Raw genomic sequence first — 72,089 nt, forward strand, 5'->3', positions numbered from 1 at the left:
AAACCCAATTTGGAAAAACCCACCAGTAAAATGCTGCTCTTTTTCACTCTTCTGAAGTGATGCCCTGTGAAAGGCCAACCCGGTTAAAGGTTACAATACACACTATTAAATGTGACCCTATTAAAGGATTTCAATCACCCTATTAGGAGTAAGCCTTGTTAGAGGACTTTAGACCATTCACTTGGAATGTCACCCAGTTAAAAGATTAACAAATGACTGTTAGGTCAACTTTAATCCAAAGGATTTACACTATACTGATACAATTATTAGAGAGTAATAGTAAGGCTTGATCTGATAACAACTTACAACTCCATTTGTAGATTACAAATCACTATTTTAGTCCTCCATTATGCTTGACCTTCACTCATTGTAGCTCTGGTAGCTTGTTCACCCTTCAAGCATTCATATCCTTAAGCCTTCTTGCTTAACATGCCATTGTAGACTCCTCTCTTAGGTTAGTTGATGAAGCAAAACCCTTGACTCCTTGTCTTCCTTAGGTTCTTGTACATAACAACCTTTGCTTCTGACCAGTCATTCCTACAAATAGGAAATTAAGATCTTTTTTTCGCTCATTCTCCATCATCCAATTTATGGTTAGGATAGATTAGGTAGGATATAATGAATCTACCCCATATTCCATATCTCTTCTAAAAAATTCTCCTTGAATCCTTTTTGAATTCGCCTAAAAATAGTTTACCTTGAATTCTGTGCCTCCAACACATCAATCTTATCTTCCACTTGGTTCACATAATCTGAGAAAACAAACTTCTCAGCTCAGATCCATCAAATTCATGATCTTTTAGATAATGCAACCACTTAGCATTATCTTGCTTCTAATGCTTAGTATATACTACATTTCTCAACATCCTCTGTAAAATCACTCAGCATGAACTAAAGTTTACTGGTGCTCAGCATCAACTAAACTTTACTCAACATCCACTGTTCTACTCGACATATACTAGAATACACTTTTACTCGGCTCCAACAAACTTTTCTCAGCACCTACTATCCACTTGGTCAAGCTTGGCAGACAAACTTTGTGTAACTTGTTCTTCTAAACTTTTTTAGTATAACTAGCCTTTGTAACCCTAAGTAGATTATCAATACATCATGTTATCATTGTCTTAACTGATTCTTGTACTCTTTTGCATAATCATAACTTAACCTTTCCTCTAGGTGCTATTGTTACATCTTTTGATCAAATCCTCTTCATTAATCAAATAAGTGATAGTACTTAAATCATATAAGTAGTTGTCTTACCAGCAAATAGTAGGTTTGACATTAGTGAGAAAATAATGATTGAAACATATTGGTCATACTTGTATGTTCTCAACAATCTCCCTCAAACGATCTCCCTTTTTTATTGTTCTCAATCTATTCTCAACAATATCCCTTTTTGGCATTGATGGCAAACCAAACTAATTAGGTTAAAATAGTAAGACAGTACCAAAAAGAAAATGATTCCTTGTATTGAAATCTCTCCCTTTATCAGCAACTTCCATCTTCTGAATAGGTTACAAAATTATTCCTTATAGCTCCCTTTGAATTACTTCTTGTATCTCCCTCTTACCAGGTAGATGTTAGAATTTCTCCCTCTTTGTTCTCCTGATCAACAACTATCTCCCTCTAAGATTAGTAAATTTCCTTTCATCAACAATTATCTCCCTCTATTATATTCTCCCTTCTTGACAACAATGCTAAAGACTTGTCATCTTAACATGCAGGTGTAGGGTTCTTCAGTTTCTCCCTTTGTCACCTTACTTGTGACTAATTTGTAGTTTCAACTCTTTGATTACTTTAGGCAGCTCCTAAAGTAAGATCCTCTACATCAATGTGTAACATTTGATGCAGGGCACTCCTCTTGTTACTTAGATAGCCTTTGATAGGGGTATCATCCCTAGTTTTCCTCTTCGATACTCATGAGCATCCTTAGGTAATTCTTTTGTGAAGATATCAGTAATTTTCTCTTTAGTGTTAACATATTCCATCTTCACCTCTTTATCTTGAACTAATTTTCTCAAGTAATGATACTTGATTGCAATGTGCTTAGTCTTTGTGTGCATCACATGATTCTTTAATATGTTGATAACACTTGTATTATCACAATAAAGTGTCACTGGTTTTGTGATATCTTCCTTCATACCTTTGAGTAACCGTTTGATCCACACAATGTACAATTCACAACAACATCAACATATTCAACTTTAGTAGTAGATTGCGAAGTGCAATTTTGTTTCTTGCTAGTCCATGTAACCAACCTCTTGCCTAACAAAAATGCTTCTCTACTGGTGCTCCTATTTTCATCAATGTTTCCAGCCCAATCAACATCAATGTAGGTTCTTAATTCAAATTTCTCATTCTTCTTATAGTATAGACCATATTCCTCTATTCCTTTTAGATATCTCATTATTCTCTTTACATCCATCAAGTGATTCTCCCTGAGATTAGCAGAGAATCTTACAACTATCCCTATAGATAATGCAATGTCAAGTTTGCTATGTACTACATATTGTAATTTTCTAATCATAGACCTGTACAATGTTTGATTTACCTTAGTTGAATCATCATTCTTTGAGAACTTGTGTCCTATCACCATAGGTGTACTTACTAGTTTGGAATCCTCCAATCCAAAAGTTTTTAGTATGTCCTTGACATACTTTGACTAAGTGATGTATATATCATATTTCAACTAATACACTTGCAAACCCACAAAGAATTTGATCTCTCCAAACATAGACATTTTAAATTCTTGCTTCATCTGATTTATGAAATCCTTACATAAAACATCTTGACCTCCAAATATGATATCATCAACAAAATTTTTAGATAACAAAATACCTTTACCTATCTCTATCTTCATGTGTAGATTGTTGTTATCATCAGTCCTTTCAAATCCAATCTTCAACAAGATAATTATGAAGTCTCTCATACCATGCTCTTGGTGCTTGTTTCAAACCATATAGAGATTTGTATAATCTACATACCATGTTCTTATTGTTAACATCAAAAAATCCATCTAGTTGTTCTATGTAAACTTCTTCCTCTAATATGCCATTCAGAAATGTAGATTTAACATACATTTGATAAACTTTGAAACCTTTGTATGCAGAATAAGCAAGTAATGTTCTTACTCCTTCCAACCTAGCTACAGGAGAAAATGTCTCTCCATAGTTAATTCTTTCCTCTTGTGCATATCCTTGGCAAACTAATCTTGCCTTGTTCCTTGTGACTTCACCATTTTCATCTAGCTTGTTTCTGAATACCCATTTGGTGCTAATCACATTTTTGTCTTCTGGTCTAGGAACTAGAGTGCATGTTTTGTTTTTCTCAATTTGTTCAATATCTTCTTCTATGGCTCTACTCTAGTCCACATCTTCTAAGGTATCTCTCACTAATTTGGGTTCCTTCATGCTCAAAAAACATGTATCATTTCTCAATCTGTTTCTTTTCATTGGTCTAGCATCTTTGTTTCCAATAATTTGTGTAGCAAGATGATGTCTTTTGACATATTTGGACAATCTTGGTTCAGCTCTAGTTTCTTCATTTTTTTCTTTAAGCTTCAGAGTCACTGTGTACATCTCTATTAGGTAGTTCAACATCTCTTTCATGTACACTAATCTTAGAATTAGAATGTGCTTCAACTTTATTCTGTAACTTGGCATCTGAATGTAGCCCAGTTCTTAAATGCAACTTGGCATTCATAGTCAATGACTCGATAGTCACTAAAACTTTTTGTTGGTTTGTAGCTTGATTTGCAACATCTTCTTCAGTAGACATACCTTCATAAAAGTATACAAATGATTTATATTCTTCTAGTTCTTTCATAGGTTTAGCCTCATGTACTTTTGTATGTTCATCAAAATTTATATTTTCACTTTCCACAACTTTTTTAGTGTTAGTATTCAAACCCTTATCAACTTTACTTCTTGCGGAGTATCCTAGGAATATACCTTCTTCACTTTTTGCATCTAGTTTACCATTCCTAAATTATTTAAGAATGTAACACTTGCTTCCAAATACTTTAAAATATTTCACATTAGTTGAGTATCCATACCATAGTCAAAAGGTGTTGAATGAGTGCCTTTCTTGACTTGCACACGGTTCAAGGTACAAACAATTGTACTCACAACTTCTCTCCAACATTTCAAAGTAACATTTTTATCCATCATTAGTGTTCTAGCATAGTCCATTATAGATCTGTTCCTCCTTTCAATAATTCCATTTTGTGGAGGGGTTCTAGGTGTAGATGCTTGTCTTTTGATTCCTCTATCATTATAGAACATCTCAAACTCATTTGATGTAAATTCTCCTCCTCTATTAGATCTCAAACACTTTTGACTTTTTCCTATTTCATTCCAACTCTTGCTAAGTACCACTTAAACATTTGGAAAATAACAGATTTCTGTTTCATAAACATAACTATCATCATTTTAGAGTAGTCATCAACAAGCAACATAATGTACTTATCTCCTTTATAGATTTGTACATCAATTAGATCACACAAGTTAGTATGAACAATCTCTAGTATTCCTTTAGAGGTATAGGCTTTACTCTTAAAACTTGACTTTGTAATTTTTCCTAACTGACATTGTTTGAACATTACTATCAAGCTTCTTCAACTTAAGCAAACCTCTATCTTTTCTCATGTTACTAATACTGAATAGGTTATCAAAATTGACATGACATAACCTTTTGTGCCACAACCACACATCATCAAATTTTACAACTAGAGAAGTAACATCCTCTATGTCAATATAGAATAGATTACTCCTAGTTTGATCACCCTTTCCAATCAATTTTCCATTTGTGTCATATATCTTAGCAACCTTGTTTTCAAACTCAACCTTACATCCTGAATTATATAGTTGCGAGATACTCAACAAATTATAGTTAAGTCCTTCAACACAGTAAGCATTGTCACATAAAATCTTATTTGTGAGCTTGATAGAACCTTATCCTTTTATCAAACTTGGTGCATCATTACCAAATCTTACACTATTTCCATCATAACAATTCAAGGTAATGAACTTAATTTTGTCTCCAGTCATGTGATGTGAACACCCACTGTCAATGATCCACCTATCTTTCTTGTTCACACAAGTCACAAGTGCAACTGCCTCATCTTCATTAGATTTGTCCTTCATTGCAACATACACCACTTCATCATCATGTTCATCAAATTCATCTCTTGTTTCCTTTTTAGCAATATAACATGAATTTTTCCCTTTGTCTTTGTAGTCCTTGTTGTCTTCATCTCTTCTACTCTTGTATTTGTCACCACCTCTATAGTTCTTCTTCTCTGGACATCTAGCAGCAACATGACCAACTTCATTGCAATTGAAACAAATGATAGGTAATTTACCTTTGAACTTACCTTTACCTTTGTAGAACCTTCTTTCTAGTAGTACTTCAAGCTATTCTACATCCTCCTCATCTGTATCACTATCATTGGATACATATTTCTTCTTTTTCTTCCAATTAGTTTCCTTCAATGATACCTTAGCTTTGAAAGTAGATTCAATATTTTTAGGTTTGTAATTATCAAAGTTAGATAGCTCAAAAGTAGTGAGTCTACCTACCAGACCTTCAAGTGATAGTTTATTCCCTGGTATACATCTCAGTTCTTGAATTGTAGAAAATATGATAGCATATATAGGCAACAGTGTCCTTAAAAATTTTCTTAATACAATATCATCATCTATATTACCAGTAGCTCCTCTTATTGCATTAAGAACTTGTTTTATCCTAGCAACATATTGAACAATATTTTTACCTTCTTCCATTCTCATATCATCAAAATTATCTCCAAAACTTACATCTTTGGCTCTTAGAACATTTGTATCTCCTCCATAGACAGTGGTTAGGGCATCCCACATTTTCTTTGTGCTGTCAAGACCTTTGATATCATCAAATTTGGCATAGCTTAGGGCAGAGGCAATCTCCAACATTGTCTAGTTATGTTATTTCTTCTTTTTCATATCCTCAGCAATCGAGGCTCCAACAGGATCAACATGCTCAGTGGAAATAGTAGATTGTTCATGATGTCCAAGTCTTCCAAGGTGTAGCTTCATCAAACTTTTCCATTCAGGAAAGTTATCTTTATTGAGCTTGGGTACTTCTCTTTTTGACATCTTGATCTTTATGCTTCTAGTACCTTCAAATTAGTTCTCTTAAGCAAATGGAGCTGATACTAATTTTTGGAATACTTTAGAATAACTGAGGAGGGGGAGGGGGGGGGTGTGAATCAGTTATCCAAGCTCCAGATGTATAAATAAAACTTTTTCTAGCTTAGTGAACCTATAAAACATTTATCTTCATAATGCATGCATGCATAAGATTATGCAATCACTTAAAACTTGTAGGTTACTATTAAATCAACATGAAAAAATGTAAATATGAGACATAATAGATTCATCAACACAATTGACACAATGATTTACATAGAAACACAATTTGGGAAAAACCACCAATAACATGCTACTCTTTTTCACTCTTCTGAAGTGATGCCCCATGAAAGGACAACCCTATTAAAGGTTACAATATACACTATTAAATGTGACCCTATTAAAGAATTTTCAATCACCTTGTTAGGAGTGAACCTTGTTAGAGGACTTTAGACCATTCACTTGGAATGTCACCTGGTTAAAGGATTTACAAATGACTGTTGGGTCAACCTTAATCCAAAGGATTTACACTAGAATGATACAATTATTAGAGAGTAACAATAAGGCTTGATCTAATAACAACTTAGAACTCCATTTGTAGATTACATATCACTATTTCAGTCCTCCATTCTAATTGATCTTCACTCATTGTAGCTCTAATAGCTTATTCACCCTTCAAGCATTCATATACTTAATCCTTCTTGCTTAACGTTCCATTGCAGACTCATCTCTTAGGTCACTTGATGAATCAAAACACTTGACTCCTTGTCTTCCTTAGTTTCTCGCACATAACAACCTTTTCTTTTGACCAGTCATTCCTACAAATAAGAAATTAAAATATTTTTGCTACTCATTCTCCATCGTCTTATTTAGGGTTAGGATACACTAAATCCATCCCATATTCTATATCTCTTCTAGAAACTTCTCCTTGAATCCTTTTTGAATTCACCTAAAAATGGTTTACCTTGAATTCTATGCCTCTAGATCTTCAATCTTATCTTCCACCTAGTTCACATAATCCAAGAAAAAAAGTTGTCAACTCAGATCCATCGAATTCATGATCTTTTAGATAATGCAGCCACTTGGCATTATCTTGCTTCTGATGCTCAACACATACTACATTGCTTGACATCCTCTGTAAAATCACTCAGCACAAACTAAAGTTTACTAGTGCTCGGCATCAACTAAACTTTACTCGGCATCCACTGTTCTTCTTAGCATATACTAGAATACAATTTTACTCAACTCCAACTAAGTTTCTGCTTGGCTTGCACTGACTTTTCTCGACACTTACTATCCACTCGGTCAAGCTTGGCAAAATTTTTTTGTGTAACTTGTTCTTCCAAACTTCCTTAGTGTAACCAACCTTTGTAACCTTAAGTAGATTATCAATACATCATGCTATCACTGTCTTAACTTATTCTTGTACTCCTTTACATAATCACAGCTCAACCTTTCCTCTAGGTGCTATTGTTACATCTTTTGATCAAATCCTCTTCATCAATCATATAAGTGATAGTACTTAAATTATATAAGCAGTTATCTTACCAGCAAATAGTAGGTTTGACATCAGTGACAAGAAAATGAATGAAACATATTCATTATACTTGTATGTTCTCAACAATCTCCCTCTTTTATTGTTTTCAATCTATTCTCAACAATTTCATGATTTTTAAATAGTTTAAAAAAATGCTCTTCAAAATTCACAAGATTAATTACAGAAAAGTTTACATTAGTTACACAACATAGTAGATGGTATGATAGCTTGTAGCTCACAATAATCTATTGTGTAGCTTTTAGGTTACTTGGTGTGACTTGTACAAAAGATTGTTGTTTAAAATGAAGTTATTAAAAATTGTTATCATTTTTTTTCATAATTCATGAATTAATAAAGATAATGTGATGTAAAATGTTGATATGAAAAAGTAATATAAAATTAAATTAAAAATTTATCTTTGATAGCTATTTTCTAACAAGAGAAGAAACACTATAGATGACAAATATTGAAGGTGGACATGTATGAAGAAGTGCTTGAGCTCTCATATGAAACCTATAAAATAGAACATTAGAAGACTTGATGCCAATGTGAGCCTCAACTAAGCTTCCCACAAAACTTTTAAACAAATTAACCTTATTCTCTACAAACATAGCTAGATATTTTATCCACTCTTCAAATTCATCCTCAGACATGCTTGGCACCCCTTCATGCACTTCCAATCTTCCAATCTCAAAATTCCCACTTTTCTCTAATACATCCCTCAACTCATTTGCATGTGGGAAATATCATAGAATATTGAAGGAGTCTCTCAAATCCATGTTGATAATGCCCTACGCACCAATTAAGGCACGAATGACCTAATATCATACACTAAGACTTACTTTTTTCAAGCTTAACTTTTTACTTAGTGTGTAATGTAAAGTCATATCAATCACCACTACTATCACAACTTATCATAGCATTATAATATAAAGACAAGGATTTTAAATGGGGCTTGAGACTATTCAATTAGTGAGAGCAAGGTCCACTCCTCCTTATGTTTACGTGATTTTATAGACCGATGTTTCATGACAACACCTCTAATTAAATTAAAATTTTGTGTTACACTACATCTTATGGGAGACACTTTCTAATTTGTAAAGTCTAAAAAAATAATTTAAGAGAAGGAGATGTAAAATATATGTCTCTTTGACAAGATCACCCCATACATCTTTAAAGTCTTGACCCAAAATCTCAACAGCCATTGAAACTTTTTGTGTAGGGTGGGAAATTTCTAGTCTTCCCATCAAGCATAAAAATAAGATACCTCCTACAGCCATTTCCTTTCCTCTGTGTTTCATGAAAGCTAAGAGATCTCTCTGATATTTCTTAGAATAGATATTTGCAACCTCCTCTTTACTTCTATTGATCTACACTCTTCCTCTACTGTAACATGGAGAATATTTATGCAAAATAGCCTCAAGAACCTACAACAACAACCACAATCAACTCTTGTCTTCAAAAAAATTGGTCATGCCACAAGAAGCACAAGATCCATACATCATTTTGAAAACTACCACCAACTTCCCATTAGTTTTTAAGCATATAGATCTCAATGAATTGCACCCACATAAATAAATGAGTCATGCCACAAGAATCCAATGATATGAGGACCCATAAATTCCCATTATGTTTTAGTGTATAGACCTAAAGTGAATTCCACCCTCATGAATAGAAAAACATACTACACTAGCTACTTGTCAAATCCAATGGAAGGCCATTATAGAGAAACATAAATAAATGCTTGAATTGGGCCATTTTCAATAGTACCACCAAATTCCCATTATGTTTCACCAAGGTTGCATGGGTATGTGTACCAACGCCCCTAGGATGTGTACCCACATACTCAGGTATCATATACATGTACACCAGTACCGTGTACTTAGTGGAGAACATCATAACTAAGGACCTTGATTAAAATTTCTAATTTTTGTTACAATTTTTTGTTTGTGTATGTGCTTCTTGTTTATCTATTAGCCTGAATTAATCATGTTGAAGATAAGGGAGATTATATAATAGAACCATAATGTATGTGGAATGTGTACCCATGTACTCAGGTATCATATACACATACACAAGTACCAAGTATTTAGTGGAGAGCATCATAACTAAGGACCTTGATTAAAATTTCTAATTTTTGTTACAGTTTTTTGTTTCCATATGTGCTTCTTTTTTATCTGTTAGCCCCAACTAATCATGTTGAAGATAAGGGAGATTGTATAATGGAACCATAATGTATGTGGAATGTGTACCACTGTACTTAGGTATCATATACACATACACAAGTACCATGTACTCAGTGGAGAGCATCATAACTAAGGACCTTGATTAAAATTTCTTTTTTTTGTTACAATTTTTTGTTTGCATATGTGCTTCTTGTTTATCTATTAGCCCCAACTGATCATGTTGAAGATAAGGGAGATTGTATCATAGAAGCATAATATATGTGGAATATTTAGATTAATTGTTATGTTGTCATTTATGTCAAGCCTGAAGGTAAGATATTATGCTAATTTACGAAGGTTCCAAATCATCTAAAGGATGTAGTGTTGACTAATGAAGAGGTTACTAGAGATAATGATGACTGAACGATGATGAAAAAAATTGATTGGAAGAAACTGTTGATAAAAATGTGAATTTCAATGAGCATTTGATGAGTTAGAATTTGGCATGATAATATTGATTTGATTTTTTTACATGATTTGAATAAGTGTTGAGATGATACACAAACAAGTTACTTTGGTTGGTAAGGAAGAAAAGAAGGTATGAAGTGAAAATATAAATAAACAATGAGTTACATTGAGCTAGACAATGAGGTCGATAAATGAAGGACTAATAGTCACCAAGCACATGTTAAGTAAGTGAAGAATGAACAATATTACCCAAGCAAGTATAGTGTTAATTGAGACTAGTATTGACCGAGCAAGTGTAGTATTAGCCGAGCAAGAGAAAGACAAGTAATTTTTGGAAGAATCAATTGAAAGCTAAATTTTGGAGAAAATATGGATTGATCAAGAAGCTTTGAAGATAAGGATGAATAAAAAAAGTGAATTTAATAAATGGATCTAATTACTTATGATTAGATGTTGTAGATTGAATGGTTATAAGGGAAGTTTAAATTTTGAGGAAAAATCATGTTGACTGGGTGTCTAGATTAAATGTATCCAAGCTAGAAAATGATTAAACATTTATGATTAAGTGGAAAACATTGGGGAATATGATTAAGTAGAAACAATTTATCTATATAAGGGATGTACAAGATGTGTAAAGATGTTGATCAAAGTCATTTTGAAGGTGATGATAGAAGAGGATACCAAGGATAACTATATTGCAAGATCAAGCAAGTGAAGTGTGAATTTGATGTGTGTGAGTAGATCAGCCAAAGAGGAATAAAATAGTAAAAATGATGAGTGGATTTGAAAAAAAAAATATAGTTGCATTATTTATTAGATCATTTCACTCTTACTCTCTAGCAATTATAGTAGGAAATCTCTTAACTGAGTGGACTTAATAGTCTTATTTGTAAATCCTTTTTAAGGTGACATTCCATTGAATGTTTGTAAATATTTTGGATCATGCCACTCAATTAAAGAGTGATAAATTATAGATGATATTTTGTGTAATTCCCCTAATAGGGTCACATTTAACAATGTTCATGTAACCTTAATAGGGTTGGCTCCTAATTGAGCTCACTTCAAAAGAGTGAAAATTTGGGGTTACCAGTCCAAGGTGTTTTTTCTCTTAATAGAGTTTCTATGTTAAAAATCATTGTGTTAAAATGTGTGGATGATTATGTTACATGTGATTTCATGCTTATTTAATGTTTACTATTTATTTTCGCAACTTGGTACATTAAGCTTATAATTAACAATTTATAGGTAAAGATTGAATTGGGTATTATTGTGAAGTTTGTACCTAGTTACGAGTTTGTATATTGGAATTTTAAGGCATTAAGATATTGAAAATTTGTAATAAGGTCCAAAGGATAACCGATTCAGTCCCCCCTTAGTTATCCAACAATTGGAATCAGAGCCAAGTGCTTAAAGAAGAAAGTTTAAAGGGACTTATGCTAAAGATCCAAAGATGTATAAGAGAGAGGCACTTGAGTTGAACAGAGAGAACTTTGCATCATGGAAAAGAAGGATGAGATTGTACTTGTTAGGAATTGGAGATTATGCATTGTACTATGTAGATAACCTATAGACTTCAACACCACTTGGACTAATGTTAGTTGAGTAGATGAAGGGAAAAAAAGAACACAATACTCTGATGATAGAGATTGCTTCTTCTCTTAATGATGTTGAATTCGATGATGTCAAGGAATGTGTTATTGCCAAAGAGATGTGGGATAATATTTTACTTAATTATAGAGGAGATCATAATGTGTAGACAGAAAATATGAGAGTCTAAGAGGAAAACTTATGATATGCAAATGAAAGGAGGAACATTGCACAATATAGTAACTAAATCAAGGAAGTAGTGAGTTCCATTAAAGTTGTTGAAGAAGTCATAAGTGATGAAAAAATTGTAAGTAAAGTAATAATATTTTATATCTATTTATGCTATAAGAGTTTCATCCATTCAAGAACTAAGATTTATCCTCGAAAATGCCCTTACTCTTGATGCTTTGGTCAATAGATTGACTTATTTTGAATTGAGTAACTTTGATCTAAGAGTTTACTTAAGGTAGAAAATTCTTTCAAGTCATCTCTAACTATTGGAGGTTCAAGGGAGGATAAGAGAACTTACTATAGAAAAGATGATAGTGACTATGACTTAGATGAGAAAGAACAAGATGGGCTAGAAACATTGCTGGCTCGGGGGCTATCAAGAGACAAAAGGAAAGTTTAAAGAAAAATTACCCTTGATATGCTTCAAATGTAATGAGGTTGGTCATATTGCATCTAGATTTTGTAACAAGAGCAGGAGTGACAAGAGTGATAAGAGGAAGAAAAAAATATTGAAGGAACAAGGATTACAAACATAAGGGAAATAATTCTTGGTACCTAGCTAAGGAAGAACACATTGAGACAAAATCTGATGATCAAAATGAATGTGAGGAAGTTGTGTATGTTGTTGTGAAAGACACTTTATAAGAGGAAAGGTATGGAGAAGAAAAAGCTTGTATATCTCATGTTAGTAAGAATCATACTTGGATTATTGATAGTGGTTGTTCATATCATATGAATGGTAATATTGATAAGTTTGATAACCTAGAAGAGTATGATGGTGGGTTTGTTAAACTTGGAAATGATGTTCTATGTCCTATGAAAGGAAAAGGTTCACTACTATTGAATACATAGATTAGGTGTGATGATGCTTATTGCGTTCAAGGTATAAAATACAATTTTTTGAATGTTACACAATTGTATAATACATGTGACTTACTTGAGTTTCAAAAATAGAAAAGTGAAAATCTTTAATTTTGATGGAGACCTAATTGTGATTGGTGAATAAACAAGAGGTAACCTAATCTGCCTGGATTCCACTGTAAATATATGCTTGTTTGCTAAAGTTTAATGTGTTTGGGTATGGCATAAGAGAGTCTATAATGTGAAATTTGATAACATGGTTAAAGTTAGTAGGAAGAAGAAAGTGAGACATTTACCGAGCTTACATAAGCCTAATAATCCTATGTGTAAAAAATGTCAACTTGGTAAGATGACTAAATCATTTACCAAGAAAATCATATTCATCTAATGATGTATTGGATTTGGTTCACACTGACCTTTGTGGTCTTATAAAAGTTGAAATCTATTATGGTGATTGATACTTTGTTCTATTTCTTGATGATTATTCAAGAATGATGAGTATGATGTTTCTAAAAGTAAAATATTATGCATTTGATATGCTCAAATGGTATAAGGAAAGAGTTGAAAGGAAACTGGTAGACAATTGAAATGCTTGAGATGATAGAGGAGATGCATTCATGTATGATGAACTTATTGACTTTTGCAATGAGAATGGAATTGAAATGCAATGTGCACATAGGAAACCACAACAGAATGAAATTGTTGAAAGGAGAAATAGATTCATTTCTAGTTGTGCTAGAATAATACCAATTAAGAAAAGAGTTGTACAAATGTTCTGGAGAGGGGCAATTAGTACTATTTTCTACACCCTTAAATTGAGTGTAGCTAAAAAAAGGTACAAAAAAAATACCTTATGAAATCTAGTATGGACACACACCGAATGTAAGCTCAAAATATTTGGAATTAGATGTTATATTAATAAGGATGCTAGAATGTAAAGTTTGATTTAAAAGGATGCAAATGAATATTCCTAGGATACTATACTAGGAGAAAAGCATACAAGTATTTGAGTAAAGTTACTGACACTATGGTTGAAAGTGAAAATGTGAGAATTGATGAATTTGTAGATAAAAATTATGAAGAAAGAAAGAAAAAAATTGAAGACTATCAAATACTTGTCTATGTATAGGAAGGAGTACCTGACACTGTACCCAAGCAATAGATTGAGTCACAATAGATGATTCCCAAACAATGACAAAGAACCACCAAGCAACAACTTGTAATACTTGAGACATAGAAAGAGCACACTAAGAAAAATATTGAGTCCCCATTGAATGTTGAAAATGATAGAGAACCTAGAATTGAGCTTGTCTTAGCAAAGTATTTTAGAAGGCACCATTCATAGAGTCAAATAATTGGAGATAAGAATGTCAGAGTCATGAAAAGAAGTAAGTTAAGGGACAACACATGCTTGATTTTTGGGTTTGATCCTAGAATAGTTAAATATATACTTGAAGATGAAGATTTGATAAATGCAATGAATGAAGATAAAGATCAGATTGAGAAAAATAACACATGGACATTGGTACCAAGATCCAAGGACAAGAATGTGATTGGGAAAAAATTGGATTTTTAGGAACAAGTTGAATGAAAATGGAGAAATGGTAAGGAATAAAGAAAAAGTAGTATGCAAAAGATATGCTTAGGAAGAAGGAATTGACTATGGTGAAATATTTTCCCATGTTACAGTAGTGGAAGGAGTGAGAATACTACTTGCATATGCAACATACACAAGATTTGAGGTTTATCAAATGGATGTCAAGTCTACATTTATGAATGGAATTATAGAGGAAGAGACCTACATTGAATAACTTGAAGGATTTATGGAAAAATATTAGAGTAACATGTTATGTAAACTGCACAAATATTCGTATGGATTGAAGCAGGAATCTTGAGAATGGTATGAAAGATTACATTCTTATTTTATTAGAATAAGTTTTATTAGAATTAGTGATAACAATAATTTATATTTGAAGAGTGAAGTTGAAGATAAGGTCTTTATAGAAGATATATTTTTTGATGACATTATATTTGGAGGAAATGAATTAATGTGCAAGTCATTTTCCAATGAAATGATGAAAGAGTTCAAAATGTCAATGTTTGGTGAGTTAAAATTCTTTATTAGGGTGCAAGCTCAACAAGTTAAAGGTGGAATATATATTACTCAATCCAAGTACATCAAAGAGATAATAAAAATATTTGGTATGGAAGAGTTAAGATCCATAGGTACACCAATGGTCATTGGATATAAATAATCTAAGAAAGATAAATTGATAGAAGTGAATGAGACAGTATACCAATCTATGTTTGGGAAGTTGAAGTATATAGTTCACAAAAAACTTGATATTGCACATGTAGTTAGAATAGTAGTAAGATTTTTTAGCTACTCCTAAGAATACACATATAACTGTAGTAAAAAGAGTCTTTAGATATCTAAAGGGAACAAAACATTATGGATTATGGTACAAGAAAGATGGATATTTTGAGTTGAGAGACTACCCTGATGCAGATTAGGAAGGTAATATTGATGATATAAAGAGCACTAGTGGAGGAGATTTCTTTTAGGAGAAACATTGCTGACATGAATAAGTAAGAAGCAGATTTGTATCTCACAATCCATTATTGAAGTTGAATATGTAGTGGCTATAATTAATTTCTCAAATAATATATGGATCAAACAATAGTTGGAAGGTATGCAAGAGGAAGTCACAAAACCTATAATAATCTACTATGACAACACTAGTGCTATTAACATATCAAATAATCATGTGATGCATGCAAAGACAAAGCGTTTGTCAATTGAATATCATTATCTTAGAGAGAAATTTAAAAAGAAATAAGTAAAGTTGGAGTTTGTGAAGTCAAAAGAGAAGATAACAAATATATTCACCAAGCCATTACCTAAGGATACCTTTGAATATCTAAGAGGTAAACTAGGGGTCATTCCCCTTCCCAATATTCACTATAGGAAGATACATTCCTAACATCAAATTATGATTTATTAGAATATCTATTTGAGAGTTGATGGAGGAGTTCACTCTTTAGGAACTGTCCTAGAGTTGTGAAAATGGTCATAATGTAGCATATGCAATATGTACATGCAAGGTATAAGGTATAACTATAGAAAATACAAAAGAAAAAGAAAAGGTAAAGTAAAGTTACAAGGTTGGAAGACCTAATACTGATGGGCATTGTTTGTGTTGTCCCTAAAGACAATCTTAGTATTGTCAATTAGTACAAAAGACTTAGTCATTCACAAGGAAGAGATGGTCAGTCAAAACTGTGACTGAGCCACAATGAAGGCCAAGCTACATAGAGCAGAAGTGTACAAGTTTATTATGTGCCAAGGAAAAAATAGTTGTCAAGCACATCAACAATTGCCAAACATTTTAGTTGCTGCCACACTATCCAAAAGGAAACAAATTATATAAGCTGAGTGCTATAGAGCTTGAGTAGTTTAGAGGATTAAACTAGGTTTAGCCAAGTGTAGTTCTATTAACATTAATGTTGATGGTATTACTTTGGGGGAGTATCCTAAGCATTGACAACGCATGTTGAGATTGGTAACATGATTGACATGTTGCATTCATGACTATGTTTGTAATTGAGGACAACATAGTATGGTTTTTGTGAAGATTGATAGAGTAGAAAATAAATATTGAGGTTGTACGAGAAGAGAAGTGATGATCAAGTGTAGCATGATTAAGGTCATGGTCTATATGGTATCCTGATGACATGGTTAAGTGCACATCAAGTAAGTTGAAGACATGTAGAAGATATGCATGACTTATAGAGAGCAATATACATACAAAGTATTTGAGAAATGATTTTTGATGAATGGATTGTATCTCCTAATAAAGATAGAATCAAGATAAGTGAAGTTATATAGTGATAAAGGATAGTCTGATGATGACATCAGTGAGTGCGCAAGTCATAGAGTCACACATATGAGAAGTTGCAAAGACTGTGAGTTGACACTATTGTAGCTGTGAAATAATTAATTATCTTAATGTGGTCCTGTGATAATTAATTGAGAAAGCCTCAATGTTGACTCAAGGAATTGTTTTGAGGACATGGTATAAAGGAAGTATATTTTCCTTTTGGTAAAGTGTGTGATGCATTGTGATTGAGATCAATCTAGAAAGAGAAGTGTGCTTGGTAAATATGAGTAAGTGATCCAAGGGATTATTGGATGCAAAGTTGGTGATCTGGTAATGAGATCGAAAGAAGAAGAGCAATCTGATTGAGATGACAAAGGAATGGAAGTACAAGTGCAATTCATTTCTATTATTTTGCAAGGAATAATATAGAGATCATTTGGACAATGGGTTCCTTGGTCTTGCCCCTAAAATGTTTTGAATAGTGCATCTATCTGCCTTCTACAACTCCTAAGAAAGTCAAAATCTGCTAACAGGGATTCAAAATCTCCTAATAGGGACTGATATGTACTGAATATTTTGATTGACTTCTATTAGGGTCCATCCTCTAACAAGGAATGTTTATATTAGTACATCATTTTGTGGGTAACATTTCCATTGGGGTTTCCCCTCTAATCAAGGGCTTAGTAATATCTGGTGTTATTGTGTATGAGTATCTTGTTATGGTTGCTGACTATATTACTTATATGGTTAAGGATTACTAAGGTTGATAATTGTTGTAATAGTTGGATAATTGATTCACATGCCTACCCTCTTAGTTATATTGGTGGACTTTACATTCTAACAATTGGTATTAGAGCATCAAGTCCTTGAAGAGAAGGCTTAACAACTTTGGGATATCAATGATGAGTCACTTCAAAAAAGAAAATCCCAAGTTAGATGGAGGAAATTTTAACACTCTAAAGATGGAGCTTTTGTTAGAGTAAATAATTATTTATTCTTTTACTTAAGTTTACTTAGGTTAATGCATTTATTTAATAGTTGTAGTTGATGAGTTATTGACAACACAAGAGTTTGTTCCTATCTAGTCATACTTATCCTCTCACCTTGATTGAGGATATCCCAACTTTGTGGATGTATTCTTAGTTGTCATTCTTATCTCCTAGCACTTTCTAGCACTTTCTAAGCTTCTTCGACAAGCTTCCTAGAGGCCTTTATAAATAGGCTCTCCCTTTGCATTTTTGTACAACAATTTCATTTCTCATTGTTGCAATATAATTTCTCTTTATTGCTTCAAGCTCTTGTTCCTTCCTTCTTCGGTTCCTCTCCGGCAAGTTATTTGCATGCAGGTGATCTTGGTGCATTGTGAAGTTGGATTTCATCAACTTCTACATGGTATCAGAGCCTCCTTGCTGCTTCCTAGTTTGAAGGATTTTTGAAGCCATGATTCTAAGACACAAACCCTAGTTTGTTTGTGATTTTTTCTTCAATCGGGAGGAAGAGCATTTTTTTTAGTATTTGGAGAAAAAGGAGAAAGAGGGTTTGACATCACAGATCTAGCATTTTTTGGGCTTTTTAAATTATTTTTTGGAGGTGCGATGGCGGTGATTTAGAAAAAATAACTATAGAGGTGATTTTCAAACAACGATATCTCCCTCATATGGACTTTTTTTTTGAACAATTTTTTTTTTTGTTTTGGGGTAGAATTTCATGATCTACATATTGATGCAAGAAGTTTGACATCTTTGTTCCTCAATTTTTTTGCAACTCAAAAATCCCATTTTTTGCACCTTAAAAGGCTTCATTCAGGCTCATATGGACACATATTTCAATGCTTTTTTAAAAAAAAGTGCATGATATATTGTCTACTTTCTAGATCTAGAATCAGTTTGGAGTAATATTGAGCTCCTATTTTTGGTGTTGAAGTAGAGGCTTCAATTTCCTCACTCTCTACATCTGGAATCTAGGTTCTTTTCTTAGTATTTGTGCTTTCTATAGTTTTTTTCTTTGGTATTTGAGGGATATCTTTATACATTGTTGGGGGGGGGAGGCGAGCATTTTCTTTTTTGTAATTTACTTTAGAATAGACCCTTATGCTTTCGTCTTCTTCTCTCAATGTTGGATCCTTCTTTGACCCGACTAATGTCGCACAACTATCACACCTGGAAAGCACAAATGACTAGGCTTCTCATGTCACGAGGTTTATGGTCATGTTTGGATGAGTACCAACCTATTCTATAGTGCACCTTTGAGGTTCTTCAACATAGAAACAAAATGGATGAGGCCATGGGATTGATTGCATTAAACATCTCAGATAGTCTTCTGTTTCACTTGGATGGTTTGACCACTCTGCAGGCTATTTGGATGAAATTCCAATATTTGTTTGACACAGTGAATGAGTTTCAGGAATTTCAGCTTGATGCAGGGTTGACATCTTTGACACCTACTGACTTTCGCACCATTGAGAACTTCTTGATGAAGTTCAAATCTTTGTGTACACTTTTGCAGGGATGCAGGAAAACCAAGACAAATGATGAGTGTATCTTTTTGATACTCTCAAAGTTGAGGGGATAGTATTAGATCTTCTCTTCCACTTTTTACTCCACTATGGATGCCTTAGGTGATAGACACAGGATGACTTCATTTGATATATTTTGTGATCGGTTAACTTGTGAATAGTCCAAGATCACTCAGATGGATTCACTTTCAAGTTCACAGTCAGAGGCATTTCTTACCAAGGATACACAAGAGTAGAAGCCAAATCAGATATTAGATTCCCCTTATATTGGTTCATCATATTCTTTTAAGAAGAAGGAGAAAAAGAAGACTCAGACTCCTACCTATTCCTATTGTCAGAAAGGATCTCATGATGAGGCACATTGTTTTCAAAAGAGATTTGATGGCTATGAGAAACAAATTGTAGATTTACAAGCTCTTCTTTAGAAGATAACTGTTTCCTCTCCATCCTCTTCTACCTCATAGGGGTTTGCCTTTTAGTCTTCTTCCACATCTTTGACATCTACACTAGGTCTTGGAAAGGGTAATGCATTATAGGCTTCCTTTGCATCCCCATTCCCAAGTCCCTTGGATACTGGATTCAGGTGCTTCTCACCATATGACATCTTCTCACGGTGTCTTCTCTACTCTTGAGGCTTCTCCCATTCCTCATATTTGCATGGGGAATAACATTGCCTTACCTATCTGCAAGAAAGGTTCAGTTAGCATTTAGGATGGTATATTCAATGATTTATTGTATGCTCCATGTCTATCTGCATACCTTCTCACGATTTCTCAGATTACATGTAGTGGATCAGGCAAGACAGTTGAGTTCATTGCGGATTTAGTCTTCATTTAGGATTGTGCAATAGGAGGTCTTATTGCTACAGGGGCAGTCGATCATTCCACCCATCTCTACACCTTCTTGTACTTTAGTCTACCATCTCCATTGCCGAAGCACACTTCTTCTCTTTTGCAGGAGCATCATGTGGTGCACTCAAGATACTTGAACCTTTATATTATTCTTGAGATCCCTGTTTTGACTTCGACACCACATCCAGTTGAGGTCTTTTGTGTTTAGCAGGATTCTTCTTCTACTCTGCCTGATCCTCTAGCTTTATTCATCGAGCCTCCAGGTGCACCTGTTACAGATTCTACAGTGGACATTCATGACAATATCAACACACCTGACTTAGGGATTCCCTTTCAAGATCCTCATATTTTATCCTTTGAGCATCAACTAGGCCTTTCATTTTTCCCTCTCATTCAAGGGTTCCCTTGTTTACTCTGCATTAGAGTTTCATTGGTTCAATTCTTTCTCTAGGGGCTCCATTATTCTGGGGCACTTTGATGTCTTTTGTATCTCTCATGGGGGGCTGGTTGTACTTATGGTTTTGAGAGAGTCTCTTGAGCCATTTCCAGTGGAAGTTTTCCTTGGGGGGTCTTGTTGAGGCTTTCCTTCCCTTCCTTCCTTCCTTCCTTCTTTTTTTCAGCATGTTTGTACTTACCTCTTTTTGGGGGAGGGTTTTTCCCATGAGGTTTTCTGTCTTTCCCCATTTTCAAAGGTTGCATTTCTTTGCATTGTACATGGGTACCTAACATGGCCTTGTTGTTAGGACCCATTCTACATTTCATCTTAGTTTTTGTGAGCTTAAGGCATTCCCCTAAGTTTCACTTAAGGGGGGTGTTAGAGTAAATAATTATTTATTAATTATTATTATTTTTACTTAAGTTTACTTAGGTTAATGAATTTATTTAATAGTTGTAGTTGATGAGTTGTTGACAACACAAGATTTTGTTCCTATCTAGTCATACTTATCCTCTCACATTGATCGAGGATATCCCACCTTTTGTGGATGTATTCTTAGTTGTCATTCTTATCTCCTAGCACTTTCTAGCACTTTCAAAGCTTGTTCTACAAGCTTCCTAGAGGCCTTTATAAACAAGCTCTTCCTTTACATTTTTGTACAAAAATTTTATTTCTCATTGTTGCAATATAATTTATCTTTGTTGCTTCAAGCTCTTGTTCCTTCCTTCTTCAATTCCTCTTCTATAGGTTATTTGCATGCAGGTGATCTTGGCACACTGTGAAGTTGGTTTTCATCAAATTCTATAGCTTTTTGATAGAACAAAGCATTGAGTTTCTAGATCTAGAATCCTTTTTTTGCATACAAAAGAATAGAAGAACAAGTAAAGAAAAATCTAGATCTAAAGAAGCCAAGAAAATCAAAGAAGGTATTGACCTACTTATGAAAAGGGAGCCAAGAGGTATGAAATTTTTTGTTTGTTGTAAATGTAAAGAGGTTGGTCATTTTTCATCTAGATGTCGTAAGAGAGTAAGAAAAATTAAGAGGAATTCACTTTCTAATGACGATGAAGAATTTAAAGCAAGTATGGAAATATTCTTGAATGATAATGATGATAAGGATAATGATCTTGAATTGGTCAAGAAAGAGGAAGTAATGGAAGAAATAGCTTTGGTGACTATTGTTGATTCAAAGGCTAACCATGAGAATGTAGAAGTTTTCTTTGAGACTAACAATGAATTGCAGACTAATGTAAAATTGATGAGCAAAGACGAGAATAAAGATTTGAACCAAGAGAACAAATAAGAGTTGAGATAGAAACAACTACACCTAGAAGGAACTTGACAAAGAATCGCCCCACACAACAAATAATTGGAAGTAAAGACAAAGGAGTGATGAAAAGAAATAGAGTAAATGAGGAATTATGTTTGATTTCTCAAGTTGAACCCAAGAGCGCAGATGAGGCATGCAAAGATGATTATTGGATCCAAACAATGAAAGAAGAACTATATCAGATTGTGAAGAATGAGATGTGGGAATTGGTTCTTAGACCTAAAGACAAGAATGCTAAAATGCAGTTTTAGAAATAAGATGAATGGACAAGGAAAAGTTGTGAGAAACAAAGCTAGAATGGTATGAAAATATTATTCACAGTGGAAGGGAATAGATTATGAAGAGACATATGCCCCTGTAGCCAAAATGGAAGCAATGATAAAGATTTTGGATTTTGTAGAAAGTAAGAAGTTCAAAGTGTATCAGATGGATGTCAAATCAGCCTTTCTGAATGGAGAACTTGAAGAATAATTCTACATTGACTAACTTGAAAGATTTCCTTTGAATTAAGAAAAAGACATGGTATGGAGATTGAAGAAAGCACTATATGGACTAAAGAAAACACCTAGAACTTGGTATGCAAGATGGATAAGTATTTGGAAAAGCTTGGATTTTCTAAAGGTATAACATATACTAACTTATATTTGAAAGGAATTGAGAATGGTTTTTTTATTATTGTGATATTTTTTGATGACATAATATTTGGAGATAATGATGAAGCAAGTGATAAGTTTTTTGAAGAGATGAAGAATGAATTTGAGATGAGCATGATTGGTGAGATGAATTTTTTCTTAGGTTAAAAGATTGTGCAAAACAATGATGGTATTTTCATATCACAAGCTAAGTATTTAAAAGACTTGTTGAAAATATTTGGCTTGGAAAGTTGTAATCCTATTGGTACACCAATGATAATTGGGCACAAGTTATCTGTCAAAGATGAGACACCTACAGCGGAGCAGAAAAAGTATAGATCAATGATTGGAGGTTTGTAATATCTGATTCACACAAGACAAGATATAGCAAATGTAGTTGGGATTGTAGCTAGATTTCAAGCTAATCCTAAAGAGTATCATTATGCAAAAGTAAAGAGGATATTAATATATTTGAAGGGAACACTTGATTATGGTTTATGGTATGATAGATCGAGTAAATTCACTTTATGTGCTTATATTGATGCGGATTAGGCAGTTTAGTATGGATGACATAAAAAGAACCAGTGGTGGAGAATATTTCCTTGTAGGTAGATTAACCTCTTGGTTGAGCAAGAAATAAGATTGTATTTCATAGAGTATAGCTGAAGTAGAGTATGTAGCAGCAACAAATTATTGTAAATGTAGAAGGATATTGGGATAGAATTTTCAAATCCTATTATCATACATTGTGATAACAAAAGTATAGTGAGTATGTCTAAAAATCTTGTATTGTATTCTAAGACTAAGAATATATTTATTAAGTATCATGTTTTGAGAGAGAAGATTACAAAGAAAGAAATCAAATTCGAGTATGTCAATACAAAAGATTAGATTGTAGATATCTTTATGAAGCCTTTGCCTAAAGATACATTTGAGTACTTGAGAGGTATGGTATGGGGTTATGCCCTTGCCTACTTCTGAGTAGATAATGTAGAGATTGCATCGGTCCAATGGTACAATGCGCTATTGAGACTAAATGCTAATGCTTCCTATATGGGAGAGTATTTGGGATGAGCAAAGTCATCAAGGACTCTTGGTAGTTAGCTTCAAAAAGTTTCGTTGGACACTCGAGCTATTTGAAGACTTAGAGAAGATGATTGACATTATGAAGCCTTTTTCATTGATGTCAATGTTGGAGAGTATGCATGAAAAAAATCTCCTTTGTATAAATGGGGGAGATAATGAAAATAAATCTCCTAAGTATGTATGGGAGAGAGATCGACTAATGGGGAAGAGATCAAGATATCCTATGTATAAGGTTTCAATGGGGAGATACATTGAATGGGGGGAAGCTGTGAGTTATTTAGTGTATGAAAAACTAATGCGAGTAGAAAGAAATGCAAAACAAAGTAGTGTTCTAGAGGATTTCAGATTTGGTTGATGAAGAGGATTTGAAAGAAAGAGAATAGTAGCAACAAAGTATTGTTTTCATATTCTTGGAGCATAGATGTTTTTCATCTATGTTGTCATCAGTGCCAAAGTGGGATATTGTTAGCATGAATGTTGATGGTATTCATTTGGTGGAGTATCCTAAGCATTGACAAAGCATCTGGATATCGGTAGCATAATTGACATGTTGCATTTATAACTGTGTTTGTCATTAATGACAACATAGTATGATTTTTGTGAAGACTGGTAGAGTAGAAGACAAAGATTGAGGTCATACAAACAAAAAAATGATGATCAAGTGCAGTGTAGTTAAGGACATGGTCTACATGGTGTCATAATGACAAGGTTAAAAATGCATCAAGTAAGTCAAAGACATGCATAAGATATGTGTGCCTTATGGAGAGCAGTATACAAACAAAGTATCTGAGAAGTAGTTTCTGATGAATGGATTGTATTTCCTAACAGAGATAGAATTAGGATATGCAAAGTTATAGAATAATAGAGGATAATTTGATGATGATGTCAGCGAGTGCTCAAGTCCTGGAGTCGTATGTGTGAGAAATTGCAAAGACTATGAGCTGACAGTGTTGTGTAGTTGCAAAATAATTAATTATCTTAATGTAGTCCTATTATAATTAATTGAGAAAGTCTCAAGACTGACTCAAGAAATTTTTTTGAGGACATGGTATAAAGGAAGGATATTTTACTTTTGGTAAATTGTGTGATGCATTTTGATTGAGATCAAGTGAGAAAGAGCAGAGTGTTTGGTAAATGCAAGTAAGCAATCCAAGGGATTATTCGATGCGAAGTTGGTGATTTGGTAACAAGATAAGAAGAAGAAGAGCAACTTGATTGATAGTACAGAGGGGAAAAAAGCACTAGTACAATTCATTTCTATTATTTTGCAAGGAATAATATAAATATTATTTGGACAGTGGGTTCATTGGTCTTTCCCTTGAAGCTGTTTGGACCAGTAATCCCTATGCAATATGATGGACCAATCAAAAAATTGGAAAGGTCAAACAGCAAAAAGGATGAATTTAGATCGTTGATTGCAATATAGAAACTTTGTGAGTTGGATATAAAAGAAGCTTTTCTAGACATAAAATGTTGTCGCGAGTTAGAGGAATAAGTGTATGAAAAGATGAAGGAGAACTAGCAAGCTGTGAAGGAAGGAAAACAAGTAGTGCAGTAAGGAAATATTGTAGATTAGTAACCGAGAGGTGATTAAAATTTGGATAGAGATGATTTGTTATGGAAATTTTAGTGCAAAATGAAGGATCAAGGTACTGTTACATTTTAACAAGTGTATTAGGTGAATCAATTAATAGAGTGGTCCTATAAGGCCTATTGTAAATCTCCTAGTTCATGGTACTCACTCAATTATGAAGTTTAAATCCTTTAATAAAGATAGACTTAACAGTCTTGTAATATTTTAACATAGAAGACCCCTCACAAGGCAGACCATTATAAGTGATCAAAACTGTAGTCCTAGCAGGCACTTTGTTACTGTAGTAGTGAAGAATTTTTGGGTACCCTCCCCATTGTAGTTTTACTATTACCAAATCTTGTGTTATGTATTGATTACTTATTTATGTGATTCATTCACATTATTAGATTTTAGATATGATATTACATGATATTGCATGATGTTGAATAATTGAATTATATGGTGAATTATTGTTGAGTATGGATTAAGTTTGAATTAAGTAAAAGTTTTGGAGATTCCAATTCACCCTCCCCCTCTTAGCATCTTACTTTCGCATTAGATTTTCAACAGTTTGCAGTTTGACATTTCTATGAAAAGAGGAGTGATTTCCTATGAGTGAGAATATGTATGAGAGATTGGATTGTGGAGAGATTACCCATAGGGGGAGTCGAAGTGAGAAGAGAAAAATCAAAGGTAGTGTAAATCACTAAAGATGGAACAAAACAAAGAACTTGATCAAACTGAGTTACAAAATATAAAATTGAGCTACATAAGACAAAGAGAATGGTTTGCATAATGATTGTTGAAGGAAGTTCACATGTGTTTCTATTAGAAGTGTTACTATAAGAGAAGAGATTGTAAGAAGAATGTGAATCCATTAATAAAAAGGGGGAGATTGGTAGCCTTGAATGATCATGATGAAGATAAGGGAAATTGTAGAACAAAAGCATAAAGTATGTGGAATAGTTAGATCAGTTGTTATGTTTTCATTGATGTCACTCCTAAAAAGGTAAGATATTCTAATTCATAAAGGTTCCATATCATTTGAAGGATGTAGTTTTGACTAATGAAGAGGTTGGTAGAGGCTATGATGATTGAATGATGAAGAAGAAAATGGAATGGAAGAAAGTGTTGATAAGAATGTGAATTTTAATGGGCACTGATGAGTTAGACTCTGGAAAGACAATATTGATTTGATTATTTTACATGATTTGATTAAGTGTTTAGATGATAAAAAAGCATGTTACATTGGTTGGTAAGGAAAAAAAGAAGGTATGAAGTGGAAAGATAAAGAAACAACGAGTTGCACTGAGATACACAATGAGATAGCTCAATGAAGGACTAATAGTCACTGAGAAATCATAGTAGTCATCGAGAACATGTTAAGTGAAGAATAAAAAATATTACTTGAGCAAGTATAGTGTTAACCAAGGTTAGTATTGAATGAGTGAGTGTAGTATTAATCGAGCAAGGGAAAGATGGACAACTTTTGGAACAATCAAATTGAAGCTGATATTTGCAGAAAATATGGATTGATCGAGAAGATTTGAAGATAAGGATGAACCAAATAAGAAAATTTAATAAATGGATCAAATTAGTTATTATATGATGGTGGAGATTCAATGGTTAGAAGAGAAGTTCAAATTATGAGGACAAACTGTGTTGACCGATTGTCTAGATTTAATGTATCTGAGATGGAAAATGATTAAACAGTTATGATTAAGCAAAAAAAAGTTGAGAATATAATTAAGTGGTAACAATCTGTCTATTTAAGGGATGAGAAAGGTGTGTAAATATACTGGTCAAAGTCATTTGTGAAGGTGATGATAGAAGAGGATACCGAGTAGAACTGTATTGGAAGATCAAGGAAGTGAAGTGTGAATTTGATGTGTGTGTGAGTGGGTCAACCACAGAGGAATAAAAAGGGACAAAGAATGAGAATGGAGATCTGAAATAACAAAGGTAGTTGTATTATTTATTAGATCATTTCACTATTACTCTCTAGCAATTGTAGCAAAAAATCTCTTAACCGAGTGGTCTTAACAGTCTCGTTTAAAAATCCTTTTTAAGGTGACATTCCATTGAATATTTTTAAGTCTTTTAGAGAATACCACTCAATTGAGGAGTGATAAGGTCTAGATGATATTTGGTGTAAATCTCGTAATAGGGTCACATTTAACAATGTGCATGTAACCTTAATAGGGTTGGCTCCTAATTGGGTTCATTTTAGAAGAGTGAAAATTTTGTGTTTCCGGTTCCAAGTGTTTTTTTCCTTAATAGGGTTTCTATATTAAAAATCATTGTGCCAAAATGTGTGGATGATTGTGTTACATGTTATTTCATGCATATTTAACATTTATTATTTATTTTTGTAACTCGGTACATGAAGTTTATAGTTAACAGTATACTGGTAAAGATTGAATTGGATATTATTATGAAGTTTGTATCTAGTTACCAAGTTTGAATATTAGAAGTTTAAGGTGTGAAGTTGTTGAAAATTGGTAATAAGGGTCTGGTGATAACTGATTCACCCCTATCTTAGTTATCTAACATTATCGAGTTTAATTCAATACGTAATCTATTTGAAACTTTCGTATAATACTAATTAACAATAAACTTTATAATTGTTCAAGTCATAAGTTTATCATTTGCAATATGTCATTATTATATGATTCATGATCTTTGCGTACATGTTTATGGTCTTCCTTCTTTGTTATGCATCTAAACATTTGGTATATATTATTATTACGAACATATTGCAAATCTGAAATTGGAAACAATAAATTACATCTACAAAAATTATTGAACTATTCTTGTTTTGAAAAATCAATTGCTATACTTGTAGTTGTACCCAAAGTACCTTCTCTCCATGAAAACTTGTGTCTTCATATATAAACCTAAGATGAATTCCACCCACATAAAAATAAAAGCATAAATCAGTAGCTACCTATGAAATTCAATGGATGGTCATTATGGAGAAGCATAAATGAATGCTTAAGGTGGGAAATAGAACATGGTAGAAGGATCCAAGCATCCCAACAAAACAATGTGGTTAATTGGATCCCTCCATTAGATTGAACAACCCATTGAAATCATTGGATGGTAAATCCAAAGAAAGCTTGGAATAATGGCATTTTTATTCCACTACAAATATTTCTGAGTGTCCTCACAACAAAATCCATATGTAATATGGTGTTGAAACTAGTAGCACATCCAAGATCCTCTATTCTTCATATTAGGCTTCCTAATGTGATCTTGTTTGGGAATGTGAGCTTCTCAATGGTTGCCTAAAACAATGGTTACATTTTATGAAAAATATACCTATGTCTTGTAGAGTTTCCTGCATAACTTGAAATTCCATTAATTGAGTACATATGGAGAATTCTATGTTGTTGGGAAATTAACTTCTCTTTTTCCCTCTCACTTGCCTTAGTGTCATGCTTAATGACACCATTCTCCTTTGTAAGAAATTCTTATTGAGAATGATATCTTTGTTCTACTTATAAAAGAGAATAGAACTATAAGTATCACAAGAATGTTGGAAATATTTATAAGAAATTGACTCTAGATCAGTTGAATTTTTTCTCTTACAATGTAGATGAACATTCATCCAGAGAACATAAGATTTAAAACCAATTCAAACCCTTAGTTTGGTTTTAGGAGGGAAGGAAGAATAACAAATATTGATAGCCACATATGTTTCTGGCCACAATATCACATTCATCAACATGAAATATTCGTGGTGTTGTGCAATTAATTTCACAAAATGATTTAGAAATATTTGCATGTGATAATTGTGATTAAAGCTTAGAAATACAATCGAAGTCAACAACATGAACTATATAAGTAAATATCAAACCAAAGCTAGATCTGTCCTAAGGCCTTACTAACTGTAACTCTAAGGAATAAGGAAACTAAATATGTTAGAATACAATACTCTAAAGTTACAAATTGTAAACTATAAGAGGTAAAAAGGTGTAAAATTTAAAAATATTATATATTAACAAGTCTTTAAGTTTTATAAGGATATTACAAAACTAAAAATTACACTTCCAAAATAATCAAATGTCCATTTATATATAAAGGCAAAGATAAAGATACATCAAGGAAAGTTTGACATAATAATAATAGAGAAAACCCGTCTACTACTAGACCTTAATGGCCATAATCAACCATAGAAGACAATGATATGACCTATAATTATTCTACTCTCAAATGTTCCAAACTGACATTCTACATAAATGCTTTCTATCACTTGTATGCCCAAAATGAAATCCTTGAACAAGAGATTTTGACCAACTAAATATTTGAAGTCCTACTATATTATCTAACTAGATACCCATGTGATACTTTTAAGAATACATATCTATTATGATGCCTTCATGGTTTGGCCATCTTGTATAATTAGAACATGCCCTTTATAATTTGTAAACTCTTTTTATGGTGAGATACAAATAGCCACTAAGACAAATAATTATTGTTTCTTATTGTGCCCATCTCATGCACATGCTTAAGTATATTTATCATGAATTATTTGAACATATTTTATCATCATAAATTATTTCCCACTCATTTTTATAGTAACAATTTCTTGAAATGTTCTTTATCTTATACTTCTTTTAACAATTTTTTTCTTCAATCACCAATTATTCTTTCTTAACCACTATCTTAGTTCAATTCATTTTCTTCACCTTACATTATCTCCTAAATTATCAACAATTGACAAAAATACCCTTCTCAATGACTATAACCTTTATTCTACTTTGTCTTTCTAACCCAATCCACTAGATCTATTTTATTCTATTTCTTGGAATTACTTTAATAATATTACTAATACTAATGTACTTTAATATTTTCTTGATTCCAAATCAATTAGTCTTACTAAAAATTCCAATTTTCAATTCCTAAAATCCTCAAATAATTTATTGTCAAAAGTATTTTCTTGCAACTAAATAATTGGGCTTTTAGCTTCAAATTAGTTTGATAATTCATGTACACCAAAAAATCCAAATTAAAAGGATGTAGATCAAGATTTTAGACTTGAGTATCTCACTAACCACCCTCACTCTATCACTTTGCCTCTCTCTCTCCCTCTCCCTCTCCCTCTCCCTAACTCCTTTACCTTCTCCCTCTCCATCTCTATTGTTTTATACTTGCTACAAATGCAAGCACATTAAATGAGCCACAAAATGAACTAACATTTTGTAATTAGATTGATATCTTCTTGTACTCTAAAATTAAATGCATTCAAGACATGTTCTATATATAAGCATGTTTAAAATATTTCACCAATATAATTGATAATAACAGTTAAAAAGAATGACCATTCCTTAATTATTCTATATGATAGATCCTATAGTACAATGCAAAATGATAAAGAAAACAATTAGATGTTCTAATTCAAAATATCTACAAATTCACATTATAAATTGTGAGATTTTTTTCTTTTTAATGGTAGTTACAATTGTTATAGGTACTAACATCTTTAATCTAGTCAACCATTAGGAAGTTAAAGTAAAAAACTACCACTTCAATGATTTAAGATGACAAAATTGGTACACTTAAATTACTTTATGTACTCTTCACCAAAGTATTTACTGAATTAAGATTTGTACCTCCATTTGGTTGAAAATATTACAAACTTAACTCATCAATGGATTAAATAATATTAATAAAAGCTGAAGACCTTAGAAGTGAAAACATCCAATTGTAGCTATATATATATATATATAAATTTTGGAGAGTGAATTATTGAATTTATTGCTCTCAAATTTTGAATCAATGAATCATTAAACTCTCTCTTCAATTTGCTAATTATAATTCCCCTCTTCTAATGCTTTATAACTATCTTGTTCTCTATAGGCAGGGAACTAATGTTTCGATATTAAAATAATCGATTAACTTTTGAAATGAAGGGATAGTTTTTTGGCAAAGGGCTATAGTTTTTGCATAGCATGGGACATTTAAATCTCAAAAATGTTTTTTCTTGTAATTTTGAAAAATTAGCTAATTGGTTAGCTATTATTTGTTGGTGGTTTTTTGTTTTGTTTTATATGTGCAAAATTGGGAGAAATAAAGAGGGGTCCATGTGTCTTGCAACTGTAATGTGGTGGGCGGTAAAGTCAAATATCTTTGGCAATGGTAAATGTCATCTATGGAAGTAGTAAATGTGATGTGATTTTTGTATCTTGAATTATTTTTAAACTTATGTAAGGACAGAGCCAGAGAGTAGGGTTTGTACACAAGAAAGAGACGAGATCTAATTATGAGGTATGGTGCATAGTTTAATTGTTTCATTATTAGCTTTATTTGTCGAATAAGATTGTTTAATTTTTTTTACAAAAATTCTTTTGTGCCATAATTAGTTTTGAGGTATGGAGAATGTTTTTTCTTGTTTTAGTGCTAGGTTTATAGTCTCACATAGCTTGGTCTATGGTGTGTTGGTCTTTTCTTAATTGTTAAAGAGGTCTATGAATTATATTTTATTTTTTAAAAGTTCCAAAAATTTATTGTGTTGGTTTGGATTATACCAAATTATATAGAGTTTGTAATAGACATTACTTGCATTATAGTGCAAGCATGTCATGAGAATGAAGGCCAATCCACCCAACAAGAGGTAAGGAGGTTTTGAGGTATGGTAGGTGGCTTTCCTTGTTTTGTTGGTTTATATGTGGCCTAGGTTTTGGTTGAGCTAGATGCGCTATTTGATATGATTTAAACCAAAAACCTATAATAGGAACAAGATTATTTTGTAACTACTTAAACATATTTGCAACAAGCAATACAATTAAACACTTTAGACAATAATTTGTGCCATAGATAAAGCAAGTAAGGAAGGCCAAAAAACTATATATCATAGCTCAAAACCATTAATTGTGTGCACATTCATATTTGTTCATTACTTCAGCTTTCCTCTTCCTAGGCCGTCGATTTGTCTCATGCCAAATATTTTGTCAGAGGGAAATGTAAATTGTGAATATTGAAGAAAACATTATAAAGTATTGTAACTTTAACATATGTAGAGCCTTTTATTTCCCTCCCCAATTTTGAAAATTGTCCATACTATATAAAAATTAAACCAATTGCTTTTTTGAATTATACATGTATGCCACGTAGAAAATACTAGATTGAATAATTTAAAAAAAAAAAAAAATTTAATGGATTTTTAAAATGAAAGTTTTACAAAATACAAGCCAATGACTCCACTAAATAAATGTGTGAAGTAAATTTGATAAATATCCAAAATCTCTCAAAGGAGCAAACTAATTTAATAAATTCTTAATCATATCTCAGTCATGATATAGGAAAAAATCTAAACAAACAAATAGTTTTTTATTGCATTTGGAAAAGACAAGGTTTCCAAAATACAACCGTGTGATTTTCCCCACCATGAAAGGTGATAAATAAAATAATGCAAAGCACACTAAATATAATAATAGTGGGCCAACATGCATGGACCCCTTTTTTCTCCTAGTTTTTCACATTAATCATACTATATACAAACTATATCCATTGACCAAGGTATATTTTCCATGAAAAAATTTGATATTAAGAAAAAAGATTCATGTTTGAATCATGCATATGTTATCTATGAAAGATATTGTACATGCTAATTGGGAAAAATTCAAATGAACAAATGCTTTTCATATGTTGGAAAAATAATTTATCACTTAAGGAGATCGACTAATAACAAGGTTGAATGTATCACTCTAATTCTGGGCCTTAAATTCATTATGTCCATTGGTGTTAAGGCTCTTATTGTTGTGGGGGAATCAAAATCAATTATAAATGATGCCCAAGGTTTGTTAGAATTAAGGTCCTTTTTGGGGGTGATGAATGATATCAAAATGCTCAAGTTAGGCCTAGATGACTTTGCTAATTTTCATACCTCTAGAGAAGGAAATGTTTTGGCCCATGCTTTGACAGATATTTGTCGAAGAATTATTGGTTTAAGATGTTGGATAAATTCAAAGAAAAAAGAAAATTTCCTCCCAATGTGAAGATCCTTGTTGAAGGGGAAAAAAAATGACAACCTGGACTAAATTAAGATTATTATTTGTCTAAGGCCACTATAGCCTTTAACCCAAAGTATGATTATGATGGCATATTTGTTTAAAGAGGAAACCATGGTGGAGAAGTGTGGCTAAGAAGGCTTATTTGTCTGAAGAGAAAACCATGGTGGACATAAATACCCCCATACATTCAAATAGAATTGTCACTCGCTTTGCTGATTAGGGTAAACATAAAAGATTTTAGATTTTGACTCTAAAAATACTAGGGGCCAGGAAAGTGATGATAATGAAGAGAATAGTTAGAGTGAGGAATGGGACGAGGGTGGTGAAATCGAGATTGAGGGTTTGTAGAATTCTAACTCTCCCATCCACATCTTAGATAGCCAAAGGTTGGGACCAATCGACTTGACAAAAGATATATATGATGCCAAAGGAAGAAGAAGATGTTGGTGAGACCTATACAATTTCTCAATTTAGGACATATACCAATTACAAGATGTAAGACTGAGGATTGGGGCAAACTTAAGGCCAAACTTGAGAGTTTGGATGAAAAGACTAGTAGTATCTCACGATTCTATGCCTATCGCAAAAGAAGATGTTGGGTTTGGATTCAAACAAGGAAGAGTACTAAAATGATTTTTTTCTTATCGAAGAATGGTTCAATGTGTTGCTCTAAGCTTGGTGCAAAATTAAATGATCTTGTTATTTTTGGATTCCCTTATGTTTTATTGGCTTGATTCTACTTTTGTTTGTACTGTCTTATGTTATGTTTATAATGTTTCAATGGTACTCTTTAACACTATAACAACTTCGTGCTACTGGCAACACTAGCCTTGTTTTGGGATAGTAGGACTATGTTTAGCTATACTAGTTATTACACTAAGATTGCTACTAGATATGACAATATGAATAATATGTTTAGTTTTGATCACTATAGTATGAATGGTTTTTTATATTGCTTGTGTGTTGTTAACATGCTCATGTTTATCTGTCATAGTTTTAGCCTTCTTGGTTGGCTGTGACAGGGACGCTACTTCAGTTTTGCTTCTTTTTAATATTAATATCAAAAACAAAAACACTGAAATATCTCATACTAATTTTTATTATTAATTAAGTCTTTGGTAAACATTTTAATGTAAGCAATGACACTGGAATGACATGCACTTAGGTCTATGTAAAACACCTTCTAATCAGTTCAAGAAATACTTGCAATGACTCTTTGTTTGTGTTGAACAAGGCCACCTGGAGATTGACCTAGAGCTATGAACCAATGAGGCCACAAATGGGCCCCATAGAAAAGAGCCAAGATCCAAACTTGAGACCACATTGAATCAAGAAGACACAAGCCTACGATCACCATGACCAAATGAAGGTTTGAATGTGAATGAAGACAACACCACCACTATTTAACCAACACACTAAGTCACAAACCCAAGAGCTATTAACTAAAAATACTAAATTTAATGTCTTTTCAAGATTTTCAAACTAAAAATAAATATCACTGTGAATGCATTTAAAATATATAATTAATATAATTAATTTATAACTTAATAAAAATTAAAAAATTGCAAATGGTATTTATAGGTACTATAAGTACTAATACGTTTCTCATTCTTGTCTGCCATTTCTACAGAGACTGAAGAAAATGGTACTAGTGCGGTTATAAAGACCTGCAATAACAGCCAAAATCAAGACATAAAAGTTTGCAGCAGTCCTGAAATTTTAGACAGGTTAAAATTTAAAAATATTGTTGTTTAAAATGAAGTTAATAATAATTGTTTTCATAATTTTTCACCATTTTATGAGTTAATGAAGATAGTGTGATCTGAAATATTGATACAAAAATAAAAATATAATTAGAATGAAAAATTGTCTTTGACAACTATTTCCTAACAAGAGAAGCAACAGTACAGATGACAAATCTCGAAGGTGGACACCTACAAAGAAGTGCTTCAGCTCTCTGGTGAAACCTCTCAAACAGAGCATCTGCGCACTCAATGCCAATGTGGGCCTCAACTAAGCTCCCCACAAAACTTTTAACCAGATTAACCTTATTCTCTGCAAATACAGCTGGATCTTTTGTCCACTCTTCAAATTCCTCCTCAGACATGGTTGGCACCCTTTCACACACTTCCAACCTCTCAATATCAAAACTGCCACTTCTCTCTACTGCTTCTCTCAACTCAGTTGCATTTGGGAAATACCATGGAATATTGAAGGAGTCTCTCAAATCCATGCTGATAATGCCCTGCATACCAAACAAACAGCTTAAACATTATATACTAAGACTTAATTCCTAAGTTTAAAATGTTAAACAATCGAAGTCGACTTATTTTTTCCTAGCTTATTTATGTACTTAGTGTGTGATGTAAAATCATATCAATCACCACTGCTATCACAACTTATCATAGCATTATAATACTAAGACAAAGGATGTAAATGGGGCTGGGAACTGTTCAATTGGTGAGAGTGAGATCGAGTCTTCCTTACGCTCATGTGGTACTATAGGATGTGTCATGTCAGCATCACTGATTATGTTAAAACTTTACCTAACACTACGACTTATGGAAGGTGCTACCTGATTTCTAAAGTCTGAAAAAAAATTAAGAGGAGGAGATGTAAAATATATCCTACCTCTTTGACAAGATCATCCCATGCATCTTCAAAGTCCTGACCACAAAACTCAGCACCCATTGAAACTTGCTGAGCAGGGTTGGAATTGTCTGGTCTTCCCATCAAGCATAAAAACATGACACCTCCTGCTGCCATCTCCTCTGCTCTGCATTTCATGAAAGCTAAGAGATCTCTTTGAGATTGCTTAGAATAGATATCCGCAACCTCCTCTCTGCCTCTATTGATCCACACTCTTCCTCTGTTGTAACATGGAGAATCTTTATGTAGAACAGCCTCAGGAACCTACAAGAACAACCATAATCAGCTCTTTGTCTCAGAAAAATATGGGTATGCCACAAGAAACCTAGGACCCATAAATCAATGTGAATAGTACCACTAGCTTCCCATTAGTTTTTAAGCACATAGACCTCAAATGCATTGCACCTATATGAACATCCTCTTCCCATTAGTTTTTAGGATAAAGACTTTAATGAATTGCACTCACATGAAGAAATGGGTCATGCCACAAGAATCCATTGATCTGAGGACCCATAAACTCCTATTATGTTTTAGTATATAGAACTAAAGTGAATTCTGCCTACATGAAAAAATAAGCATAAAACATTAGCTCCCTGTGAAGTCCAATGAGGGGCCATTATGGAAAAACATACATGAATGCTTGAGTTGGCCATTGTCAACAGTACTACCAACTTCTCATTATGTTTTAGTAAGTTTGTATGGATATGGGTTCTCACGCTTCTAGGATTCGTACCTGCACACCCAAGTACCGGATACATGTACCCAAGTACCGGGTACTCAGTGGAGAGTATCATACCTAAGGACCTTGATTAAAATTTCTGATTTTTTTACAATTTTTTTTGTATATCAGCTTCTTGACTATCAAGTTTAATTCAATACGTAATCAATTTGAAACTTTAAAAATAAATACAATACTAATTAACACTAAACTTTATCAGTGTTCAAGTCATAAGTTTATCATTTGCAATATGACATTGTTATATGATTCGTGATCTTCTTGTTCATGTTTACAGTATTAAGCATCTAAACATTTAGCATATATTATTATTACAAACATATTGCAAATCTGAAACTGAGAACAATACATTGCATCTGCAAACATTATCACTATTCTTGTTTGAAAAATCAATTGCAATGACTTAATTTTTTCAGATTTTCTATGAATATTAAATTATATTAAAAAATTTATTGATGTACCCAAATACTCCCATCTCTCATTTTGAAAAATACCCGTACCCAAGTACCCCGTCCCCATTCAACCTTGTGATTTAGTATATAGACCTAAAACGAATTCCACCCACATAGAAAAAAGGGCATAAATCAGTAGTTACCTATGAAATCCAATGGAGGGCCATTATGGAGAAGCATAGATGAATGGTTGAGGTGGGAAAGAGGACATGGTAGAAGGATCCAGGCACCCCAGCAACATAATATGGTTGATTTGATCCCTCCATTAGATTGAACAACCCATTGAAATCATTGGATGGCAAAGCAGAGAAGAAAGCTTGGAATTGTGGCACTGTTTTACCATTACAGAGATTTCTGAGTGTCTTCACAACAAAATCCATATGTAATATGGTGTTGAAACCAGTGGCACACCCAAGATCTACTATTCTAATAGGCCTCTCCTTGGGGAATGTGAGATTCTCAATGGCTTCCTGAAACAATGGTTGCATTTCATGGAAAACATACCTCTGTCTTGAAGAGTTTGCAGCATACAAGAAAATATCAATCCAAAGCTAGATTTTCCAGGGAAGATTATGCCGTCTTAAGACAAGAAGATGAACTTCTATAACCTACTAATTGTAACTGGAATATACAAGGAATGATATTATGCATCAAGTAGTCTTCGTTTAAAGATTGACCAAGTTCTATAAAGATCTTATAGAATAAAAAATTATACTTCCAACAAAATGAAATATTCATGTATATATACAAAGATAAAAGAGTATATTCGCAAAGATAAAGTAAAATTTAGTGACACATTAAAGGGAAAATGGAATTATGGTTATAGAGAAAAGTTATCTATTAGTGAACTTTAATAACCACAATCAATCATAAAAGATGAGGATATGATTTATAATTCTTCTATTCTTAAATGCTCCAAACCAACATTCAACAGAAATATCTTCCATCACTTGCAATATGCTTGAGGTGAAACCCTTGAACAAGAGATTTTGATGGACTAAATATTTCAAGCCCTATTATATTAATTAACTAGATATCAATTTGGTACATTTAAGAGTACATGTCCACGATGCCTTCATGGTTTGGCCATCTTCTGAAATTAGAAGAGCATTCCATTTGATAATTTCTAAACTTCTTTGAATTCTTGTTCTTATATGTGCTCATCTCATGCACATGCTTAAGCAAATTTTTGACGATTTATGTGAATATTTTTTTATTATCATAAATCATTTTCTACTATTTTTATAGTAACACTTTCTTGAAATGTTCTTTACCTCTTACTTTTGTAACTAATTTTTTCTTGTATCACCAATAATACTTTCTTTCACTTCTTAACTACTATCTTAATTCCATTCATTTCCTTCACCTGGTATTATCTCCTAAATTTTCAACAATTGACAGAAATACCCTTCTCAATGTCTACATGACAACCTTTATTCTACTTTGTCTTCCTATCTCATTCCACTAGATCAGCTTTTTGTCTTAAAAAATGGGTCATGCCACAAGAAGCCTAGGACCCATAAACCATTGTGAACAATACCACCACCTTCCCATTAGTTAAAAAGCATGTAGATCTCAAATGAATTACACCCATATAAAAACCAACTTCCCATTAGGTTTTATCATATACACCTCAATGAATTGCACCCACATGAAGAAATGGGTCATGCCACAAGACTCCATTGATATGAGGACCTATAAGTTCCCATTATGTTTTAGTATATAGACCTAAAGTGAATTCCACCCATATGAAGAAAAAAAGCATAAAACATTAGCTAAATGTGAAATCCAATGGAGGGCCATTATGGAAAAACATACATGAATGCTTGAGTTAGGCCATTGTCAACACTACCAATAACTTTACATTATGTTTTAGCAAGGTTGTATGGGTGCGTGGGTACTTAGTGGAGAGCATCATAGCTAAGAACCTTGATTAAAACTACTGATTTTTGTTACAGTTTTTGGTTTGCATACCAACTTCTTGTTTATCAAGTTTAATTTAGTGTGTAGGCTAATCAGTATGAAACTTTGATACAATACTAATTAGCAATAAACTTTATCACTGTTCAAATCAGAAGTTTATCATTTGCAATATGTCATTGTTATATGATTCATGATCTTCTTGTTCGTGTTTACATTCTTCAGTTTATGTTATGCATCAAAACATTTAGCATATATTATTATTACAAACATTATGCAAATCTAAAACTGAAAACAATACATTGATTCTGCAAACATTATCACTATTCTTATTTTGAAAAGTTAATTGCTATGACTCATTTTTATCAGATTTCCTATAAATATTAAATTATATTAAAAAAAATATTGATGTACCCAAATACTCCCATCCCCCATTTTGAAAAATACCTGTACCCAAATGCCCCGTCCCCCTGCAATCTTGTGTTCTAGTATATAGACCTCAAATGAATTCCAGCCACATGATAAAAAGGGGCATAAATCAGTAGTTACCTTTGAAATCCAATGGAGGGCCATTATGGAGAAGCATAGATGAATGGTTGAGGTGGGAAAGAGGACATGGTAGAAGGATCCAGGCACCCCAGCTACAAAATATGATTGATTTGATTCCTCCATTAGATTGAACAGCCCATTGAAATCATTGGATGGTAAATCAGAGAAGAAAGCTTGGAATTGTGGCACTGTTCTTCCATTACAGAGCTTTCTGAGTGTCCTCACAACAAAATCCATATGTAATATGGTGTTGAAACCAGTGGCACACCCAAGATCTGCTATTCTAATATGGTGTTGCCCCTCCTTTGGGAATGTGAGCTTCTCAATGGCTGACTGAAACAATGGTTGCATTTCATGGAAAACATACCTCTGTCTTGTAGAGTTTGCAGCATAACTTGCAATTCCATCACCTGGATACATATGGAGAATTTCATGTTGTTGGGAAATTGATTTCTCTTGTTCCCTCTCACCTGCCGTGGCCTCATGCTCAATGACACCATCCTCCATTGTAAGCAACTCTAATGTAGAATGCTATCTCTGTTCTACTTATAAAACTGGATGTATCACAAGAATGTTTGAGCTATTTATAAGAGATTGCCTCTAGTTCAGTTGATTTTTTCTCTTACAATAGAGATCAACATTCATCCAGAGGATAGAAGATGTAATGCAAACTCTTAGTTTGTTTTTTATCTTACAATGTAGATCGACATTGATCTAGGGAGTAGAAGATTAACTAATGCAAACCCTTAGTTTGGTTTCAGAAGGAGGAAAGAAAGAATAACAAATATTGATAGCCACATACGTTTCTGGCCACAATACCACATTCATCAACATGAAATGCTCGTGGTCATGTGCAATTAATTTCACAAAATGATTCAGAAAACATTGCATGTGATGATTGTGACTAAAGCTTAGAGGTACAATCGAAGTCGACAACACGAAGTATATAAGAAAACATCAGCCCACAGCTAGGTTTCCTGAAGAGTACACTGTCTTAAGACAAGAAGATGACGAGCTTCTCTTAACTCCTAATTGTAACTATAATACGTAAGGAATATTCTTGAATTTAAGGAAGCTAAATATGTAGGGCAACGTCTATACAGCCACGAAAATGCACTTTTATACGAAGGAGAGGACTTAGTTAATTTTTTAAAAAGTTAGAAAAAACAATGTAAAGGAAGAGCATTTTCGTGGGTACATGGTAACCTGAAGTTACAAATTGTAAACTATAAGAGGTAAGAAGGTGAAATTTAGAAATGTCATGCATTAAAGAGCCTGTGATTGAATCTCATTTATAATCAAATGTCTGTTTATATATTAAAGCAAAGATGAAGATGCATAAAGGAAAATTTGTTATTATATTAATAGAGAAAGACCATCCAAATGGCCACAATCAACCATAGAACATTTTCTTGTTTTCTTGATTCCAAGCCACTTACCTTCATTAAAATTTCCTTTCTCCATGACATAAATCCATCTAGACACCCCACTCATAAAATCCTTTAGTATGTTATTATCAAAATTGTTTTCTTCCAACTAAATGATTGGGCTACAAACTTCAAATCAATTTATAATTCATATACACCAAAAAAAATCCAAATTAAAAGGAAGTTGATCAAGATTTTAGACTTGAGTGGACTTTAGATTTTCATTATATGAAAATGTCCAACATCTAGAAGATAGTATACAAAATATGTAGTCTAAAATGAAAGGAAGAATGACAAGTACCAATTTTGAAATGAAAGGGGTAACGAATAACACCAAGTTTGAATTGTTATATATCTCTTCATCACCTTTTGTCTCTATACCCGCCCCCTTTTCCCCTGCACCCCTCCCTTCCTTGGTATGTGGACCTCACTAACCACCCTCTCTCTATCACTCCTCCCCCTCCATCTCCCTCACCCCCTTACCTTCACCCTCTCCATCTCTGTTGTTTTATACTTGCTACAAATACAACCACACTAATTGAGCCACAAACTAATTTCACATTTTGTAATTCGATTGGTATCTCCTTGTGTTCTAAAAATAAATGCATTGAAGATGTGTTATATTTATAGACATGTTTAAAATATCTCACCAATATAATCGATAACAACTAGTTAAGAAAATGGCCATTTCTTGCTTATTCATTATATGATAGATTCTATAGTACAATGCAAAATAGTAAAGAAAATTAAATTATATTAGATATATTCTTATTCGAAATATCTACAAATTAACATAATACATTGTAAAAGTTTTTTGTTTTTGATAGCATTTACAATTGTTGCAGGTACAACATCTATAATGTGATCAACTATTAGGAAGTTAAAATTTTAAAAAATAGTACTATTACAATCATTTAAGATGGCAAAAATGGTACAAATGTTGAAGTTGATGAAAGATCAACTCCATAGCTCCCAAGAATCACCTGCATGCAAACACTTGTCACAGAAAGAGAGAGGCAAAAAGTTATGGAGGCAAGAATTGTCAGATCCATAGATGAGACATTCTTGATGAGGAAAATAGATAATTGCTATAATCAACAATACATTTTCTCAATTCTCAATGAATGTTTATAATGAGAGATCATCCTTATAAAGGAGATTGAAACTTTAAAAATGTCTAACCTAGGTTGCATCATAATAATTAATTATAAAATAATTAATTATTAGATGCCTAAAGTTTAGCTTAAGTAGACTAGAGTTAATTAGGAAATATCTAATTACTCTAACACCCCCGCTTAAGATAAACTTAGGGAATAGCTAAAAATCTAAAAACTACTACTAAAAGGCGGAATGAGTCCCAACAACAAAGCTTGATGAGGTACCCAAGCACAACCAAATCTCTGAAAAGAGAAGAAATAGAAAAAGTCACATGGGAAAAACTCTACTCCAAAAAGAGATGGAAACAACGATGAAAGAAGCTAGTGAAGGATTGAAGAAGCCTGCAAACTAGGGAATGTCCCAAAAGATAGGAACAAAAAATTGTCATGAAGAACACCACTGAAGCATGTAGAAGATGCAAAGCTCTGTCAAAAGTAACTGCTGATCTAAAGAACCTCCACTTAAATAGAACTTGACTAGGTAGAGAAAATTGTAATCTGCATTGAATTAAGAGGCACGCAAAGGAAAACAACTGAACTCAAAGATACATATGACATAAAACACAAAGCCTAAAGAGTTGATAATTGAACCAAGGAAGCATGAGAAACAACATAAGAACCCCCCTAATGATGACAAGAGTGAGGTGACAAGAAACTGAAAAAGTGGGCCAAAAGAATTGCAAATTAAGGAACCATGATCAAGATACACAAAAGAGTACACATGTGTGTACCGAGGTGATCAATCTTAGACACGTCATGAGGTTAATGTCATGAAAGGAAAACTCATTGGACAAAGGAAGATGGCAAACAAAGGTAAAACATCAACTCCCCATGGCACTTTATTAGAGTAGTCCATGTACAGTAAAGCATGAGATATGGTGAATCCCATGAATACAATAATCTGCATGAGTGTCCTTAGATGACATTGCTCGAATCAAAAGTCAAAAAAAAGCCAACAAACACTTTATCACAGTGCATTTGCAAGATTGAATACAAATGATGTCTAAATAGATCAGAAGATATATAAGACTAATATAATAAATAGTACAAGTCATGATGAATCATTTGAAGTAATGAAATCAGTCACTGGACCTAAAACAACTAAGATATCCACCATAATGCAAAAATGCAAAAGACTGAATAGAATGTTTGTAGAGAAGAATCTGGAAAAACAACCAGCATCATTGGAAAGAGATTTCTAACAATATAAAGAATTCCCAAATTAGAGATTAGATGCTTAAGATATGTCTCTCGGAGTGCAAAAAAAAAACTCTAGACTTTGATAGCAGAAAAAACTATCAAAACAATATCAAAACTAAAAACTAACTATACCACTATGACGGCCTTAGAACTAGCTTTCTGGCAATATCTTGTTTGCAAAAAATGGAGTCTTTATGCCCAAGATATGAGCAAAAATGTGAAAGGTAGGTCCAAATAGAGCCCGAAGAGGTGACAGGGACGTTGATGCAATGTTGATGTGGTGCTAACATTAGCAAGTGATGATCCCAAATTTGACGGTCAAATGATCATCGAGGCAAAAAAAAAAAGAAGAAGAAGAAGAAAAAAGCAAGCGGCCTAAAAAATTACTCTATCAAAAAGATTTCAATCACCGGAAACAAGCTGGGCAAAGGGTCAATGCTAGAGTAAAAATCTGGTGGCCGAATAGACAATCACCATGTGTGATACATACGCATGTCAATTTTTTTTGTTTTTTTTGGGCATGTGTCAGTAAACTTCACAAACCGTTGGAACGCATGAAAAAAACATTAGGTACAAACCCCACAAACAGCGTGATTGGTGAGGACACATACGGACTAACGAGAGTTGTCAATTAATTTTCTCCCAACAAAAATATTGCCTTCTCTAAAATAAAGGCACGAGGTCTCCAAAGGATGGTCATCACCAAAAGCAACACTCCAACTAGAGAAGCCCAAGAAAAATCCACCTAAACTACCAATCATAAGGGCCAAGGAAACTTCTGACCAATGCGGAGGCAAAAGAAAACTTTGAAGTTGACTCCAAGTAAAATGTGACTTCAAAAAAATCGCAGAGACTGGGTGATTGCCATGGATTTAGGCCGCTGACTTGGGAAAATCAGTGAGTGGGAGTCAGAGTTATTCTTTACAGGAGTCGCAGGGGGGGCACATTGAAGCCGTGTGAAGATGTTTTCAATGCTATTTTTTTATTCTCTACAAGTTCTAAAAAATTATATGTTGACATTGTTCCACAAAGAGCTACTGGAGGAAGCTCTGCAAATAATACTAGCTAGAAGTGATTTGGGATTCTTGATCTTTGTGCATGCTTTCTAGAGATTGGTAAGGTGGAAGCTTATGCGTCCTTTGTTGGAAACTGGTGCAAGTTCCTTCATTCTTTTTGTCTTCTATGTTATATTCTTTGTTCTTGGTAGCATTAACTATAATACAGAAGCCTCAGCTTGTCAAGGCCTCAATCTTAGGTTTTGTTGATTAATGGATGGTTCATTAAATAGTGATGATAATGCAGCTATAGAAATTGACAATAATGAAGAGCACAAAGCAGTAAATAATGGTAATTTCCAAGCTATCGAGACTGTTGATAAGTCATCCTATGAGGTTGTGCTCACAGAAGACGTCGCTACTGACTATCCTCCTCCTGCAATTTTCAATGGGGAGTTTTACCAAATTCCCAAAATGGGAGATGCAGGAGATTTGGAGCAATGGGAAAATGGATATGGATTGGGAGGTGGATGTGTTGTCCAAGTTAGAAACTCTAGAGGAGGAAATTAAAATATGTTAAGTCTCCCTCTGTTGGACCAAAGACACTCTCTTTGTCTCCTAATGAAGACATGCTCAAGGAAATCAGGGGTGAGAAATCTAGGCTAAAAAATGTGGCTATTTTTTTTTCTTCTGATGTATGGATGTAAATGCTTTACCATCTAGGAAGTTTTTTGATGATTGGGGTTTTAATGCTTGGGGAAAGAAATTAGCTATTCAAGTTTCTTTATGTTGAATGATCCAAAAAGGTCTCTTTATTGTTTTGTTCAAAATGCACTCTATGTAGGAGAGGGTGTTAAAGAAAGACTACTAGAATATTAGACAATCACTTTTTCAGGGATTTCCATGGTCACCTAAGGGTGATTTCAAAAAATATGGGTGTGATCCTCACTTAACTAGATTGAGTCAAAAGGTCTTCCAATTGAATTCTGGCATTTTATCCCACAAATCTTAAAATTGCTTGGGAATGCTTTATAAGAAGAAAATTGTCGAGTTACTTTGCCCCACCCTAATTGAATAATTCTAAAATTTCACTTCTTGGGAATTCAAATGCCTATTTTCATTGTAAAAAAATGGGCATACTAGGAAATATTTCTCGGGTTTGAGGAATTTTTTTGATAAAGCTAATTTTACTACACTAAACATGAATTCCTCAAAGGATCCACACAGAATTCTACTGAAGTGGGTGTGAGGGGAGATGAAGAGACTCTTATCGCCAACCCTCACAATGAGAGTCTTCTAGGTTACAATATGGGAAAAAAGACAATTGGATGTTAAAGGTGATAAGTTTACTACACTCGATAACCTTCTAGATGAAAATGACTATGAGGTTATTTGAGCCTCAGAGTGTGGAGAAATACCCCCATGGTCCTAAGGGTTGTTTTTCATAGGATGTGTAGTCCTACCATAGAGAGTCCATTTCCATACCTTTGAGTAGGAAACATGCTCAAAAAATTGCATTAGAAACTATAAAAGAAAGGGTTGAATTACATAAAAGGAATAATACTAATTCTTCTACCCATACTAGACACTCATTGAGAAATTTGTATTTTATAGTGGTTAAGGATGATAATACATTTGTTGTGAAGAAAAATTCTATTGTGACTCAGGATGATAGTGAAGAGCCTTTTACTGAAGTCCTTCGTAAAAGTGAAATAAAAAAGATGAAAACAATGTGCAAGCATGTTCAAAACTCAACCAGTACTAATGCCTTTAAGAAGAATGTTGATATCCCATATCATTAAATAGTAGGTTATATAAGAATCAAAAATTCCCTTCAAAAAATATGATAATATTAGACATACATAGCTGGAACATTAGGGGGTTGTAAATGCCAAATAAGAAGTATATGGTAAGGAAGTGGTGTAATTAGATGAGAAACAAAGATTTTATCTACTTACAAGTGATCAAAGTCACTAGGCATCACATGCTTTCACTACTCTAAAATTTATTTAGGACCTTGATATTGTTCTTTACTCAAGACATGAGAAGGGTAAAGGAGGTGTTGCAACCTCAATCAACCCAAAATGAGTAAACAAGATTTTATCTAATGGATTGTCCCCTTGTAATGAGTAAACAAAGATTAAATCCTGATATTCACATCACAATGATGAATCTGTTATTGGTATTTGTAATTTGTATGCACCAAATGATTATGGGGAAAGAGGTCAAATATTGGCATATAGTGAATCTAGTGAAAGCAAACTAGATTGTTGTAGGGGATATTAACATGATTGAGTATATTGAAGACATTTGTGGAGGTTTGAAATACATCTGGAAAGAAAATGAATAATTTTTATGGATCAGTTTTAAAAGGAACTTCAAACTATTTGAACCCTTGAAATGAGGAAATCTAATTTTAATAGTATCTTGTTCACATGGTGCAATAACCAATTGGGAAGAAATAGGGTGTATTACAAATTAGATAGATAGTATGTTGACAACACTCTATTTTCTATTTACTCACCTTGTGATTTGGCACATGCTATTGAATTTCATTTGATTCGTATGTTTGTCCATTACTCCATCTTCGCTTCCTTGACTGAATTTGATGCTAGACCTAAGGGTCTAAGAGTTAGACCTCAAAGTACACTAGAATTAATGTTTCCCTTCTCAAAGAAAAGGATAACATTGTTGCCATCAAGACTGTTATCATCCTGACAAGATAAGATTGTGCAATAAGAACACTAGGCATGTGGTCGAGATGTGGCAACTCTTTACAAACACCTAGAGGGAAGATTTTCAAAAGGAGAGAAAGAAGCTAAAAGTAGACACAAATAAGAAGAATATCTCCAGAACAAACTTGTGTATATTGAGCTCAATATCCAAAGACAAGTCTATCACCAAGAATGATTTAAGAGTAATTCAAAATTATCGAATTAAGGAGAAAAAGGTTAGAGTCAAACATAACTTGATAATTTAAGGGGATGTATGCTCAAAGTACTTTTTAAATATCATCATAGCCAAGCTAAAAAATGAACTCATTGAAGAAATCCAAATTAATAGTGGGAAATCTAAGGATAGTCATATTATTCAATAGGCTCTTTTTTTACTTCTATCACAATTTGTTTGCTTCACAATTTGATGATAATAAAGAAGCAGCCCTAGAAAAATGTATGAAATTGATTCCTAAGAAAGTTTCTATAAAGGACTCTAAAAGTTTAGAAGTTGAAATTTTTGAGGAAGAAATTGTTAAGGCAAGTGCGTCTATGGCTAATGGGAAGTTCCCTAACATTGATGGTACCCCAGTTGAGTTTTACAAGGCTAATAGTGATTGGATTTGTCATATGTTTAATGGGTTATATCTAGATGTTTTTAGTTATGGATCACTAGGGGTTCAAATAAATAGGGGGCTTATTCATTTATTGCCGAAAATTGGGGATAGATCTCTAGTTAAAAATTGGAGACCAATTACTTTTATGAATACTTCATAAAAAATCATTGGAAAAGTGTTAGCTATCAAATTATCCCCTCTCCTTAGTAAAATCATTTTTTATTACCCAAATGGGCTTCATAAAAGGCAGATATATTTTGGAAAAATTAATCACTACCTGGGAAGGTGTGCATTGGGAAAAAACTAGTAATATGAATGTGGTCATGAATTTGTTAGATTTTGAGAAAGGCTATGATAGAATAGAATGTCCATTTGTTCTAAGTAGGCTCAAGACCTTTGGTTTCCCTTCAGTATTTTGCAAGTGGATTGAAATTTATTTTCAATGAAGCTTCTACCATCATATGTTTGAATGGTTCATGCTCCAAATTAGCCTTTCTTGGCAGATCTATCAAACAAGGACGTCCCATTGCCCCTACCATATTTTTCATAGCTACAAATTCGCTATACTACATTCTTAGAGCTACTGAACTTGGTCCTGCCATTAAAAGCATCTCACTTCCTAACAATGAGGAATTGATAAATGTGCAATATGTAGATGGCATCTTATTATTCTTATAATTTTTTTATGACTATTTTGATAATATGATGGTCAGGCAACAATTCTTCTATTTATTCTAAGGAGATAAAGTGGCATCGCATAAATCTACAATGTTGGGCTAGGATTAACAAGCTCCTCAGTGGTTGGTGTCTATGGGTTGGGGATGGTTAGGTCGTCACATAATTGCTAGGTACTTAGACACCCCTTTCTCTTTTGAACCTTCATTTAAGGATATGTGGAATTGGTTGTTTGGAAAAATGAACATAAACATAAAAAATGACCGACTTCTATGATATCTTTAACTAGCAAGGTGCAAGTAATCCAAAAAGTTCTTACTTCTCACACTATTTTTATTTTCATATGCATGGGTTTTTGCTGATTATTAGTTCAATCCGTTGGAAAAAATTTTGAGATTTTTTACGGTCTAATAGTAGGCGTTCTAAAAATAGACACCATGTTAAATAAAACTAGTTTTGCACCCCAAAAGATCTTGGGGGTTTGGGCATTAAAGATCTTAAAACTCAAGGACTAGCTCTTGCTACTAAATGGATCATTAAATATTTGAATGGGGATGAACCTTGGAAGGTGTTAATCAGGAATAGCATCAACCATACATCTATTAAAAGAGGAAGACAATGGAAAGTTTTTCTTTTGTTAGACATGGTTCTTGGTAATTTTGATATCAAAGTAGGTGGTTCCTCTATCCTTAAATCTCCATGGAAGGCTTGGTGCTCACTAAGAAAATTTCTTTTCTAGAAGAAGCTATTGATAGCTCCCTTCCATATGTGGTATTGGATCGATCATTATGGTGTGGTGCTTCTCTTAAGTCTAAACCTCTAGCCCTTACCCAATGTTGTTCTACTGTGGCTTGGAAAGCTCACGTACTTTTTTATTTGTTTCTCCTCATTTTAGCTTGTTACTTTTTTCTCTCCCTCCTCTAATTGCTTCTCATTGATTTCCCTTCTAAAATCATTCTAAAATTTATAAATGCAACTTGTTAGAACTAATGATGAATGAGGGAACTTTAGACACCTTCTACCTCCTTCAATTGCAAATTAATGTCATCTCAGACTGATTCTACTTCTTTCAGGTGATCTAGTAGTTCTTTTGGTGCCCTTACAAGTCTCTCTTCTTAACCTATATGTCTATTAATCTTGGTATAGATTACCAAATATCTTGTAGTGTTTGATGATTCTATGTTTAGAGGAGGAATAAGTGGTAGCTTTATATTTTTATAAAATTTCCTCCTTTTGATCCTCCCAAAGGCAATTTGTCCTATAATGTTCAAAATTTAAGCATCAAAATTAGGGCTTCTAATAGGCATAATGTTTTCATCTATCAAAAAAATTGTTTGAAACATTGGTCTTAAATACATCTCCCCCCTCTAATATCTTCCCCAATAAATACTATTTGGAGCCATCTACTTTTCTAGTTACTATTTATTATTTACATATTGCCAAGGGTTTTCCTTTCACAACCGACATTGACATAGATTTTTGGGTTCACTCCTAAATTATACTTTGATAAAGAATCCATTTCAACATTTATTCTTGTTAGAACCTCCATATTCTAATATTTGATTTTAAAATAATAATTTTAAAACATTTAAGATTTTTTTTGACAATACACTTACTTGGGTCAAAGTTTGGAACCCATTCTGAACAATGAAATCTAAAATCCTCAAAGAAAAGGGATTAACATTAAAATAAAATTTATTTTCAATCCGATGTCAAGGAAACCATGATCAAGAATTTTAACACTTAATCGACCTTTGAATGTCTCTAGCCACCAATCTACAATCTTCTCCACCAAACAGCTTGCTCCACATCATTTGACAAATAGGGCATAGCTTTGAATGTTGTCCCACGTAGGGTTGAGGATTTTAGATTAAAAACAAAAGCTTGATTCTCTACTCTAGCCCTATCTTCATGTCTATGGCACTAATCATTATTAGTCCTTACCCATGTAATAAGCAGGGTACTAGTGTTTTTGTTAGCCCTCATCAATTAATGTTTTAGTAAACACAATTCAAGATTTCTAAAGTTTGAGGATCTTTATTTTTAAAATTTATTTCTATAAATTTATTTCTAATTTTCTTTGGCTAGAACCAATTTTTCTAAGGGTTTATTGTATTTTTATATTGTAAAAATTTTGGGAATTTATGGGCACTTTTTGATATCTTAATAGAATTGAGGTCTATATTTATAAATTGGATATCTCATGCCATTCTCAATAGAAAGTTCGAAAACTTTCATAATATATAAATATATTAAACTGACAACTAAAATCAATTATTCTATATTATAGGATCTAATATAAATAACAAATATTTGTAGACATGAAATTAAATTTTTAGAGATTTAAAAAGATTTTCTATTATAAGTATTTATAAATTTGGAAGTTCTTGCTTTATTATTTCTTCTTTTTAATTTTTTAGAAAGATATGTTTGTATTTTAAGTTCTTCTTATCTTAAAAATATTTATTTTTTCCTAGAAAGATATTTTTGAATTCTAAATTCTTATTTTTGAAAAAATGATTTATTTTTTCTTAGGATGATATGTTTGTATTATAAATTCTCCAAAATTCAAAAATTTTAAGAAAAAATTATAGATAATAATATTATTAAAAAAATATTTCTTAACCAATCAAATATTAGATGTTACTTATATTTGAATATTTATTTAAATTGAAATATAAATGTGATTATATATGTTAAAAGTTAACTTCCTAAAATTTGATTAGTTCAAATTTATATTCAAATGCAAACCTCCCTTCTAAAATCTTAAAAAAGACAACCCATGCTTTTCTAGCAGAGCTTGCTTGACAAACTTTGACAAAAAGTCAATCATTGGACTCATAGGTGGCTCTCTACTACTAGCAAGGTGACTCTCCTATAATATGTGATTCAGGTTGCCTCGACGTATTTTCTTAAGGAATTTGATGCTCTTTCTTGCCAATTTCTTTGGAGTGACAATTTGCAAAATACTAAATGGAGCCTCATCAATTGGGATACCATTAGCAGGCCAAAAAAGGAAGGAGGCCTCAACCTTTGTTCTGCTATCTTATGCACTCAAGCTCTTGCTGCCAAGATCTATTGGCATTGGTGTTCTAGTCAGTCTCAGCTTTGGGCTTGTATCCTATCACACAAGTATTTACTTGGCATTGAACCTTAAGATGTTTCTAGGTTTCCTCTTGAGGGAAGAAGCTCTATGGTGTGGAATACCCTCAAGATTGGTGCTCACCTGGTGAAGAGAATTCTATTTTGGATCTATAACAGAGGCACTGAGGCTCTATTTTGGGGTGATTCTTGGAATGGGCATCCTCCTCTCTTGTCCTCTCATCTGCACTTACAACCTCTTTGTGATTTCTACTAGATAGAATAAGGTGGCTCATAACTTGGGCCTTGCTATTGGTTATAGATAGAAGAATTCTTCTGATTGGATGTTGGGTGGCTCTCTGGGGGATCGGTTGGAGCTCTCTTAGATCTTGGCTTCTAGGGATTGCAACTCTCTATAGAGGTGCTTCTTCTAGTAAGTATTATGTTTCTTTAGGGTGCCTTACACTAACTAAGCAACTATTTGGTGAGGTGGAGGTCTCTTGGTGGAAGAAAGCTTGGAATAGCTTTTCTTGGCCTAAGTGTAACTTTTTCCTCTAGATTATGCTTTACAATCGTTGTCTAACTTGGGAGAATTTATGCAAGAGAGGCTTCTAGGGGCCTTCCATCTATGTCTTATGCAACAATAGTGAAGAGACTATTTCCCACCTTTTTTTAGTGCTGGCCCTTTGTCAAGCAGATTTGGCACTTCCAATAGAGTGTGTGGGGATGCATGTGCTGACATGTTTCCTCCTTGTTTGAGTTTTGGGTTCATTTGGGCCATCCCCATTCCAAGACCTCTTTCCTTTAGGTTGCTTGGACTACCGGCCCTTCCCTTATTTTATGGCATGTTCATATTGAGAGAAATAGGAGGATCTACCATGATGTGCAACTGGGGATTAGGCACCTGTGGGGGAAAATTGCTAATTCTCTTCCTGAAACACTCCTTGTTAAATGTGACTTTGGTGGAGGTTTGGACCTTGGAGATGCTAGCATTTACTCACACCTTTCCTTTCCTCTTCAGCGAAGTGCTCCCTCTCTCCCCCACAGATGCTCTAGGAATAGAGCTAGGCAATACTCTCAGCGTGTTAATCGTAAGGGCCATTGGACTCTTCCCCAGGTTAGAGTTCTTAAAATAAACTTTGATGGCTCTTCTTAGGGAAATCTTGGACCGAATGGCATTGGGGGAGTTGGGCGTGACATCTCTCAAGATGTTCAGTTTCTATTTTCTATCTACAAGGTTTACCATACAAATAACCTCATGGAAGCTCTTTCTATCTTGGTTGTAGTAGAATAGTGTTGTCAACGTGGGTTGATAAGAATTACTTGTGAGACTGACTTGCAGGTGGTTGTGAATTTATTGAATAGACGAAACCTTGTGGATGTGGATTGGCATTTGGCTATGGTTATTCAACAGATCACTTAGTTATGCAATTCTCCGGATTTTATGTCTTTTGTGCATGTCCATCATGAGTGGAACAGTGTGGCTGATTTCTTGGCTAAATGGGCCTCCAAGCATGTGCTAGATTGGAACATTATTGATCATAGGATGCTTCCCCTTGAATTATCTCAGAAGCTTGCTCAACTTGTGGCCCAGGATAAAGCTCTTTAGTGCTCTTTGTTTCTTCTATTGTTATATTCTCTTTGGTATTCAATAAAATTTTCGCCCCTCTTTTAGTTAAAAAAATCTTCAAAAATAAGTAGAGTTTTGAATGCTATGACTCATTTGGAAAGGGTGCATGGAGTGAAACTTTTAATCATCCCCATCCACTCATTTTTTATTTCGAAATTCAATAATGCTCACATAAAAGTTGGACAATTTAATTCACAAATGAATCAATTTAAAGTTTTAAAAAAATAATATTTATATATTGTTAGACTCTTTATTACTCTTCAATTTTTATCTATATTTGTTTTGTATTTTGTTAGGTTTTATTCTTTTGTATTTTATTTAAACTATTTATTTTAATGTTATGATTCAAAACTTTCCCTTTCCATGACCACACAAATCTATCTAAATGATAACCATAATATTTAAAATTATTTTTTGTCTAACTATTTTACAATAGTTCATGGAATTCATATAAGTATTTGCGGGTGATTTTTATTGTTGTTTTAAAGAAAATCTATAAATCGAAATTGGAAAAATGGAGAAATTTATTTCAATTGTCAAAATTTTGGTTATACATAATTGAGATTATTAAGTATTGATGAATATTAAATATTAAGGATTTTTACATATATTATTAAACTATACACATGACTCATGTCACACATATTTTTAAATTAAAAAATTTTGGTTAGCTATTTGTTAACAATCACTTTTCTAAAATTTAATAGATTTTTATTGTAGATCTCTCCTCTTTTCTCATTTGCTTAAATTCTACATTATTATCAAATTTTATAAACTAAAATATTATTATTGATATATTATCTACAAGATTTGTAACCATCTAATTGTGTAGGAGCTCTTATATTTTAGAATTGAGCCTACCAAAATATCAAATGGTAAAAATTACATAGATTACATATATTATTTAAAATACATTAATATTTAGTGTAAATTTATTTATTTAATGTGATTGAAAATAAATAAATGTATAGATTTTATTAATTTATAATTTTTAAAATAATTTTATAACTATACTTTTTAATATTTCTTTTATTAGAAAACTCTGTAATCTATTATATGATTTAGCATAATGTGATAATCATAGTTATAGATTACAAGACATTGAAAAATCATATTTTAGATTATATCAATTAAATGTAAAGAAAAAATTAATTGCATTAAAATCTTGCTACAAAATTGACAAAGGAGGCAAGCCTCCAAAATGTCTTTCAAACTCTTTATATTGTTTTGATTATTGAATAACATTTTTTGAAACAAATATAGTTTATAAAAAATCATGGACTAGAAAGGTAAAGAGTTAAGAATCTCAAAATTTTTTCTTTTAAATTTCTATTGATCAAATGTTTCAAAACAACTCTTTGTCCCACTTAGCCAATGAACAATTTGCTTTTATTTTCACAATATATTATATGATTACTTTAGACATTTGCCCATATTCCACAAATTTTAGAAAAATGAATTACAACACTTTTTCAAAACTCTTAGAGCCTTTACCTATTTCAAGAATATAAGGGGCTATTCTACTAGAGATTTTATCTAAATCCATTATGATCGACATGCAAAGTAGAGATGTTACAACAAAACTTTCCAATTAAATTGTGTGTGTTTGATGTCCATCTTGAATGCTGTGACAAGTTTCTTAGGAATCTAGACATCAATCTTATACCTAACCCTTACAAAAGATAGGAACTCAAGCTCTCCCAAAACTCTTGTTGTCACATCTTGCTCTAGTCTTTTTATTTTCTTGCTTATGTAGCGAATAGTCAAATGTTGACTTGGTCAAAGCTAGTTTAATCTTAATAAAAGGTAACATCTTAGAATTATACCAAAAATGAAATGAGTTATTTTATGGACATACATGAGATATTATGTTATGATGATGATATCATTGAAGTGCTTTAGATGTTGTGATGTAATAATGTGATTATGCTAATGTTTTAACTTCTTAATGATGATGTGGAAAATTTTAAATAGGACATGGTTCTTACATCTGGTATCAAAGCATGGTTTAAACCTAGGCCCTTGGGCTACTGTGCTAACTTGCGCCAATGTTTGTCAGGTGTTTGAGTTATTATCATGGCCATAATATCTAAATGGAAAGTGGGTCCAAAAGTGGTGAGTGGGTTGAGGAACCTAATGAGAGGTTAGATTAGATAATGACACTGTTGACCCAATAGGGTGCTTTGTTACAACAACAAGGCCAGTGGATGGATAACCTAGAGCAAGGGGCTTGAGGTAGACTTGTTGAAGAAGAGGCAAGGAAGCATGATGAAGAGCAACACTCCAAAGCCCTTCATAAGAAAGAAGAGGAATTGAGGAAGAAATGTGAAGATGAGTAGTTAGCTGAGGCTCTTAGGAGATCTGAGATGGAATAGAAGGTAGAAGCTGACCATCAGAGTGCTCTCCTTAATTCTAATATGATTAAGATAATAGCTGACTTGAGCAAAGATCTCAAGAAGGTGACTCCACCCACATTTCATGGTAGAGCTTTTGGGGAAGATTTAGAGGCATGGATTACTAGCATGGAGAAGTATTTCCTAGTTTGAAACAATATGGGGAAATAAAGAGTAGTTTGGGCCACCTATTAGCTAATGGGTGAAGTAGCTACTTGGTGGGAAAATGTCATGGCTGAAAAGAAACTCCAACATGGGGAGGTAACCTAGGAAGAATTCTTGCATCTTTTTCGCAAATGATGGTTACCTTAGTTGTACAAGAAAACAAAAAATTTCTACAAACTAGTTCAAGGGAACATGAATGTTACACATCATCATGAGTGATTTTGTCATTCGGTGAAGTATGTTCCTTAGTATCAGCATGATGAGCTATTTAGAACTTGGAAGTTTGTAATGGGCTTGTGACTAGAGATCTATAGTGAGGTCGAGATGTAGGAGCTTGAAAGCATTGACTTTGCACTACGTAAGGCCCTTAAGTAGGAATAGAGGTTGACATATGCTTCTTCATATAAATCCTTCAACTAAAACTATAAAAGGAAGTTCCAAGATAATAGGCCTTATCAGGATAACAAGGGCTATTCAGATGACAGGCAAAAGGGAAATGGAAAGAAGCAACAAATCATAAATATGAAGGATAAAGGACAAGAGAACTTTGACAAGAACAAGGAAAATTGGAACAACAACAAAAACCAAAATCCTAGAAATGGAAGTGGAAGGAATGGAAATAACCGAAGTCATCATAATAGGAATGAGGATAGAAGAGCACCTAGAGTAGGCTGTTATGTATGTGGCAGTAACCATTTTGTTGCTAAGTGCCCATAATGAGCCAATAAGAGGGACTTTCCTCCACAACATTGCATTCATGTTGTAGTTGATCATAGATAGGCAGATTATTAGGCCACTCCTATACAGATGACTGGTACACTTTTTGGTTACCCTATTTCTATCCTTATAGATACTGCTGCTATTGAATGTTTTGTAGATCCTAAGATAGTAGCCAAGATACCTGTTAGGGCTAGTTTTATGGCTAAACCTTATACTATAGAGTATAGTAATAGGGCTGAATGTAGGGTAGAGCAATGCTTATTTTGTAGTGAGTTGGAACTCCGTAACTTTCAAACAGAGGTCAACTTGTATGTAGCACTTTTGGGCTCATACAATGTCATTCTAGGCATCAACTGGTTAAGTGAGCATAAAGCTTTGGTAGACTATCAAGATAAGGTGATTAAATGTCTCGATGACACAAACTATTCAGTGACACTAAATGGTGTCAAATGACCTTTGGAGTTGAGGCAAATTTCAGCAATGCATTTGAAGAAAGCTAAGAGAAAAGGCTATCAGCTATATGTTGCCCATTTTAAGAGTCTGGAAGAGACTCCACCTTGATTAGAAGATCATCCTGTTTTGTAGGAATTCAAAGATGTGTTTCCAAATGATTTTCTTGAACTACCCCCTAAGAGAGAGTTCAATTTCTCAATAGACCTTATACTAGGAGAAAAACCTCAATCAAAGGTTCTCTACCATATGACTTCTACAGAAATGTATGAGTTGAATACTTAGCTACAGGAACTCTTGGATAAAAGGTTTCATTCACCCTAGTGTATCACCGTGGGGAGCTCCTATAATCTTCATCAAGAAGAAGGATGGTACCTTAAGATTGTGCATTGATTACCGCATGTTGAATAAGGTGACCATAAAGAATCAGTACCCTCTCCCAAGGATTGTTGAACTTTTTTATCAAATGAAGGGAACAACTGTATTCCCTAAAATTGATTTGTGATCCGGATATCATCAACTTTGGATTTAGGAGGAAGACATATCTAAGACAACTTTTAGAACAAGATATGACCATTATGAGTTTGTAATCTTACCTTTTGGACCGACAAATGCACCTGTTGCTTTCATGAACCTGATGAACAATGCTTTCAGAGATTGTCTTGAAAATTTTGTGGAGATATTCATAGATGATATACTAATATACTCCAAGAATTTAGAAGAGCACAAAGAATATTTGTGCATAGTATTGCAATGTCTAAGAGACAAGAAACTATATGTAAAACTCTCTAAGTGCTCCTTTTATCAGACAGAGATCCACTACTTGGGAACCATTTTATCAGCAAAAGGCATAGTAGTGGACCCCACAAAGATCAAAGCCATCCTTGAATGGCCAACTCTATAGAATGTAAGTGAAGTTAGGAGTTTCGTGGGTCATGTTGGATATTATTGGAAATTTGTTGAGGGATTTTCCCGCATAGTAGCATCAATTACATCTCTTCAGCACAAGGGTAAAAGATTTGAGTAGACAAAAGCATGTGAGAAAAATTTCCAATTACTTAAGAAAAAACTCACTACAGCTCCTATTTTGATTATACTAGACCCAAATGGACATTTTTTTGTCACCACAAATGCATCTAGAGATGGGCTTGGGAGTGTATTGATGCAGGATGGTAAGGTTGTTTCCCACGAGTCCAAGAAACTCAAATCACATGAAGTAAATTATGCTCCTCATAATTTAGAGTTGGTTGCGATAGTACATGCCTTGCAGATGTGGCAGCATTAATTATTGGGAAAGCCATTTGAGCTCAAGATGGATCATATGGGGTTGAGGTACATTTTTACTTGACCTAATTTGGATGCTCGACAGAGACAGTGGCTCAAATTTCTTAGTGAATATGATTTCGGCATAGAGTATATTAAAGGAAAAGAGAACAGAGTAGCAAATGTACTTAGTTGCAGGAGACATATTGTGACTATCTCTTCATCTCAAACTCATGTGAGAGAGTGTATCCTTCAGTACCTTCTTGGGGATGCCCATTATGAATGGGTGAAGTCAGTATTAGATACTAATGCTTCTGACTCACGATTTGATGATTATTCTTTTGATGAGGATGGTCTGCTTAAATACTAAAATAGGATTTATGTTCACAACCATGAAGGGTTATGAAAAGTTGTACTTGAGGAGATGCATTGCACTCCATTTTTAGGGCATCCAGGGGTAAACAAAATGATGGCTGATTTAAGGCCTTTATACTTCTGGCTAGGACTCAAGTGGGATATGACAGAATATGTAGCCCAGTGTTTGGAATGTCAACATGTCAAGGCTGAGCATGCCCATCTGGTAGGTCTACTATACCCCTACGAGATTCCACACTATAAATGGTAGGTTATCAACATGGATTTTGTACAAGGTTTACCCATGACTCAACGCAAGCATGATGTTATCTTGGCTATAGTCAAAAAGTTAACCAAAGTTGCTGATTTCATTCCTAGTAGTCTAAAGGACTGATCTCCAATGTTAGCAAAAAAGTTTGTTCAAGAGATTTTTTGATTGCATGGTATTCTAGAGACCATTATTTTCGATAGAGACACTCGAATGACTTCAAGGCTTTGGACAACCTTGAACTCAACTTTGGGTACACACTTGAATTTCAGTACAACATACCACCTTGAGATTGATGGATAGACAGAGAGGGTGAATTAGGTGTTAGAATATTTGTTACGCATGTCCTGCATGGATTAATAGTACAAATGGGAAGAGTATCTTCCATTGGTGGAGTTTTCCTGTAATAAGTCCTATCGTTCTTCCTTGGGTATGGCTCCATTTGAGGCTCTCTATGAATGTACATGTCAAACTCCTATCAGCTAGGATAGGGTTGAGGATAGGGTTATTGTGGATCCTAAGATGCTAAGAGAGATGGAAGAGTAGGTGATCTTAATCCGTAGTTGAATGAAGGAGGCAACAGATCAATAGAAGAGTTATGTGGACAAGAAACACACTTTTTGCTAGTTCCAAACTGGGGATAAAGTGTTTCTGAGGGTTAGGCTGCAAAAGAGTTCAATCTCATTCGACAAGAGTTCAAAGCTTGCTCCGAGATTTGTTGGCCCATTCGAGGTTTTAGAAGTTATCAACCCAGTTGCTTATCAGCTTTCTCTACCACCTGCTTTAGCCTAAATTCATAACAATCTTCCATGTGTCTTTTCTTAAACCATATCATCCTAAGATATCTCATGCTCTTGACTGGCATGCATTGCAAGTACAGGATCCAGGGGTGATGGTAGTTTAGCCCACCAGAATCATTGAGCAACGTACCCTTAGGGTATGAGATAAGGATGTACTTTAGTATAAGGTCCAATGTGACCAATTTGGCATGGATAGTGCCACTTGGGAAGATGCAGAGGATTTACAAAAATCTTTTCCCCATCTCTTTGTATAGCTATTTATTTTAGTTAGATGACAATTTTGGTATGTGTATACTAATTTTTTTTGTGAAACCATCAGGACGATGCCTTTTCCTAGTGGGGAAGGATGTCATGTCTTGCTCTAGAGTCTTTTTCTTTTCTTGCTTATGTGGTGAATAGTCAAATGTTGACTTGGTCAAAGATGTTTTAATCTTAATAAAAGTTAACATCTTAGAATTATACACAAAATTAAATGAGTTATTGTATGGAAATACATGAGATATTATGTTATGATGATGATGTCATTGAAGTGCTTTAAATGTCGTGATTTAATAATGTGATTATGCTAATGGTTTTACTTCTTAATGATGATATAATTAAAGATGTGATATATTGATTTTTATAGACACTGACTCATTTTTGGTTATGAGTGTCTGAGTGGATGTAGGGATCCTCACAATGAGAGTGTGGTTGAGGTACAGAGGGCTAGCCTCTGGGAAGGGGATGCATTGGATGTCATGCTACCACCCACACACATCAAGTAGAATTTTATGTTGTTGTTTGTTACATTTCTAGAGCTAACCTTGAAAGATCAAAATGAATTAGATGTTTCATTTGCTTTATAGATGGTATATTTAAGATGTTAGATAGAACGTGAATATAAATGACTTGCTAATGGAAGAGTTATGTTGTTTGATTTTAATATATACATATATAAAATTTTTAATTTGATTTGAAAAAGATTTTAGACATATAATGTTCTTTTATACATCTATGTGTGTGTATTTATTAAAAACATTGATTGCTTTTAAAAATTCCTATTAATAAAAATATATTTTAAAGCAATATTATTTCTTCAATACTGAAAACTGCAAAATAAAAACATATCTTTTCATAAGGGAAGCTACAAAACATTAGGTCAGTTATGGGATTGAAGAGGGGATAAAAATCATGGGGTGTTAGGGTAGTTAGGGGTGTTACTTTTGTTTAAGGGTTTGGGAAAATCAGAGGGATGACATACTGAAGAAGCAAGGAAAGGGTTTAGGTTTAGGCATGATCTCAGTCCTAAAGGCAGTGGCTGGACATGGAGAAGAATGACAACAACTAGAAGTGGAGAAGAACAAGCAGAGGAAGGACCTTGATGATAGCAACCTATGTTAAGTAGGTTCCTAAAACATTTTCTTTACTTGTTCCTCCTATTTGGATTGTTAAGTTGAGTTTAAATTGATTAGATCAAGTGAAGCATCAAATGGCCTGGTTATAAATAATGCAATCATATTCTTGATTTCCATGTCTTGGCCAAACCAAAATGTGCTTATTTTAAAAAAACCCTACACTACCTATTAGAGAATTAGAAAGCTAATTGCATGTTGAACATCTCCTTACCTCCAATGAAAATCTCCCTTGTTGTGAATTTTCCATCTCACCTTGTTGACTGTAAGATAGAAAACCTAGTCATGAATTAAAGACATCAATACAGTAGTTGGAATTCTTAATAAAGAGAGGAATACACATCAAAGTCGGTTGAGGGAGTAAGAAAATATGAAAAGAAATATAAAGAATTGAAAGGGGTTTATATCCTATTTTTTTATTTACCCTATTCTAGTTACTATTTTACATCTCATTTATAGAAAAAAAAAACTTGAACATGAAACACAGAAAGAATACTTGTTTTTCTTGAATTCTCAGTAGTACATTTTGGGAAGGTGGAAAGTTTTTCACAGAGGTATTTAAATGGAATCTTATAACTATAGTTGTACATGAATTATTTGCCCAAGAAACACTATTTCATGTCATCCTTTATCCAAATGTCTACACTGTATGGTAAAGCTATTCATCTTGGTCCAAAGTAGAGTTTAATTGAATCATAGAGTATTGTAACAAGAAAAGATAGTGTCTATGATAGTTGTTCTCTTCTTTTTCAAAGTATCTTCTAAATTCCAACAGAGAGGAAACACACTTAGCCAACTAAATTTAATGTTAGGTGTAATACGGAGAATAGTTAGAAATTCCTATTGCCAAAGTTTCAACATACTTTGAAGATTAATTGTGGAGACTTTTCTTTCATTTAATCTCTACAACAAAATGTTGAATTGAACTGTTAGAGACTGTTGAGTTTGTTTTGTTTGTATACATTTCAGCATTGTTGTAGTTGATTGTATTGTATGTAGTGTGTGCCCCTAGTTTACATTTCTATTATCATTGCTAAACTCTTTTAGGCTAGTTTTATGCTTGATTATTAGTAACATTATCTTTCAGATTATCAAATATTATTTCATATTCAGTTGATTTTATGATGATACTACTTGGTACTGTTTACTTCATGTATGCATGATGATGATTATTATAGTGATTTCAGTCATTTGATGATGATTAGTTAGATGGATTATTATACATGTTTTCTTATGGATACTTACCCCATACTGCATGTGTATGGTGTGCATGTATATTTTCTTTATGTATGACATATTGATGTGGTTAAGGAAGGGAGTCATAGTCACCTGCTAGTCATGATCTACACGATGCACCACTTCCTGCCATTGCCTATTTAATTTAGAATATTGTGTTTGTACATGCATGAATTTTATGTAGATTACAGGTACCAGGTATCGACTTCCCTGAATTGACAGGACGAGCATACCCTATCACATTATCTCAATGGTAAGAGAGGAGAGATAAAATCTTAAGTCCAAATCCTAACCTTTGAACCCATTTGTCCTAGAAAAATTAGGACAAGTATCTGAGTTGTTTACCTTCTGAATGCATCGTATGACATTAATCCGTGATTATAACCCTTTAGTTTGATTTTGTATGTGTTTTTCTTTGATTAGTTTTCGTATTTTTTACTATAAGTCTTTGGTGCTTTTTCTATTAATTAAGTCAAATTAAATGATTAAATTAATGGAAAATTATTATGATACTTTTAATATTTAATTATATTTAATTAATTGAGAAATTAATTAAATAAAAAATTAAATTTACATATTAAAGTTATAAGTTTAATTTTAGAATGTGATAATATTTATTTAATTTAATAATAATATATTTAGAATTCATTTTTAAATAAATGTTAAATGCTATTATTAGTTAAGTTAATAAATATTTTATAATTAATGTTTCAAAAATACATTACAAAGTGAAAAAGATATTAATTTATTAAAAGTTTAAAGATTGCATAAAGTGTGCATGAGATTAAAATTTAATAAATTAATTAAAAAGAGAAGTCAAATGAAATTAAATAAAGTTATTTTATAATTCATTAAACATGCATGAAAAAGAAAAAGAAAAGATAATAAAGAGTTAAAGTTTGGTGAGCAAGGAGTCCTCTTGGGTGATCGCACAATTAGTGCCCCAATTTTAGGAGAGAACTCTTTATCACCAATTGAGGGTTCATTTTCAAGGGACCACAAATTTTGGAAGGAGAATTTCAGAAAAGAGAAGGTTTTGGGAGGAGAAATTTCTCTCACAAATCTTTGTTGGCATTACGTTGTTAGCATCAGAATCCAGGCAAATTCTTGTGATTAATTTGCAAAGTAATTACGCTATTTCTTTTCTCGTCTTCTTCATGTGCGTGAAATGGTTATCTAAATAATTCTCTGTGACGAGTGTTTCAATATTATGGATTTTTGGTATGCATGTTAATTCTTCTGTATACGTAGAGATTGAATTATCTTAGAATCTTTGTCCGATAATTTTGCAAATTGGATTTAAACTAGGGAGGGTTTTGAAATGTTAAAAGGAAAATATTAAAGAGAAAATCCGACTAGTTTGTCATATTTTCCCTATTAGATTAATGTTGAAATTTTTATAAAAAAATAATAATAAAATTTATATATCTTAAGGAAGAAGGGAGTTTGTTTTCTTTAAAATTTATATTTATAAAATTCTATAAAAACAAATTAATTAAAAATGAATTTTGAAAAAATATTCAATTTTTTTTAAAAAAAAATTAATTTGGCAAGGGGTGAGGAAATCCCATGACCCCCACCACTTTATTACCATTCAACAACCAAAGTACTACTATCACAATACTTTGATAGCAGTGGTACAAGGTACCACTATTAATGTAGGACTATGACAGTAGGGTCCTGCATTTGTAAGGCTGGCAGAGCTTGTAAAAATAAACATCAGCTCAATAAGAATTATAATTTTATTTGATATTAAATTTAATTTTATTAATTTTTTTAATTATTAATTGTTATTAATTTTAATTATTATTTAATAAATAAATTTTACTAACTATTTTAATTTTTAATAATTAATCAAAATATAATTATTTTATATATATTTATAATAATTAATAAATTTAATTTAATTAGTTTATTTAATAATGGAAGTTGTTTAAATAGAAATGGAGATTTATTTAATTATTAATAATCCTAATTTTTAATAAAACTGCAAACTTTTATTTTATTTTATCAGTAAACGGCCAAAGCCTAGATTAATTATTATTATATGTTAAGCGAAGGTAGATTTGAATCCAAGACCTCCCACATGAGAGGCTCGCAAGTTACCGTTGCATTGTAGGCTTTTGCCTACAAATTGTTTTATTTTAAATCAATAGAATTATTTTAATAATTTAAATAAATAAATAATTATCCTTTGATTATTTTTAGAAAATTGATATAAACTATAATGGGGGTAATTCTATATTTTATTTAAATAAATGAATGGGTTAACTTGTAGGGTAAACTGAGAATCTTATATACTTGAAAACATACATTGAAACGAAAACTAAAACCTTACATTTAACTCAATGATATGTGTTCAAAACCAAAATAAACTATGAAACCTACACTTTGTTATCTGTAAGTTGTTTATGCTTTGGGTTTGGGTTAACTAGAGTGTTGACCAGTCTTAGGATGTTACTAGAGGCTTGGGGGTTCTACATTTGTGATGTTATGATGATTTGATTTCGATCTTTTACACTCAACCATGGTAATGTGTCTGGTATGCTCTATAATGTGCTTTGATCTATTGATTGTTATTGCTTTCCAGTGTTCTTGTGTGAAGCTGAGGTGAATGTTATGACCTACTTGACTTAACCATTTTGAGTCTTCGATTAGTTGTATTTAGATTGCTTTTTAGTCACTTTTGAAGGATTGAGCTGTTTGGTATGATTTGTTATTGGTGATGTCATGTTATGACATATTTGACTTAACCATTTTGAGTCTTCGATCAATATTTCTTGAGATGCTTTCCAGTTACTCATAGAGAATTGATGTGTTTTTGTGAATTATCTTTTGATGCTTTCCAGTCACTTGTATAGGATTGAGGTGATTTTATATGATTCTTTGATTTATACTTTCATGAACTTAGGGTAGGTTATCTATATGTAATGTTGAGAAGTGGTTTGCAATGGAGACTAGGGCTCTAAGTGGCTGCTAGGGCAACCCATTGTAAGTTGTTTAATAAGTGAAAACACTACACTAAATGGGAGTAAAATGAACCGAATAAGAGTCTTTGTATGTTCTTGCCCATGCCTCGAGTGTTGGTATAGACTAGGATGGGATTAGAGAGAATGCTTGGTTGCGACCATGCATCATTAGTATTCCTTGTCAGTACAAGAGGATGCTAGTGCTGCATAGGGATCACTAGGGGGCTCGGGTCCAGAGAGACTACCAAGGTAATTCTAGCATTGATTCATGCGATGACACTTAGTCACTTACATAGTAGATTTCCTACGTGTCTGTGTTTTCCTTTGGGTCTAGATGTCAATTTATCTTGGAACCTTTGAGTTAGATTACTTTTAGGGTTTCTTGGACTTAGAGTGTACTTTTGATATTTTGATTGATATCCTATTTGAGACTTTAGACTATCTCCTTAGTGCGGTGGGAGTGGGCCTTTTTGGGTTACCACACGGTCGGGTGGTAGTGCTTTTTACTCTTACCATTGAGATCCATCCGTTGTTGTCATGGCTGGAGCTTCCTTGTTTGCATTCCTTTCATTCCATCCTTGCGTATTATGATGGATAGCTTCACTTATTATACTGCACTTTGTTTCATGGATCCAAAAAGGATGATGTAATCTACTTTTATAAATGTATATTCTTTTAGCCTTTCATACCTTATGACATGTACAGTGGATGGTTGTGCATTCCAAATGTTATTGCCAAGTGGCATTTAGAACAAATATATATTATTTAAATGGATTTTGGACTTTTAATTATTCTTTCATGTGGATGTGTTATTTATTAGACTTAGTATTAATTAAAATTTAAATGTGACTCAACGTCTTGGGATCCTTAAGGAAACTACTTTGTTATGTTTGCTTATGTATGATTGTATGTTATTGCTTTTTCTACTTTATGTTTGACGTGCATACTATTATTTCTTTCTTTTTTTTCTAAAAAAGGTTTGACAAATTTATTAAAACTTTAGGTTAGTTCTTTTGGATCCCTTGGCGAGGTGTTACACTGTAGGAGATTAACACAACTATATGTATTTTAATTGATTTCAAAAGTGTACAAATCAGCATTACATGTATGATTGTACCTTAGTAATAGCATCATCCTATATGTTTTAAATTTAGTTGCAAAGTATTTGTATCAACATTTAAGTATATGTCTACACTATACGAGTAGTATGAACCTATATGCGTTGAATTTAGTGCATAAGTATTGAATCTACATTTAAGTGCTTTACTGTAACATAGGGAAGAACACTCATATATGTGTTAAATCAGTTGTAAAAATATTCAAACAACATTGATATCTCTAACTATACCCTACGAGAGGGATAATCATAAATGCTATCCTTAAATGAAATCCGATCAGTTGGAACGTCCTATTGTGATCAGCATATAGAGATGTTTATTTTTCTTCATAGCTAGGTGTAATGTAGCAATTATGGGAAAGATAGATGGATACTTCATGTTTAGTATCTTCTATTTGCCAGTTCTTTAGAATGGATACATGTTGTTCTTGTTTCTTCTACCATTAAATCTAGCTTATAAAGTGCTTGGCCAAGCCATTTTTTTTTTTCCAAATAATGCATGTGTGTATGTGGCTATGCTTATTTGGTTTTACTACATATGTATAGATGTGCAGTTAATTTTATTCCCTACTACATTCCATGATTAGGCTACTAGGCACATGGTTGCAATGTAGTGTGTTTCACAATCACACCAGATCCATCTAATCCATCTTGTTCCGGGAAGCTAGGCTTCTCGTGCGAGGGTCAGGGTATTCTTCATGTCAGGAAGAATCTCATAGGACTAATCATTCCATGGTTGGTGAGGTAAAAGCGCATGGGCTACACTCCCATCTTAAACAACAGGTGGACGATGTCCTATGACTTTGGAGATAGGATACGCTGAAGAACACAACAAGATAGGTTATCTCAATTTTGATTGTATTGTTCATCATTGAGATGTACTGATATATGTAATTGTAACTTGAGAGTTATGTAAAGCTGGAAATTGATTTAAAGAAATGCATTACAAATTGCTATGAGTTGGATCAATAACTATGGTATTATGTTTCTATCATAAGCATGAGATGTGATTAGTTATCACCATTATTAATGTAATTCTAAACATCATATTTTTAAACATGTTGAAGATGTTTAATTTTTGATCAACATCTTAATGTTTTTGTTATGTGGATAAACTAATTGTTGATGGTTAAACAATTTGACTATTTTGCTATGTTTTGATTGGTTCTCTTCCAATTTTTTCACAATTGATGATGTGGAAAAATTTAAATAGGACATGGTTCCTACACTTGTCTTTATATATCCATTGTAGATGGGGTTTCTAAAATGTTTTGTATTAATGTCTTTAAAATTTCTAAGTCTACTAAGTGAATTTTAACGTGGAGCATTGCCTTGATTTCCTTGCCTTGTGTTTGAGTCAAATAAGATTCAATTCACTTGCATGGGAATAGTAAGGTATTAATGAAAACACATGTTGGTTATTCTAGTAGAAGAATCTGTCCTAAACAATTTTTTAATTTTATTGAGTGCTCCATTTTATAGACAAGACCACTCTTAATGAATAGTGACATTACAAATTGATAACATCACTTTTAGAATTTCAATATTGTTCTCAAAGTGAGTTCTCATCACTTCTTCCACATTATTTGTTACTTATATTTTCCTTAGGTCGATGATATTTTTTAGTTTCTCAAGACTTTGTGGCAATTTTTATTTTAAATATAATCATCTTTTTCATAGTTGCACTTATAATTGCAATTTTTATTTTAGATCTTGCACTTATAATTAAATTTTTGTTTTAGATTTTTTTCTTAAGCTTTTTGGTCTTTCACTTAAGTTCTTCTTTATGATCCACTTCACTTTCAATTTTGGCATCTTCTTTCTTGAATGAGTCTATCTTTTTTCAAACAATTGTCTTTATCTTTTATTGAATCAACCCTTGTTTAGTTTGCTATAAACAAAGTTTCTTCTCACATTACAATCTAAGACACTCAACTCTCTCTTTATATGAGACTTTACCCCTCTTGGACTAGGAATCTTTCTTCTATATGCGGAAGTTCTTTTTATATAGAAAATGTTTTCTTTCCTTCTTGCTACAACCTCCTCATTACGATCATGATTTTCAACATCTAGAATGTAGAAACAAGATGTCTTATTTTACAATAAATAAAAATAGTTCAATGGTAGCTTGATTTTGTATCTTTAAATTTTTTTTAAAAAAAATTTCAATTGACTTCTACATTTGACTCATTGCTCCATTTTTCACATTCTATGTTTGGTAGTGGGAATATGATAGCTATATGTAAATTCTTAAAATTTCAAATTCTCTGTTTGGGTGCATCAAATCAAAATTGTGAATAGGAATACATATTTCAATTTTGGCTTAAAAATGAGCATTTAAAATTCCATCTAAATAGGTATAATTGTAAAACGTATTCCTATACCAATTTTATTTATTTTAGAAAGCATAAATTTTTGGGTCTGTGAATTCTACATCAAATTTTGACTTAACCAAACAAGAATAGAAATAGGCATTCTTATTTTCTATTCTAGAATAACAAATTTCAAAATATGTATTCCTATTCCCATATTCTTAATCCTATAGCCAAATAGAAAACTTCTTTTTTTCAATTTCCTCATATCATACATTGTGAGGATACGTAAGTAATCGAAGTGTTAATGAATCAAAATCCTTCATTTCTTCAATGGAAGAAACTTTGACATCAAATCGTAAGTGAAGATACTTTAACGAATTTTTAATAATCAACGAATCTTCAACCTTTTGACCAAGTCCTTTCATTGTATTGACTTGATTGCATCCACATTTTTTGTCTTTAATTTTCAAGCTCTCAAATTATCTTCTATGGGTTAGGGGATTAGTCTTCTTTATTTTAAATCACCTTCATAGATGTTCTAAAGAGATAATTTATGAAGTTTGCATTCTTCTTTTTAGCCTTATCCATTGGTGGAGATGATAGAGTTGCATAATGATTCACTACAAAATTTATCTAATATATTATCAAGAGCCATTTGATAAGTTCATGTCCTATTTTTTGTCAAAAAATGGAGTTATATTTGAATAGAATATTTTTTGAATATTCATGTGTGTTCTCAAGATCTACCTTCTAGCAATAAGAATAACTTTGAAGGGCCTTAATCTAGTATTAATTGATGTGATGTACACTTATACACTCAGAAGGGGGTCAATATATGATTCAATTTTTCTTATTTGAAATTTTATAACCATAATCTAAGAAAAAACAAAAATACATGTGTACATAATTAAGAACATGGAAGCACTTTCGAGGAAAACCTATAGAGATGTATTAATTAGATATATTATTCAAGTCATTCCACAAAAAAGAAAAAAAAGTAATATTAGAACACACACAAACACGAATCTCCACTTTGAGAATTTGCAAGCATTGGCCTATTATAGAAACCAATCCCACAAGTGAATATTAAGCTACCAAGAGACACTCGTTTAATTTCACCTTCTAAATGTTACTTCGTCAATGGATGATGAATATATTTTACTACACTACACAAAGCTTACTTTATATTAAATATCATGTACATTAAATCTACTCTACTTTGTTTTCAAATGATAAAAACATTCTCTCACATCATATTTAAAAATAAGCTTCACCTGCTTAAACCTCACTGGACACTAAAATTAGTTAAGTAAAATACAAAGGTCAACCCTATAGAATTAAATCATAATAATAAAATTTAATTTAGTGGCCTTCCATTACATCTAGTTTAAATAATAAAATTCCACAAGTTGGCCTCAAATTACACCTCTTTTAAAATGCTAAAATTCCACAAGTTGAGCTTGAGCTAGAGCCAATTTATAAACAAACAATCTCCCAAACTTTGACATCAACAACCTTTTTACCATCTAGCCAAATATTTATAACAATCTCACTCTAACATCAATAGCCAAATTTTGAAAAATCTCCCTTCTTGAAAAAAACATACTTTCATTTAAATGACATTTCCAACAACATTGGCATGTCTCTTGAATCTATGTACAACATCCAGAAAATTTAAAAGATAGATTTAATTAATCACTAAGAAAATAAAATCCAATTTTTCTAATGTTTTGATTAGGTAAAAATAGGTTTTGAAAGGACTCAAAACCTTTTATAAAGTAACAAGTAGACAAGAAAAGAAAGCCCACAAGAAATTGTGCATTAGCACTATACAATTAGACAAGCTAGAACAAAAGACCATAAAACATCAAACAGGAAGAAGGACAACAAAAAGCATAAAGACAACATCAGGATAGCTATAAGGTCTTTAGTAATTCAATAGCTTGATTATCTAGGATGTTCATGTTCATAACAAAGGCCCTTAGCTCATCAATCTCTTTGTCATCCATAACCTTTGTCTTCTTTGAATTTGCCCTTTTGTGCTTGCTGGATCCTTGATCATCTTTCATGTATCCTTTGTACTCTAGTCTCTCCTCTATTCTCACTTATTCATCAAATTCTTGATGTTCTTTGTGGCAACTTTCAATATGGAACAACCTTGATTAGCAAAATTCTTTAACCCATTCTCAATATTGTTCTCCATGGTATCCATCTTCTTCTGCATGTCCTTCAACATGTGTTCCATAGCTCTATTTTTGGCTTCAAGAGGTGGGACTCTCTTCATCAAGTTCTTAACTTCTTCATCATTCCCAATCACCTCCAAGAGCCTATCCAAGTGTTGGCCTAAGGTCAACTCACCTCTATTAGTCTTGCTCAGATGTTCAAACTCCCGTCTTATATCCTGCATTTGTTCCATCATATTGTTGATGTCCCGTCTCATCCCATCAAGGTTTCCAAAGACACCCTTAATATGCCCTTGATCATCTTAGGCACTGGTTTGGTTTAGATTTTCCTCATCAATGTCCAGATTATCTTTCGCAAGGTTAGCATCATCAATGCATTTATCCTCAACCTTCCCATGAATCAAAATCTTCTTGCCTTCTGGGTCCTTCTCCTTATTTGGGATTAGAAGATCATCATCCGTGGGGATGTTCAAACATTTCTCATCCTTCTTTGAACTATTTCTAGTTTTAAATCTATTAGTTTTCCCCTTAGTCTTCTTCCCTTTTTCCTCTTCAGAATCCTCATATATCCTAGTATTCATCTCATAATCCACCTCTTTTCTTTTCCTTTTCTTAGATGTCAAGCCCCAGGGGAAAGATTTTTCCTCTTTTTAACCATTGACTCAGCTTCTTCTTCCTCAGTATCATCTTCATAGGCTTCATTTGAGTTAGCCCCCTCAGTATCACATTCCAAAGTCTTTTTGCTAAAGTGAGGTTTGTTCACTTTTTTGGAATTTAAGAAAAATCATAACCAACACCATCAAACCCTCATGACAAGCATGATCTCCTTCATTTTGAAGGGCTAAGATGATAGTATCCAAAGACTACCTTAGGTAGAATGGGAAATTTATTCTAACCCTATGCCTAAAGTGATTAATCAACATGAAGTGGTGGCCATAAATCTTAGTAAAACAACCATCTAGGGTTAAATACTCAATAAAAACAAACATAACAAACCTCTAGGGTCTAGAAATAGAATGTGGGCTGAAGTAGGAGTTGCCAATTTTGACCAACCTATTTCTCTCCTTGGTTGTCTCTAAAAACTCATCCACAACTTTGTCAAAAAATTTCACGTCTCTATATAAATTAATAGCTTCCTCTTCCAGGCTAGTGGCTTCAGCAATAATATCCTCTGTGACTTCCATTCTCTGATTACCCACCAAAATGCTATCGTTCTTCCAAGTTTTGATGAACTACTTGGTTATAGTCAGGTTGATTCCCTTGAGTTTCTCCATGAAACCTATAAACTTTTCCTATTCTAAAATGTCCCAAATTTTTGGCTTCTTCTTCCA

The 72,089-nt window shown here is 33.0% G+C and overlaps 1 protein-coding gene and 1 pseudogene across 1 annotated transcript; both read right to left on the reverse strand.

The window, feature by feature from the left end:
* Positions 1-8,126: 8,126 nt before the first annotated feature.
* On the reverse strand, positions 8,127-30,454 carry LOC149551554 (indole-3-acetate O-methyltransferase 1-like; annotated as a pseudogene).
* Positions 30,455-35,160: 4,706 nt separating this feature from the next.
* Positions 35,161-40,438, reverse strand: LOC149551555 (gibberellic acid methyltransferase 2-like). The gene is made up of 3 exons (XM_089789705.1): positions 39,639-40,438; positions 35,964-36,245; positions 35,161-35,577 (listed from the first exon to the last, which is right to left on the reverse strand). Exons 1-3 carry the CDS (start codon positions 40,143-40,145, stop codon positions 35,212-35,214), a joined length of 1,155 nt encoding a protein of 384 aa, XP_089645831.1. The 5' UTR covers positions 40,146-40,438; the 3' UTR covers positions 35,161-35,211.
* Positions 40,439-72,089: the final 31,651 nt, after the last annotated feature.

The sequence above is a fragment of the Cupressus sempervirens genome, chromosome 6 (genome assembly GCF_028749045.1).
Source record: "Cupressus sempervirens isolate cs-2001-9-10 chromosome 6, ASM2874904v1, whole genome shotgun sequence".
Classification (NCBI taxonomy): domain Eukaryota; kingdom Viridiplantae; phylum Streptophyta; class Pinopsida; order Cupressales; family Cupressaceae; genus Cupressus; species Cupressus sempervirens.

Coding starts and splice junctions, on each gene's coding strand:
- LOC149551555 (XM_089789705.1), bottom strand. CDS start 40,145: ATGGAGGATGGTGTCATTGAGCATGAGGCCACGGCAGGTGAGAGGGAA. Junction 36,246..39,638: donor CCCTCCATTGGATTTCAAAG/GTAACTACTGAT, acceptor TTGTTCTTGTAG/GTTCCTGAGGCTGTTCTACA. Junction 35,578..35,963: donor GGGATGATCTTGTCAAAGAG/GTAGGATATATT, acceptor TTTGGTATGCAG/GGCATTATCAGCATGGATTT.